Source organism: Magnolia sinica, chromosome 4 (assembly GCF_029962835.1).
Source record: "Magnolia sinica isolate HGM2019 chromosome 4, MsV1, whole genome shotgun sequence".
In the NCBI taxonomy this organism is placed as follows: Eukaryota; Viridiplantae; Streptophyta; class Magnoliopsida; order Magnoliales; family Magnoliaceae; genus Magnolia; species Magnolia sinica.
This window is the reverse complement of record NC_080576.1, coordinates 58177075-58249163: the sequence shown is the minus strand read 5'-3', so window position 1 is coordinate 58249163 and position 72089 is coordinate 58177075. Positions and strand designations below refer to the sequence as shown.

General features: G+C 42.0%; 2 protein-coding genes and 1 long non-coding RNA gene across 5 annotated transcripts; 2 read left to right on the top strand and 1 right to left on the bottom strand.

Annotated features, from left to right (window-relative positions):
• Positions 1-29840: 29840 nt before the first annotated feature.
• On the top strand, positions 29841-38541 carry LOC131243139 (DNA replication licensing factor MCM2-like). 3 transcript variants are annotated; one of them, XR_009169893.1, is made up of 4 exons: positions 34423-34751; positions 37238-37350; positions 37432-37519; positions 38479-38541. XR_009169893.1 is itself a non-coding variant. In XM_058242269.1 (3 exons), the coding sequence occupies exons 1-3, from the start codon at positions 30140-30142 to the stop codon at positions 31989-31991; spliced, it is 441 nt and encodes a 146-aa protein (XP_058098252.1). In that variant the 5' UTR covers positions 29841-30139; the 3' UTR covers positions 31992-32015. The 3 variants fall into 3 exon arrangements, 1 of the variants encoding a protein (XP_058098252.1); XM_058242269.1 differs by lacking the exons at positions 34423-34751; positions 37238-37350; positions 37432-37519; positions 38479-38541 and adding exons at positions 29841-30240; positions 30336-30519; positions 31836-32015; XR_009169892.1 differs by having other exon boundaries at positions 34425-34751; positions 37238-37519.
• LOC131243140 (uncharacterized) lies at positions 35009-36241 on the bottom strand. The gene is made up of 2 exons (XR_009169894.1): positions 36059-36241; positions 35009-35147 (listed from the first exon to the last, which is right to left on the bottom strand). It is a non-coding gene; the product is annotated as an uncharacterized LOC131243140 (long non-coding RNA).
• Positions 38542-47990: 9449 nt separating the features above from the next.
• Positions 47991-48686, top strand: LOC131244500 (RING-H2 finger protein ATL80-like). Its single transcript, XM_058244062.1, has one exon. It carries the CDS (start codon positions 48032-48034, stop codon positions 48527-48529), a length of 498 nt encoding a protein of 165 aa, XP_058100045.1. The 5' UTR covers positions 47991-48031; the 3' UTR covers positions 48530-48686.
• Positions 48687-72089: the final 23403 nt, after the last annotated feature.

The following is a 72089-nucleotide window of genomic DNA, read 5'->3' as shown; positions in this document are numbered from 1 at the left end:
ATTAAAAAGTACATCCAAGATGGTAATTTTGTATTATAAGTACAATTGAAGTAACAAATAAAATGAATTAAATTAAATTATATAGAGTTTTCATAAATATCAAGTGAGAGAAAACTCACTTTTTCTTAAAAAAGTATTTTCTTTTCTTTTTCTTTTTCTTTTCTTTTCTTCCTCTCTCTTCCTTTTTCTCTCTCCTCTTTTCTTTCTTCCTTTTTCTCTCTCTTCTCTCTCTCCCTCTCTTTCCAACGTGAATTTCCAGCAATACTTTTTTTTCTCTCTCTCTTCTCTCTCTCTCTCTCCTCACTCTTCTCACATCACAGCACCTCACCTCACCTCACGTTTCACCACATCCCACTTCTCTTCCTTTGCTCCTTATTTATAAGGATAGCATCTCACATGTGCTATTAATGTCTTTTAAAATTTCAATTTTCTTTCATTTTTTTTCTTTTTTTTAAAAATCTTTGTACATCACGTTTTTTTTTCTTTCTTTCTTTCTTTCTTTTGGTTTACACCACGTGCCCAAATCTAAATACTTTACATGCATTTATGCTTCCGTTTTGCAATTCTTTTTTTTTTCTTCTTTCTTTTTTTTTTTTTGCAACGTGGGCGGGTTAAATGCACACATTCACCATGCATCTTATGTGCACCACATGCATGTGCCACATGTATGTGTAAGCTATGATGCATGCATGGCTACTTGTGTGTGCGTGAGAGGTATGTATGTGATGTGTTTGGTGTATTTGTGAAGTATTCATTGGTGCATAAGTGTATGATGTAGATGGATGGATGGATTAATGTATGCATAGATGGACAGATAGATATATGCAAATGAGTTATTGTACGATCGATGGCTAGACTCCAAGGTATAGTTGTGGATGGACGGGTAGGATTGTGGGTGGCCATATGACCGATATTATGGGTGGTCAGTTTAGATGCAAAGGCAAGTGTTCCAATGATTTTCAACATATGGATGGCTAGATGGTTGTATCGTTGGGTGGATGGTTACATATATGGTTGAATTTATTAGTTAATGAATAGTTGAATTAGATATGTCCAAATCAATGGTTGAGATTGAATCAGTTGATCTTATAGATCGTCGGTCATATCGAACTAATTGGGTATGTCGATCAATGGTTAAAATTTGATGGTTAAGATTTATTTGGGTTATTACATTCTACCCTCCTTAAAAGAAATTTCGCCCTCGAAATTTACATACCTATAATGCGAATAGGTGAGGGTATTTCTCTTGGATCTCGGCCTCGCGTTCCCAAGAAGCCTCTTCCTCGGTATGGTGACTCCACTGAACCTTGACTAACGATATAACTCTAGATCGAAGCACTTGGTTTTTCCGATCAAGCATACGTACTGGTTGTTCGATGTATGAAGCATCTTCTCGGATCTCTAATGGTTGCCAGTCTATAACATGAGAAACGTCTCACTCATATTTCCTTAACATCGATACATGAAAAACATTATGAATACCAGACAACTGAGGCGGTAAAGCAAGCCTATATGCGACAACATCAACCCTCTCGAGAATCTCAAACGGACCTATATACCTTGGAGCCAACTTTCCCTTTTTACCAAACCTCATAACGCCCTTCATAGGAGAAATCTTTAAGAAGACATGATCTCCAACTACAAACTCTAGATCTCTTCTGCGATTGTCTGCATAACTCTTCTGATGACTTTGGGCTGCGCGCAAACGGTTTCTAATGATAAAAATCTTCTCCGTTGTCTCTTGCACAATCTCTGGTCCAAGCAAACTACCTTCTCCAACTTCTGTCCAACAATTTGGAGATCTACAAGGCCTCCCGTACAAAGCCTCTTATGGCGCCATGCCGATACTTGTCTGGTAGCTATTATTATAAGTGAACTCGATCAATGGTAAATGATCATCCCAACTCCCTTTGAAATCAAGCACGCAAGCTCGGAGCATGTCTTCAAGGATCTGATTCACTCTTTCAGTCTGCCCATCAGTCTGAGGGTGAAAAGCGGTGCTAAAATCAAGAGTGGTTCCCAGTGCCTTTTGTAAACTTCTCCAAAAACGAGATGTAAACCTAGAATCTTGATCGGATACGATGGATATAGGCACTTCGTGCAGTCTAACTATTTCTTTAATATATAGTTTACATAATTCTTCTAGGGGATAGGTAGCACGTATAGGAAGAAAATGTGTGGACTTAGTTAACCAGTCGACGATGACCTAAACTGCATCATGATTATTACGTGTCCGTGGCAATCCCATAATGAAATCCATGGATATGTGCTCCCACTTCCACTTGAAAATCGGTAGTGGCTGTAACATCCCCGACGGCTTTTGATGCTCTGCTTTCACCTGTTGACACGTGAGACATTTGGCTACATAATCAGCGATCTCCCTCTTCATATTATTTCACCAATATTGCCTACGCATATCGTGATACATCTTCGTACCTCCAAGGTGGATTGTGAATTTAGTGCGGTGTGCCTCGTCCATAATTTCCTTCTTTAATTCAGCCACATTTGGTATACATAATCTTCCTTGGAACCTTGATCCACCATCAGTACCAACTTTCCATTCTGACTTACCACCTTTTTCAGCTTCTATTACCTTAGCTTGTATCCATGAATCTTGTTGTTGAGCTTCTATAACCTTACTAATTAAGGAAGGTTGAGCGGCTAGGTTCAAGAGACGAGCTACAGACATTTACGGATTCAATTGGATGTCAAAATCCTTCACTGTATCTAACATTTTCCATCGCTGAATCATGAGGTGAGCGATTACTCCGTGTGGCTTACGACTTAAGGCATCTGCTACTACATTGGCTTTACCTGGATGATATTGAAGGGTGAAGTCATAGTCCTTCAAGAATTCCATCTACCGACGCTGCCTCATATTTAATTCTTTCTGAGAGAAAAGATACTTCAGACTCTTATGGTCTGAAAATAGCTCGAACTTCTCCCCATATAAATAATGCCTCCATACTTTGACAGCAAAAACCACGGCTGCCAACTCCAAGTCATGAGTAGGGTAATTCTGCTCATGCACTTTCAGTTGCCTAGAGGCGTAAGCTCCAACCTTACCTTGTTGCATAAGGACGCAACCTAAACCTCTATATGAAGCATCACTGAAGATTACAAACTTTTCACCACTCGAAGGAATGGTGAGGACAGGCGTTGTCGTCAACCTAATCTTTAACTCTGAAAATGCCTGATCACAAGTATCATCCCAAATGAACTTTACACCCTTCCTGGTCAATCGAGTTAACGATGTTGCAATTCGAGAGAAGTCTTTGATAAATCTTCGATAATACCCTGCTAAACCAAGAAAACTACGTATTTTGGTCACACTCGTGGGTTGTTCCCACTTTAATACTGCTTCTACCTTTGATGGGTCTACTGATACACCCTTCTTCGAAACTACATGGCCCAAAAATTTCACTTCCTCCTTCCAAAAGTCACACTTTTCAAATTTAACATATAATCGGTGTTCTTGCAGGTTTGAAGAGTGACTCTAAGATGTTGCTCATGTTCTTCCTAGGTCTTTGAATATATAAGAATATCATCTATGAATACTATGACAAAACAATCTAGGTGTGGCTTAAATGCTCTGTTCATCAGGTTCATAAATACTGCTGGTGCATTTGTTAGTCCAAACGGCATCGCGAGAAACTCGTAGTGGCCATAACGAGTCCTAAAGGCCGTCTTTGGTATGTCTACTTCTTTAATTCTAAACTGGTGATATCCTGACTGCAAATCTATTTTGGAGAAAAACTTGGCTTCTTTCAACTGATCGAAAAGATCATCTATCCTAGGAAGTGGGTATTTGTTTTTAATGGTCACCTTGTTTAGTTGGTGATAATCAATACATAATCTCATTGAGCCATCTTTCTTCCTTACAAATAAGACTAGTGCACCCCACGGTGATGTACTCGGCCGAATGAAACCTTGCTCCAATAACTTTTGAATCTGCTCCTTCAGTTCCTTCAACTCTACTGGTGTCATACGGTACGGTGCCATGGAGATTGGTGAGACTCCGGGCATAAGATCTATACCAAATTCGATCTCCCTTCTTGGAGGCAACCCTGGTATGTCTTGAAATACATTGGAAAACTCACATGTGATTGGAATTTGATCAATACCTACTTCATGTGGTTCTTCCTCCAAAAGTACTAAGAAATCGCATAACGGTCCATTCTTTTGCTTTCCAAGAAACTGGAGTCTTGGTCGCCCAGGAATAGAGAATGTCACGGTCTTCTCAAAACAATCCAAATTTGCATGGAACGAAGCTAACCAATCCATTCCCAGAATAACATCGATCGTGCCACTACTGGTCGAGTTATATACACTATGATACAAGCATGCATGAATATTCAATTTAGATTGCACATACCAAGATCAAATTTCAATTTATTAAACCTTCTTTTGTCAAGCGGCGTAGTAAAAATGTCTGCAAGTTGAATCTCGGTCGGAATATATTCTAAAGATATTATTTTTTCTTCCACTAATTCACGACCTAATGTCAATGTGCTTGGTACATGAATGCTGAATTGGATTTTTAGAAATATTTATTGCACTGGAATTGTCACAATATAAAACCATTGACTCCTGTGCAATTTCGTAATCGCTTAACATTCTATTCATCCAAACAAGCTAAGTACATACATTTCTAGCTACGATGTATTCAGCCTTAGTAGTTGAGAGCGATACAAAACTTTGTTTCTTCCTAAACCAAGAAACTAAACAATTTTCGATATAGAAACAACCACCACTGGTTAGTTTCCTATCATCGATATTTCCAACCCAATCAGCATCAGTGTACCCGGCCAACTAAACACTAATATCATATGGATACCAGAGACCTAAATTAACAGTACTTACAACATATCGAATAATCCACTTAACAGTAGTTAGATGTAACTCTTTAAGGTTAGATTAATATCTAGTGCAAATACCAACACTAAAAGCAATATCAGGTCTACTTGCAGTTAAATAAAGCAAGCTACCAATCATACTGTGATATAATTTAGGATCTACATTTTTACCTGTAGAGTCTTTTGAGAGCCTTAAAGTTGTACTCATAGGAGTATCAAAATTTTTTCCATTCTCAAATCTGAACTTTTTAATTAAGTTCAAAGCATATTTAGTTTGAGAAATAAAAATACCATTAGGTTGTTGTTTTACTTGCAACCTTAGGAAATAATTTAATTCCCCAACCATGCTCATTTCGAACTTAGATTTCATTAAATCTGCAAACTCAATAGTCATGTTAGTACAGGTAGATCCATAAATAACATCATCAACATAAATTTGTACTATTAAGATATCATCATTATGTTTTTTTAACAAAAAGAGTCTTATCAACACTTCCCATTTGAAATTTATGACTTAGTAAAAACTTAGTCAACTTTTTGTACCATGCCCTGGGAGCTTGTTTCAATCCGTAGAGAGGCTTTTTAAGGCGGTAGATATGATCAGTGTTCTTAGGGTCTTCAAAACCCATTGGTTGTTCAACATACACTTCTTCATGTAGATCACCATTTAAGAAGGCATTTTTTTATATCCATTTGATAAATTTTAAATTTTCTAAAACAAGCAATAGATATAAATAGTCTAATTGATTCAAGATGAGCTACTGGGGCAAATGTTTCATCATAATCGATTCCTTCAATTTGAGCGTACCCTTGTACAACCAGTCTAGCCTTGTTTCGAATTATATTACCAAGTTCATCAGACTTATTTTTGAAAATCCACTTAATTCCAATAATATGTTTATCTTTAGGTCTAGGAACAAGATACCAAACATCATTTCTTATAAATTGGTTAAGCTCTTCTTGCATCGCAACTATCCAGTTTTCATTAGTAAGAGCTTCTTTTACATTTTTTGGTTCTATCTGGGATGTAAAACACACGTAATTACATATATCTTCTAGTTGACTACGAGTGCGCACACCAGTGAGATGGTTTCCAAGAATTTGAGTAGTTGGATGATCTTTAATAGTCCTCAATTCAAAATTAGTTTGATTTGATGAAGTATCTAGTTTGTCAATTAAAAGAACTTCATCATTATCTGAACTTGATGTAGGTGTATTTAAGTGATCATCGATAACCACATTAATGGAGTCTTGAATAACACCGATCCTCTTATTCAGTACTCGATATGCTCGACTGTTCAAGAAATATCCTAAAAAGATCCCTTCATCACTTTTAATGTCAAACTTGCCCAGATTTTCACGATCACATAAAATATAGCACTTGCTGCTAAAAACTCGAAAGTATTTGACAGTAGGCTTCTTGTTGAACCATATTTCATAAGCCGTCTTACAGTTTGATTTTCTTGTATAGACCCTATTGATTATATAGCATGCAGTATTTATGGCTTCAGCCCAAAAAATTTTAGGGAGCTTCATACTATTCAACATTACATTAGCCATTTCTTGAAGCACTCTATTTTTTCTTTCAACAATTCCATTTTGTTGTAGTGTTTTAGGTGCAGAGAATTCATGCGATATTCCCTGATCGCAACAGAATTTCTCAAAACTGTTATTCTCAAATTCTGATCCATGATCACTATGGATCTTACAGACTTGAGAACCTTTTTCCATTTGGATTCGTTGGAGAACTCTTTTCACTTCATCAAGGGTTTCTGATTTATCCTTTAAAAAGGCTACCCAAGTGAATCTGGTATAATCATCCACGATCACCAGTATGTATTTTTTTCCACCTTGACTCTCCGTCCTGGTTGGTCCTATAAGATTCATGTGGAAAAGTTCGAGAGGATTAGATGTGGTATTAGAGTCCACCTTTTTATGAGCACTCCTAGTTTTTTTGCCAATCTGGCATTCACCACATGTTTTGTCTACTTTCTATAATTTAGGTAGACCTCTTATCAGTTCTCTTTTGCTCAATCTATATAGATTATGGTAGTGTACATGTCCAAGGTGTTTATGCCATAATTTAGTCTCATCGGTATGGACCATGTAACACGATTGAATAGATGAGCTAGAATCACTAACAATATAGCAGTTTTCAGACGTTCTACGACCATGTAATATTACAGAACCATTTTTGTTTAAAATTTCACACCCTAGGTTAGAAATTTTAACACTATGATTTTTATCGCATATTTGAGATATGCTTAACAGATTGTGTTTTAACCCTTCAACATATAAAACATTCTTAAATAAAGGGAGGTTAGAAAGTTTAACCATACCTTGGCCAATAATTCTGCGGTTGCTACCATCACTAAATGTGACTGTTCCATCAGTCATGTCTTTAAGAGTTGAGAGTAGACCTTTATCACCAGTCATATGCCTTGAGCATCCACTGTTTGAATGATTTGAAGCTTTGAAAGCCGTGTGGGTAACCAAGCAAGTAACCTTCAGAACCCATTTCATAACTGTTTTGGGTTTCGGAGTATAGTTGGTCTTCTTGTATTTGTAATTGTTGTAAGAATGACCCACTGAGTTAGATTTTAAGAGCTCCTTAAGTAGATCAACTATTTTCTCAGCTAAAAGGTTTCGGTTCAGATTTTTATAGTTGATATAATTACTTTTAAGTTTGAAAGATTGAAAAGTTTTAGCATTTTTAGAAAACTTTTGATTTGAGCTATTCCCTTTCGAGTTTGAAAACTCTCCTTTCACAAACTTAGGAGTATTCTTCTATTTAGGAGGAACATTTTTAGCGTAGCCCAAACCGGATCGGTCGCCACATTTTCTTGATCCAGACAAAAGTTTTTCTAACTTAGGATCACCTTGGGCATACCTCCATGTATCCTTTAAACTCAAAAGAGAAGAGACTTCAAGTTTAAGTTTTTCATTTTCAGATCTTATATTTTCAATCAGGGAAGTTTTGAAATCTAAATCGCATTTTGATTTTTCAAAATAATCTGAAATATGAAATTTTTCTAAAACAAGGGAATCAAAATTTTCTTTAAGTTTTAAAAACTTTTCTTTTTGAAGTTTTAGTTTTATCGCAATTTTACAACTTTCCTTGTATAGGGCATTGTAAGCATCTTGAAGGTCTTCTTCATTTTCATGATCACTATTTAGATTTTCTTTACTAGTTAAATCATTGTGATCTAAAAAAGTGAACTTGGCTAGAGTCATAAGGGCTTTAACTTCATTTCCCGACTCGGTTTCAGAATCTTCTAATTCAGAAGAGGCTTCAGTGCCAGAAGATTCATCCCAAGTAGCTAACATTCCTTTCTTTTTAGGTTTGTTCTTTTTAGGATACTTGTTTGCTAAAATGCCCATATTCTTGGCAGTTGTAACATTGACTATCTTTTAAAGATTTCCAAGTTTTAGATTTAGATTTAGATCTTTTCGTATCATTTGATTTTTGAAAGTCAACCCTCTTTTTACTTTTGAAAATCTTGTAAAACTTTTTCGCTAAAAGAGCCATATCGTCTTCAGAATTTTCTAAATCAAAATTTTCTTGTGAAATACATTTAGAAGATTTAAGGGCAATAGATTTACTTTTAGGAGCTTTAAAATTTAACTCATAGGTTTGTAAAGATCCAACTAGTTTTTCTACCCTCATATTGTCCGTATCACGAAGTTCCTGGATCGCGGTTACCTTAGAATTGAACCGTTAGGAAGTGAGTGTAGTATCTTTGCACACACTTTACTTTCTAAGATTTTATTGCCAAGACCCCACATAGAGTTTACAATGTCATTTAATCTTGTATAAAAGTCCATGAACATTTCATTTTCCTCCATATGTATTTCCTCAAATTTGGTTGTGAGGTGTTGGACTTTAGATTTCTTGACAATTGATGTACCCTCATTTGTCATTTCTAAAATAATTTCTAAAATATTCCAAGCTTGCTTTGCAATATCACAGGATATAATTCTTTTGAATTCATCCGGTGATAGTGCGCAAGTGATTGCATTTAGTGCTTTTGCATTGGCACTACTCTCATTTTTCTGAAGAGTGGTCCAAGAGAAATAATGTGTTACTCTCATTGATTTTGAACCATCGATACCAGTCACTTCAGTGGTAGGAGGGGTCCATTCAGTCACTGTGGCTTGCCACACACTCATCCATGGATTTAAGGAAAATCCTCATCCTGGTTTTCCATTAGGCATAGTTGGAGCCATGAAATGGTGGAGGTCTAGTGACTGAAAGGCTATCAAAATTTGCCATCTTATAAATAGCTTAGATCGGTTAGCTCAGGAAATAAATCCAAAAATATAATAATAAAAACGAGCTATTAGGCTCTGATACCACTTGTGAAAGGCCAAGCTATATGTCCTAGAGGGGGGGGGGGGGGGGGTGAATAGGACTATGCCAAATCAAAACTTTAACAGTGGAATATAAATGAATAAAGAAAAGATAGCATAATAAATAAATCACAGTACTGAAACGAAAAGCAACCTCAAAATTCTAGTCTTGAGTGGTTAATACAAATGTTGTTCTAAAGGCAACCTTACACCAAAAACCAAGGTTTATGGTAGGACAACCTTATTTCTAGAAAGGTCTTTGTATCAAAAACTCAAACTGAAGAGGAATAAAAAGAAATAGCTAGAAAGAAAGTCTAAACTATTACAACATTCCCCACAATGCTTGAAATGTAAATATTACAACATTCACATCCACACATACATCCCACAAATTTGAATGATAAAAGAAATAGAAATTACACAAACATTCAAATCATAAGACAAAGAATTATAGTGATTCGCCTGTGTGTACACCAACTATTAAACAACAGCCACACAGCTTACTACTCCACTCCTAATATCCTCACACAAATATTAGCGTTCACTATGAAAATAGGTTTCTCAGGTTCACCCAAAACCTTCACAATTATGTCTTCCAAATGGGCTTACACATTAAAAACCCCCATCCTCTGAGTTTTCTAGCTCTCCTCAGATAACCAACATAATGAGATTTTTCTGGCTTAATCTCAAAAGAAACCAAAATAAGGAAATTTACAATAATGTAAAATACCTAGATTTCTCCTTTTGTAGCAGCCCAAAAGAACCAATCGGAGTAGAAGTTTGAATGTAGAAGTTCAATGTCCAATACTCACTTTGAAATGGTTTTAGGTTCTAGATTGATTTTAAATTAAACCAATTGGGCTAGCTCTATTTGATTTTGATTCCAGGAAGAATGAATACAGCAATTCCTCTTTCAAATCAGATTGGAATATAGAAACAAAATCAAATTGACAAAGCTAACAAAAGAGAATATTAAATATGCACAAAGTAGCTTAAAATGAACACAAACTTATCTCAGAGTGATGCCTTGATTTTTCTTAAATTGGATTATGAAACTCTGAAATTCGTTCTCTATTTATAGTTACAGAAATCGCATCTTCAACTGGTCCTGAGGACACTACGACTAGTCGTAGGTCGAACAGATATTTGAATTTTTGAGCTTGATTGGATAAAACCATTCCACGACTAGTCATAGGCTATTCACAACCGGTCGTGAACCCTCCACGACTGGTCGTGACCAACCCACGACTGGTCGTGACCAACCCACGACTGGTTGTGAGGCACCAGGTTTCATTGCTATAGTTTGAGTCATAGCTGTTGGACTGGTATGAACGAATCGTGCACTGTTCACACAACCGATCGAGTAGAGTCCAAGACTAGTCGTGGCTCAACCAAAAAATTCTGAAAATTTGCAACAACTTAGGACTAATCCTAGAATTTCTTGGACTGGTCAAGGTAGTGCTAGGACTAGTTGAACAGGGTTTAGGATTAGTCTTAGAATAGTCCAAATTCATATAAAGTGATTCAATTTGAATTATGTATACAAAATGACCTACCCTAAGGTCAATCTAAGGTCTTTCATACCTAGGACATGAAGTATGAACATTGAAACTTCATTTCTTCAAATGATGGTTGACCTTTGACGATTATGAAGCTTGAGATCTCTACATGATGTAGCTTGAACTTGAGATCTTCTAAAGCTTGGATTTGTCGTTCATGAGTTGTTCTTCATCATGAGTTGAACATTATCTTGAATCTTGAACAAGCACTCGTCTTTTCGATGTAGCTTCAAAAACTCTAAACATTAAAGCTTACAGAAGTGGATAAAGTACTTGACCTTGCATTTCTTGACGTAGATCACCATTCTTAACTTGAAGTATTGTGATGCAGTGTCTTGATCATATAAATCAACATGCTACACAAGACACGGATTGTGTTTTTGGCACCACAATATTTGACAACCAAAGGAGTAGGAAACCATAGCACTTATATGTACTACTACAGATAGTTTAGACCGCACACTCTCCTAGGACAGACATTTCACTCCCATTCGGTCGACTTATATTCAAGCTTGCTTATGAATTCGGCTACAGACTTGGCTCAGAAAGGGTTGTGCTGGTCCATTTCATCAATGACACTACTCTCAACAACATGAGTATTGGGCCACGACAACATCAAGCCCGGCTCGATGAGAGTGAGGATAAGATGGGAAGTGAAGAGGAAGAGAGTGATGAAGAAGGTGGAGATGAGATAGAGGAAGAAAGCGAGGAAGAGGAAAAGTAGGAAGAGGAAGAGTAGGAAGAGGAAGAAGAGGAGGCCCAAGACTTTGATGGGGGCTCTCCACCTGCTACACATGAGCCCTACCATGATTGGGCTGCTTTAAAAGCCCGCTTGGCCCAGATTGAGGAGGGCCAAGTCACCCTGCGACAGGAGGTCAGAGAGGTCAGGGCCAAGCTTGAAGAGAATTAGACCTTCGTGAAGCAAAAATTTAAGAAGGAATCTCACACCTTGAAGGTTATCTTGTGCTGTATGTAGGACAAGGGTGCGCCTCCACCATCACCAAATTTGGACAACTAGTCCCACGTTCTAGTCATCTTTGGGTTTTCCTTATTTTCCTATTTTCTATATTATAGCCTTGATGGGCTTAGTAATATGGTAGAGTGGTTGCAATGTGTTAGTGTTTAAAAGCTTGTTTAGATTAGCTCACATGCATCTTCTGTCATAATCTATGTAATACTACATCTCATGTATTGTGACAATTTTGGTTAAATGCATGAAGCTCCTTTTGTTATGAAGTATGTAGAATGCTTAAAAAAATTTGAGTGTTATATGTTAAATCTCACATACGTTGCACTCTATTTGTATATAGGGAATTCCACCTAAGGCCACACGGAGTATGGCACATCTTACACTTGGCGACTCGATTGACGGGGCACCTCCCCTAAGCTATAGCCATACGGACCCCAGTTTGGGCCCGAATCATGAGACTATGCCAGATTCTCAGCCGGCCACTGGCCCCACAAATGGGCCGACACCTTTTGTACCACCAGTTCCCAAGCAGAATCGCGCATCTACCTCGACGCCACATGTGCCTCAGGCGGCTCCTCCTCCTGATAGGTTGGAGCAAATGATGCTCCTTATGCAACAACAGCAGCAGATTTAAACCACCATAGCAGGGGCCCTTGCCTAGAATATGAGTGCGGTTCCACCTGCATCACCTATGCACCCTGCTGGGAATATGAGTGTCAGCAGCCTATTTGAGCGATTTCAGCGCTTCCGGCCTCCCATATTTACAGGTACTCACAGACCCGAGGAGGCCAAGTATTAGCTTGACCGCATCTCTAAGATGCTAAAGCCGCTACACTGTACTGAGGCAGAGCAGGTCGAGTTGGTCACCTACATGTTTGAGAAGGAGGCCAGCCTCTGGTGGGATAGCATCCTACGTATAGTTGCTGCTGGTTACATATGGACATGGGAGGCTTTTGAGACACGCTTCCACGAGAAGTATTTCCCTCTCACCTACTGTAATGAGGAGGAAGAGTTTGTTCACCTCAGACAGGGAGGAATGACTGTGGCAGAGTATGAGAACTGGTTCACGGAGCTTGTCAGATACACTCATTTGATCCTAACAAACGAGTCAATGAAGATGCGGCGATTCTCTAAGGGTTTACGGACTAAGATTTGCTTAAAGATGTGTTGCACTGGCATTAACAACTATGCTGAGCTAGTGAGCATGTCCCTGCGAGTTGAGCAGGATGGGGATAGGTTATCCTGTAACGTGTACCTATGGTTCCTAGGCCTCGACCAAACATGCCTAGCAGACCGTTCCTCGACAAGAGGCCACGTGCAGATTCTCCTCCTCGACTTATGGCTCCATCAACACAGCCGAGGTGACCTGATGTATGGTGCACCTACTGCAAGAGGTCGGGTCATTCTAACACTTACTGCTTCACCAGGATGAGGGACAGCGGCTTCATGCCCCCTTAGAAGATTAATCATCAGATGCCACCAGCTATCTCGGCTCCACCTCCAAGTTCTATACCGCCTGCACAGCCTTCTTACAGGTCACCTGCACCTCGATTTAGGCCGCCTTAACGGCCCATGGTACCATCGCCGAACCGTTCTCAACAAGCTCGTGTGCACTTACTTTCAGTTGAGGCATCCAAGACAGCAGTTACAACACCAATGACTTTCGAAGTCACAACACATATTCAAGGTATACCAGTCTTCTTATTGGTGGACATCGAGTCCACTATTTCAATCATATCATGCGCAGCAGTCAAGCGACTAGTGTTGGAAATAGCCCCTTTGAAGGGGGTGAGAATCCTTACTGCCACAAGGACCTTTTCAGACGTTACGAAGATTTATAAGGATTGCTTGATAGACTTAGGAAGCAAGATGGTAATCATTGACCTGATCGTTGCCCCACTATACCATTATGATGTTATACTCGGTATGGATTGGCTCATCGAGATGAAGGCAGAGATCGATTGTGATACCAGAGTGGTGACAGCCTATGCACCTGAGGGCACGGCCTTTACTTTTTCAGTTCAAGTCAGTTTGCCATGCCGCATGAGTTATTACACTACCTTGCTAGAGGATGTTGGTGGTCCGACACTTGGGAACACGCCAGTAGTTAAGGATTTTGCGGACATGTTCAAGAAGATGCCTGGATTACCTCCTTAGCGCGAGATTGATTTTACCATTGATCTAGGCCTGGTGCGACACCTATATATCTACCAACGTATCGCATGCCTCCATGTGAGATGGAGGAACTGAGGAGACAGATCGATGATCTATTGGATGCATGTTTCATATGACCAAGTGTATCTCTTTGGAGAGTGCCCGTGTTGTTCATGAAGAAGATGGTTCACTGCAATTATGTATTGATTATCGTAGGTTAAACCAAGTGACAGCGAAGAACAAGTATCCTTTGCTCAGGATAAATGATCTGTTCGATCAGTTAAAAGGGGCACAATATTTCACTAAGATCGACTTGCAGTTAGGGTATCACCAGTTGCGAGTCAGGGATGAGGACGTGCAGAAAACAGCGTTCAGATCCAGCTTTGGACACTACGAGTTCCTTGTGATGTCATTTGAACTCACAAACGCACCGGCTATGTTCATGGACCTGATGAACCGGGTGTTTCGACCGTATCTATACCGATTCGTCATCGTATTTATAGATGACATCCTGATATACTCCAAGAGTTAGAAAGATCACGAGGAGCACCTGCGAGCAGTCTTCGATACACTAAAAAAGAACCAGTTGTTTGCCCAGTACAAGAAGTGTGACTTCCAGAAAGAAGAAGTCAAGTTCCTAGGACATATGGTGTCCAAGGAAGGCATAACTGTGGACCTTGCTAAGGTGAGCACAGTTCAGGACTGGGAGCAGCCCGGTTCGGTTATTGAAGTGAGGAGTTTCCTCGGCCTGGTAGGTTACTATCGCCAATTCATTAGGAATTTTTCTAAGATAGCCAAACCGTTATCTCAGCTCACTTGGAAAGACCTTAAGTTTGCCTAGAATGAGAAGGCAGAAGCAGCCTTTCAGGAATTGAAGGACAAGCTAACATCCGCCCCTGTGCTAGTATTGCCAGAGCAAGGGGTCAAGTATACGATATACACCGACGCATCTAGTGTTGGTTTGGGCTGTGTTCTGATGCAGAAGGACAGTGTTATTGCCTATGCATTGCGATAGTTGAGGAAACACGAAGAAAACTACCCTACACATGACCTAGAGTTAGCGGCCGTCATCTTTGCATTGAAGCTCTGGAGACATTACCTCTATAGAGAGGAGTTCAAGCTCTTTTGCGACCACAAGAGCCTCAGGTACATATTCACACAGACGAACTTGAATATGAGGCAGCGACAATAGAGGGAAAGCTTGGAAGACTTCAAGTTTGAGGTTTCCTACCATCCTGGTAAGGCCAACCTTATGGCAGATACATTGAGCCGCAAGAAGACGATAGCATTTGTGGCTCCACTAATGATAGACGAGTGGAACATAGTAGAATTTGTGTGAGACTTCGAGCAGAAGCTTACGGTAGAGGAGCCGTTCGAGAGCGTCGTACACGTTCGTGTGTAGCCACTCATTGATGACAGGATTATTGCGGCTCAGAAAGACGATGATCTATTGGCAAGGATGAGAGAATAGGTGAGTGACAGTGAAGACTCGGAATAGAGAGTTGGTATGAATGGGGGTTTACGTTATCGTGGCCGCCTATGCGTCCCAAACCTTCATGACTTGAGAAGGAAAGTTCTCGAAGCTGCTCACAATTCGAAGATGGCAATGCATCCTAGTAGTATAAAGATGTATCGAGATATGAAGCGCTCGTACTGGTGAGACAACATTAATGCCCACATAGTAGACTATGTATCCCATTACCTCATGTGCCAGCAGGTCAAGGTCGAACACCGCCGACCTCCTAGACTGCTTCAGCCCATGCCCCTAGCAGAATGGAAGTGGGACTTCATTTTTATGGATTTCATCTTAGGGTTACCGAAGACGAGGAAGGGACATGACTCCATTTGGGTGATTGTGGACCGGTTGATGAAATCGGCTCATTTTCTACCGATTAGAGTTTCAAACTCAGCAGGAGATTTGGCCAGGCTGTACATCAAGGAGATAGTGCGTCTACATGGATTTCCTATAGAGATCGTGTCGGACCGAGACACATGATTTAAATCTATCTTCTGGACTCGTATCCAGGAAGCAATGGGTGTGAAACTGAAGTTCAGTACCGCGTTCCACCCACAAATTGACGGGCAGACAGAATGGGTGAATCAGGTGCTAGAAGATATGTTGCGAGCTTATGTGCTTGATTTCAAGGACGGTTGGGATGACTGTCTTCCTTATGCTGAGTTCGCTTATAACAACAGCTTTCAGGCGAGTATCGGCATGGCCCCTTAAGAAGTACTTTATGGGTGTCCTTGTAGAGCATCGCATTGCTGGGCAGAGGTTGGCGAGAAGAGTTTGATTGGCCCAGAGTTAGTATAGGCGACCTTAGAGAAGATCGACATTATCAGGCGTTGACTCCTAGCAGCACAAAGTAGACAAAAGAGTTACGCCGATACGAGGTGGAGACCGCTAGAGTTTGAGGTTGGGGACCATGTATTCTTGAAGGTCTCCCCCATGAACGAAGTCCTCCAGTTTGGAAAGAAAGGAAACCTCACGCCGAGATTTATCGCCCCATTCCAGATACTTGACCAAGTGGGTGTGGTAGCGTACCGCCTTGCCTTGCCCACACCACTCACCGGCGTGCACAACGTAGTTCAAGTATCGAAACTGAAGAAATACGTTCCTGACCCTTCCCACATTATCAAATGTGAGCAAGTACAGTTGAGTGAGGATGCTACTTATGTACTGCGACCGATGCGTATCCTAGATAAGAAGGAACAGGTGCTGCGCAATAAGGTGACTCCACTTGTAAAGGTGCTATAGACACATCACACTGAGGAAGAGGCTACTTGGGAAACAGAAGCCGAGGTCCGCAAGAACTACCCTCAGATTCTCGAGGAGTACGAAAAGGTACTAATTTCGAGGATGAAATTTTTCTTCAAGGGGGGTAGTTGTAACGTCTTGAAAAAATCCATCCAAAGACCCAAGTACCACCTCAAGCAGAAATCATTAATGAGTAATCCTTTAGTAATTAGACGAAGATTAATTAAGTACCAAACTCAAACACCAGTGGAATTAGCTTGAACTACTTTCTAAACGAACTGCAAGACCCAAAACCATTAGAATCGCTAACCCAACATTACCTAAAAACTTAGAATCAATCTCAAAACCCAGTTGCTCTCGGGAGCATCTTGAAACTCCGTATCGGACCTGAATCGCGCGTCGAAACTCCGTATCACCAAAACTATACGATTATGATCGCCTTACTAGGCTTGACAACCATCTCGAAAATCAAGTCCAAATAGTATCTAGAAACACACAACTTGAGCCTAGAGCAAAGTGTGTGAGAAACGTGAATATCTTTAAAAAATGAACTCGAACTTAAGTAAATTGGGTCGTTCGCTTACAGGCCAAATTTAAGGTTTCAAACCATCAGATTCTGACCCAACTACACCCTTGGATCAGGGAAAATTCTCTACACATGTTAGTGTACTTGTGGCCCTAATCGAGTGACGATGGTCGTTGAACTGAAATTAGTCCTCCGCGATCTATCTACAAACTCGATCGGACTGAAACTTTAACCTGGCATAGATCCATTGCTAGGGAACTTTCTCTGGACCGTATGCAGGAAATGGACCTCCAGATGAGCTCCGTTGGCCTGAAACAGATGCCCTTTGGTTATAACCTAAGTATACCATGGCCCCATTTGAACCACTTCTTGGCCTATATAAGACCCTAAACCCACCCCTCTCTCATTCCATACGAAATTTCTAACCCTAGGAGAGAGAAGAGAGAAAAGAGAAGAAGAAAGTGAGGAGAAGAGAGAGAGAGTGAGATAGTTGCTGGGATTCGATCCCACCACTCCATGTACTGAATCGCCTCTTCCATGTCGCTATACCGGCTATTTTGATACCACTTTTGGGTAAAGAATCCTAACCCTAATCTGCTTTAGGGATTCAAATAGAGGAATTGGTGAAATAATTAACCTATTTCATTGATTTAAGCAGCCATTGTGCCGTAGACAAGGGCGTAGTGTTTGAATTGAATTCGATACAAGCTTACCGACGAAAGGTGCGGACTATAAACGTTTAGGTTATGGTTTTCAAGGCTTTCAATGTCAGTTAATGATTTATGATTGACTCGATTGCTATCATATATGCTTAGATACGATGTTTTCACGTATTACACATATATATGAACTATGTTAGAAATAATGCATTCCATGTGTTTGTTGAAACGTTTATATAAATATGGAATTATGATTTGTGCTTGCCATGATTGTTGATTAAGAATACATGATTGATGTAGGTGTGGCAACTCCTATGTGGGAGGATTTGCTATAATATATATTTTGACTAATTTATTACATGTATGTGATATGTGTAGTCTAAGTGTTTGATAAAATACCTGAATGAGAAAATGCTTGTTGAAATGTATTTAATGAAGGTGTTGAGATAGAATTCTCAATTCCCTTATCTATACTTATAGTTTCCTTTATATAACCTATCTTACTACCACATGATTTATGAATGAAATGCCTGTATATGATAACATGTGCGCTATGTTTTTGTTAAAATGCTTAAATGAGATTTATGTTTAAATTGGTTGCCACATGCTGCTTGGTCTATCACATAAGAATGCTTATTATGTTTGAGTATGATTGGGACTAATATGTAGTCTAGGAAATCAGTAATGATTTACGATCAGTGGCCGAACTAGTTTCACCATGATGGATACATTTGATGAATTCGAGTCGTACAGTCACTATCGATAGTGGTTAGGCCACAAGGAGTGCGCATGCACTCCATGTCGATTAATTCAACGTACGCTCGTACCTTTCGAGCTTGTCAAGTAACCCGATCGGCCTAATGTATGTTCACCATGTATGAATGCCATTGTTTGAATCTAAGGTACCACTTACCAATGTGAAGCCTGTTTCAACTTTGGTACCACGATCCGCTAAGACTCTTGAGCTGAGTATGGTGGTATGGGACACCGTGGTCGAGCTGTTGGCCTATGCTGGGGTGACGAGCCTCCCCGTAGTGTCCAGTGAGCAAACCAAACTCGTGAGCTGAATATGGCGGTATGGGACACTTTATTCGAGCTGTTAGCCTATGCTAAGGTGACGAGCCTTTCCTGTAGTGACCTTGAGTATAAAATATGCCTACAATTAGGTGACGAGTCTCTCGTAGTGACCTCGAGTGTGAATTAAGCCTACGCTGAGGTGACGAGCCTCCCGTAGCGACCTATAGTGTAAACTCGCGAACTTGCCTATCGTATGTGATTAACTAGGATTGACAACCCTAGATGGATCATTGTTTGGGTAAATGATATAAAGGGATGTACCTTAGCTTCCCAAATCTGCTGTATGAATAGGTCTAATTATGAACTTGGCTAACACGACCATGCACCGCATTGCATGTGCCTTTGGCGTGGGTGTTGAGCACAGTGGAAGTTTAACATGCGCAACAGTGAGATAATGTCGTAGAGGGAGTGTAGGTGAGGGCATACATCATTAATACATATCATCCTTACATTAACCAGAGTACTTAGGAATGCTTGTTGTATTGCTTTATCATTACTTCTTGACTGAATTAATAACATGTTAACCTCTACCTTATAACTCCACTGAGTTGATCACTCACTCCCACTCTGGGACAGTGTTTTAAAATACCAACCAACCTCTATTGTAGTTTCAGATCATGACGAGGCTTACGAGTTGGAGCCGATCTTCTATGACAACGACGAGGAGTTCTCCTACCTGCAACTCTTTGGCGGGTCTATGTAGACCTGGAGTTGCGTTACTGGGGTTACAGGGATATGGATTAGATGACATTACACTTTATCATTTTGTATATTTTGAAACTATACACGTAATTATTTAACCTAGTAACATGTTCACACTCTGGAGACTTACAATAACTTATGTGTTGTATATATCTCTCACAGTCTTCCGCTTGCATAATCTAATTGTCTCTGGAGTATGATATGCTGATCTAGGGCAATCCCATTCATGTTTAATGCACTAACACGGACAACATTTAATCATCATTATCTATGTTGCATAAGTGATGCGTTGGAACTCGGGAGTTGGGCATCTGCTCGACCCTCAATTTTCAGGGCATTACAAGTTGGTATTAGAGCATGATTTGGATTAAACAGGACTTGGGTTATGGTAACACTATGCACACTAACGTACTTTAGCTTAGGAGGGGGTGATGAAACGTAGAAACAGTCGTAGGATTCTAAGTTTCACCAACAGGCGAAGCTGACTGTTGAAACGGGACCTGTATGCATCTGTGATCATGCGAGATGATCTCAGTTCTTTTCTAGACCGTCAATTGACGGGTTTAGATGAGGATTCAGCCTATTCCACACTCAAATGGTCGGAACGCGTGAATATACATGAGATGGACTCCGAAAATGGCTCAAATGGACTTGGGGGCCTAAACGGTACAAATCGGGGAGAACCAAGGTGGACCCCGCGCGAGCCATCGCCCACCTGCCCAGCGAACTGCGATGGCATCGTCCTAACAGCGAGGCCTCACGGTCCAGTTCATCCAGGCTTGTCGGGCCGCAACGGGCCGGCCAGTGTACACATGTGTGGGGCCCACGAAATCGTGTGGGGACCCCCTTTACCTCCCCATTTGCTCCCTTTCCTTCATTTCCACCCCTCCAAGCTCTCCAAACCTCTAAAAATTTCATTTTTCTCTCTCAAATCCTCCCTCCATTCTCATACTATCTTCTTCTTCTTCACTACATACTCATTCTCCATCATATCCTTCAAACCTATCTCCTATCTCCCTCATTTCCTCTCATTTGAGCACACAAACCCTCCTTCGTGTCTCAAAAATCTCAAGGTCCAACAATCCATCATATCCCTCTATTTTATTTCACTCTCATGTCTCTTTTTGAGCTTGTGGCGGTTATATTTTCCCTTTTCACACTTCTTTCTCTCATGGGAAAGAAGAAGGCTTCTACGGATGAAGCCGAGCCTAGCCGGCCTACCCGTTCAAGGCAGCAGAAAGGCACCAAGTCTAGCACAACCATCGATTGGGAGCTAGAGATGAAGCGGGATTTTAATTCCCAGCTTCCTCTCGAAAGAGCTCTACTGGCGGATATGGCACATGAAAGGTTTCAAGGCCGTAGGGTCCTCTTTGAAGCACACGTGGACGAGAAACTATTTATGCTTTATCTGGTGACGGATTGCCTGTTGGACGCCGGGTGGGTCCCATATTTGAGGGCAAGTCTTGTGCAAATGAGAGCACTGTCCGAGCCTTCTACGCCCATATACGAGAGCCACTACTGGAGCCTCTACAGTTCTCTATCCCCATGGGAATGCGGGAAGCCATTGTTAATGTGGACTTGATAGCCCGAATCATGGGGATGCTGCTTGGTGAGGTACATGCTAGTGAGAAGAGTCTCAGGAGTGTGCGTGAAAGAGATCACCGTACGCGATTTCTTTATGGCCGACTGGTCCACTGGAGTCGAGGCAACTGCCTCCTAGCGACCAAGATGACTCCTGACTTCTGCTTACTCCACCACATATTCACACACAATGTGTATCCTAGGTGGAGCAATCACAGCGAATGGACGCGTTTGATGGTGGACTTCCTATATCGAGCTGGGCAAGGAGACAAGCTGTGCCTGCCCACGTATGTACTATTACAGATAGTTCAGACCACACGCTGTCCTAGGACAGACATTTTACTCCTATTCGGCCGACTTATATGCAAGCTTGCTCGTGAATTCGGGTACAGACTTGGCTCAGAAAGGCTCATGCCGGTCCATGTCATCAATGACACTACTCTCAACAATATGATTATTGGGCCACGACAACGTCAAGCCCGACTCGATGAGATTGAGGATGAGACGGGAAGTGAAGAGGAAGAGAGTGATGAAGAAGGTGGAGATGAGATAGAGGAAGAAAGCAAGGAAGAGGAAGAAGTGGAGGCCCAAGACTCTGATGGGGGCTCTTCACCTGCTACACATGATCCCCACCGTAATCGGGCTTCTTTAGAAGCCCGCTTGGCCCAGATTGAGGAGGGCCAAGTCGCCCTGCGATAGGAGGTCAGAGAGGCCCAGGCCAAGCTTGAAGAGAATTAGACTTTCATGAAGTGAAAATTGAAGAAAGTATCTCGCACCTTAACGGCTATCCTGTGCTGTATGCAGGACAAGGGTGCACCTCCACCATCACCAGATTCGGACAACTAGTCCCACTTGTAGTTGTCTTTGGGTTTTCCTTGTTTTCCTGTTTTCTATGCTATAGCCTTAATGGGCCTAGTAATATGGTAGAGTGGTTATCATGTGTTAATGTTTAAAAGCTTGTTTAGATTAGCTCACATGCATCTTCTGTCATAATCCGTATAATATTACATCTCATGTATTATGACAATTTTGGTTAAATGCATGAAGCTCCTTTTGTTATGAAGTGTGTAGAATGCTTTAAAAAATTGAGTGTTGTATGCTAAATCTCATATACGTTACACCCTGTGTTGTATATAGGGAATGCCACCTAAGGCCACACAGAGTACGACACGTCTTACACTTGGCGACTGGATTTACGGGGCACCTCCTCTAAGCGATAGCCATACGGACCCTAGTTTGGGCCCGAATCATAAGACTATGCTGGATTCTCAGCCAGCCACTAAACCCATAATTATGACTGCCTTACTGGGCTTAACAACCATCTCAGAAATCAAGTCCAAATAGTATCTAGAAACGGACAACTTGAGCCTGGAGCGAAGTGTGTGAGAAACGCAAATATCTTTAAAAAATGAACTCGAACTTAAGTAAATTGGGTCATTCGCTTATAGGCCAAATTTAAGGTTTCAGACTATCAAATTTTGACCTAACTACACCCTTGGATCAGGGAAAATTCCCTACACATGTCAATGTACTTGTGGCCCTGATTGAGTGACGATGACCGTTGAACTGAAACTAGTCCTCTGCAGTCGATCTACAAACCCAATCGGACCGAAACTTTAACCTGGCATAGATCCATTGCCAGGGAACTTTTTTCGGATCGTATGCAGAAAATGGACCTCTAAATGAGCTCCGTTAGCCCAAAACAGATGCCCTTTGGTTATAACCTAAGTATACCATGGCCCTAGGGCCATTTGAACCACTTCTAGGCCTATGTAAGACCCTAAACCCACCCCTCTCTTATTCCATACGAAATTCCTAACCCTAGGTGAGAGAAGAGAGAAAAGAGAAGGAGAAAGTGAGGAGAAGAGAGAGAGTGTGTGTGAGATAGTTGCTGGGATTCAATCCCACCGCTCCACATGTTGAATCGCCTCATCCGTGTCGCTATACCATCGATTTCAACTCCACTTTTGGGTAAGGAATCCTAACCCTAATCTATTTTAGGGATTCGAATAGAGGAATTTATGAAATAGCTAACCTATTTCGTTGATTTAGGCAGCCGTTGTGCCGTAGATAAGGGTGTAGTGTTTTAACTGAGTTCGATACAAGTTTATCGACGAAAGGTGCGAACTATAAATATTTAGGTTATAGTTTTTAAGGCTTTTAATATCAGTTAATAATTTATGACTGACTCGATTGCTATTACATATGCTTAGATACGATGTTTCCGCGTATTACACATATATATATGAACTATGTTGGAAATAATGCATTCCATGTGTTTGTTGAAATGTTTGTATGAATATGGAATTATGATTTGTGCTTGCCATGATTATTGATTGAGAATACATGATTGATGTAGGTGTGGTAACTCCTATGTGGGAGGATTTGATATAATATATGTTTTGACTAATTTATTACATGTATGTGATATGTGTAGTCTAAGTGTTTGATAAAATGCCTGAATGAAAAAATGCTTATTGAAATGTATTCAATGAAGGTATTGAGATAGGATTCTCAATTCCCTTATCTATAGTTACAGTTTCCTTTATGTAATCTATCTTACTAGCACGTGATTTATGAATGAAATGCCTATGTATGATAACATGTGCACTATGTGTTTGTTAAAATGCTCAAATGAGATTTATGTTTAAATTGGTTGTCACATGCTACTTGGACTATCACATATGAATGCTTATTATGTTTGAGTATGATGGGGACTAATATGTAGTCTAGGCAATCGGTAATGGTTTACGATCAATGGCCGAACTAGTTTCACCACGACGAATACGATCGATGAATCTAAGTCGTACGGTGACTATTGACAGTGGTTAGGCCACAAGGAGTGCACATGCGCTCCATGTCGATTAATTAAACATATGCTCCTACCAGTCAAGCTTGTCAATAACCCGATCAGCCTAATGTATGTTCACCATGTATGGACGCCACTGTTTGAATCTAAGGTACCACTTACCAATGTAAAGTCCGTTTCAACCTTGGTACAATGAACCGCTAAGACTCATGAGCTGAGTATGGTGGTATGGGACACCATGGTCGAGCTTTCGGCCTACGCTGGGGTGACGAGCCTCCCCATAGTGTCCAGTGAGCAAACCAAACTCGTGAGCCGAGTATGGTGGTATGGGACACTATATTCGAGCTGTCGGCCTACGCTAATGTGACGAGCCTTTCCCGTAGTGACCTTGAGTATAAAATATGCCTACGATCGGTGACGAGCCTCTCGTAGTGACCTCGAGTATGAATTAAGCCTACGTTGAGGTGATGAGCCCCCCGTAGCGACCTATAGTGTAAACTCGCGAACTTGCCTATCGTATGTGATTAACTAGGATTGACGACCTTAGCTTCCCGAATCTCCTATATGAATAGGTCTAATTAAGAACTTGGCTAACACGACCATGCACCGCATTGCATATGCCTTTGGCATGGGTGTTGAGCACAGTGGGAGTTTAGCATGTGCGACCGTGAAATGATGTCGCAGAGGGAGTGCAGGCGAGGGCATGCATCATTAATACATATCATCCTTGCATTAACCAGAGTACTTAGGAATGCTTGTTATATTGCTTTATCATTACTTCTTGACTGAATTGATAACATGTTAACCTCTGCCTTATAGCTCCACTAAGTTGATCACTTACTCTCACTCTGGGACAGTGTTTGAAAACATCAACCAGACTCTGTTGTAGTTTCAGATCATGACGAGACTTACGAGTTGGAGCCGATCTTCTACGACGACAAGGAGTTCTCCTACCTGCAACTCTCTGGCGGGTCTATGTAGACCTGGAGTTGTGTCACCAGGGCTACAGGGTATGGATTACATGACATTACACTTTATCATTTTGCATATTTTAGACCTATACATGTAATTATTTAACCTGGTAACATGTTCACACTCTGGAGACTTACAACAACTTATGTGCTTTATATATCTCTCACAGTCTTCCGCTTGCATAATCTCATTGTCTCTGGAGTATGATATGCTGATCTAGGGCAATCCCATTCATGTTTAATGCACTAACACGGATAACATTTAATTATCATTATCTATGTTGCATAAGTGATGCGTTGGAACTCGGGAGTTGGGCATTCGCTCGACCCTCAATTTTCAGGGCGTTACATTTGCCGGCTGATATCCACACGAATATGTGTTGCGCTAGCATTCCCAACTACGCTGAGCTAGTGAACATGTCCCTGCGAGCCAAGCAGGATGGTGAGAGTGTCTCGGACACGTATGCCAATGGGTCCGAGGCCTCGGCTTGAATTACAGAACCGGTCAGTTCTCGGTAAGAGGCACATGTGGACTCGCCTCTCAGGCTACTGTCTCCATCGGCCCAGCAGAGGCGAACTGAACGTTAGTGTACTTATTGTAACAAAGGGGGATGCACTGATCCCTTCTGTTTTACTAAGATGAAGGACAACGGTTTCACGCTACCTCAGAAGATCAACCGCCAGCCACCACGTGTTATCTCAGCTCCACCTCTACAATCCACACCACCAGTACAACCATTCTATCGACCACCCGTACCTCGAAATAGGTCGCATCAACGACCTATGGCAGCACAAGCAAATCATCCACAACAAGCTCGTGTACGTGCACTTACAGTTGAAGTATCTGAGTCAGCAACTGCAGTACCGTTAGCCTTTGAAGTCACTGCCCACATTCAAGGTACACTTGTATTTCTGTTGGTGGACACCGGGTCCACTATTTCGATGATAGCATACTGAACACTACCCCTATGGTTAGGGTGAGAGTCATTGTGACAACAGGAACCTTCACAGATGTCACTAAGCTTTGAAAGGGATGTCTGATAGACTTAGGAAGCAGGGTGGTGTGTATTGACCTAATTGTCACCACAATATTTCATTACGACGTCATCCTCGGTATGGATTGGCTCACCGAAATGAAGGCACAGATCGATTGTGATACCAGATTGGTGATAGCCCATGGACTTGAGGGCACGACCTTCACTTTCCCAGTTCAAGTCAGTTGTCCTTATCGCATTCGTTGTTATACTTCCTTATTGAAAAATTTTGATATTCCGACGCTTGGGGACACGCCAGTAGTCCAAAATTTCACGGACGTATTCAGAACAATCCCTGGACTACCTCCTCAGCATGAGATCGACTTTACTATCGACCTTGTGCCAGATGCGATGTCTATTTCCTTACCGACATATCGCATGCCTCCATGTGAAATGGAGGAATTGAGGAAGCAGATAGATGATCTGTTGGATTCAGGTTTTATACGGCCTAGCGTATCTCCTTGGGGAGCTCCTGTGTTGTTCGTGAAAAAGAAGGATGGATCACTACGGTTGTGTATAAATTATCGCAGGTTGAACCACATCACAGTGAAGAACAAGTATCCTCTGCCCAAGATAGATGACCTGTTTGACCAGTTGAAGGGAGCACAATATTTCTCTAAAATAGATTTACAGTCTGGGTATCATCAGTTGCGCGTCAGGAATGAAGACGTGCAGAAAACAGCATTTAGAACCAGATTCGGGCACTATAAATTCCTAGTGATGTCGTTCGGACTTACAAATGCATCGGTCGTATTCATGGATCTCATTAACCGGGTATTTCGGTCGTATCTTTGCCGATTCGTCATCGTATTCATAGATGACATTTTGATATACTCAAAGAGCCAAAAGGATCACGAAGAGCATCTACGAGCAGCCTTTGATACCCTCAAGAAAAATTAGTTATTTGCACAGTACCGAAAATGTGACTTTTGGAAAGAAGAAGTCAAGTTCCTGGGACATGTAGTTTCTAAGGAAGGAATCGTCGTGGACCTTGCCAAGGTGACCGCGATATAGGACTGGGAGTAGCCCGGCTCAGTTGCAAAAGTGAGGAGCTTCCTCGGACTTGCCGGCTATTATCGCCAATTTATTAAAGATTTCTCCAAGATAGCCCAACCGTTGTCGCAACTCACTCGAAAAGATCTTAAGTTTGACTGGAACGAAAAAGCAGAAGCAGCCTTTCAGGAATTAAAGGACAAGCTGACATCCACACCCGTGCTAGTACTGCCAGAGCAAGGGGTCAGATATACTATCTGCATCGACGCCTCTCGAGTTAGTTTAGGTTGTGTACTTATGCAGAAAGATAGGGTGATCGCCTATGCCTCACGACAGTTGAGGAAACACGAAGAAAAATACCCTACTCACGACCTAGAATTGACGGCAGTCATCTTCGCATTAAAGCTCTGGAAACATTACCTCTACGGAGAGGAGTTCAAGCTCTTTTGCGACCACAAGAGCCTTAAGTACATTTTTATGCAGAGAGATCTGAATATGAGGCAACGACGTTGGATGGAGACCTTGAAAGACTTCAAGTTTGAGGTCTCCTACCATCCTAGCAAGGCCAACCTTGTGGCTGATGCGTTGAGCCGCAAGAAAGCAATAGAATTTGTAGCCCCGTTGATGATATAAGAGAGGAATATGGTAGAGTTTGTGCGAGATTTCGAATAAAAGCTAACAGTGGAGGAGCCATTCGAGAGCGTCGCACACATCCACGTGCAGCTACTTATTGATGACCGAATCATTGTGGCTCAGAAAGAAGATGAACTGTTGGTGAAGATGAGAGAACAAGTAAGTGACAGTGAAGAATTCGAATGGAGAGTTGGTTCGAATGGGGGTTTACGATATCGTGGCCGCTTATGCGTCCCGAATCTCTATGACTTGAGAAGAGAAGTCCTAGAAGCAGCTCACAATTCAAAGATGGCGATGCATCTGGGCAGTACGAAGATGTATCGAGACATGAAGCGTTCGTATTGGTGGGACAACATAAAGGCCCAAATAGCAGCTTATGTATCCCGTTGTCTCATGTGCCAGCAAGTTAAGGTCGAACATCACCGACCCCCTGGTTTACTTCAGCCCATGCCCATATCCGAATGGAAATGGAATTTTATATCCATGGATTTCATTTCCGCATTACCCAAGATAAGAAAGGGGCATGACTCCATTTGAGTGATTGTGGACCGATTGACGAAATTGGCCCATTTTCTCCTGATTAGAGTTTCTAATTCGGCTGATGACATGGCTAAGCTGTACATTAAAGAGATAATACGATTACATGGAATTCCTATGGAGATTGTGTCGGACCGAGACACACGATTCACGTCCATTTTCTGAACTCGAATCCAAGAAGCAATGGGAGTGAAGCTGAAGTTCAGTACCGTGTTCCACCCACAGACTGATGGGCAGACGGAACGGGTAAATCAGATACTCGAAGACATGTTTCAAGCGTGCGTGCTTGATTTCAAGGACAGTTGGGATGACTATCTCCCCTCTGCCAAGTTTGCTTATAACAACAGCTTCCATGTAAGCATTGGCATGGCTCCCTATGAAGCTTTCTATGGGCGCCCATGTCGAACTCCACATTGTTGGACAGAAGTTGGCGAGAAGAGTTTGGTTGACCCAGATTTGGTACAGGCGACCTCAGAGAAGATTTATATTATCAGGTGTCAACTTCTTGCAGCCCAGAGTAGACAGAATAGGTACCCCGATACGAGACGGAAGCACCTAAAATTTGATATTGGGGACCACGTATTCCTTAAGATTTTTCCAATAAAAGGAGTCCTTCGTTTTGGTAAGAAAGGGAAACTTATGCCATGATTCATTGACCCATTCCAAATTTTGGACCGAGTGGGTGTGGTGGCATACCGTCTCGCTTTGGCCACACCACTCGCAGGCGTGCACAACGTATTTCACGTATCGATGTTGAGGAAATATATTCCTAACCCTACCCACATTATCAAATGAGAGCAAGTGCAGCTAAGTGAAGATGCTACTTATGTATTGCAGCCCACACGTATTCTTGACAGGAAGGAACAAGTGCTACGTAACAAAATCATCCCACTCGTGAAAGTATTCACTACACCAAAACTTCGGTTCAGGAATGAACAGGTCTCTAGTTTGGAAACGGCGTAGGGCCGTTTCTAATTGAAAACGGTTTGCAACCGCTCCTAAATGGTTTTAAATATATCCCATCCCAAAGCCTATTCTCTTTCGGAAGCAGATTGCGTGTTGAGTAACTTAGTACAATTAGCGTAATGAGTAAACTTTGTGAGGTTCATCATGATTTATGTATTTTATCCACTTGGTTCATTCATTTTATGGGATAATTTTAGAATTCTAGATTAAAAAAAGAAAAGAAAAAAAGAAGTATATCCAACACTCAAATGGGCCACACCAAAGGAAATAATGTGAATTGAAGATCAATCGATGAAAATTTCTTAGGGGCCACAGAAGTTTTGGATCAAGCTTATTTTTATGTTTTCCCTTTATCCATGTCTGTAAGATTGTTTGAACAGTTTGGATGACAAATAAACATCACCGTGGGGCCTAACAAGGTTTCAACGGTGGAAATTATTATTCCCACTGTTTCCTGTAGTATGATATGCTTGATCTTTGTATATTCTTCAATTTTGGGCTCAACGCCTTAAATTATATGGAAAAACGGATGGACGGCGTGGATAGACCATACATTCACGGTGGGGCCAACTGGGTTTACTTAGTACGATAAGAGCGTACTGAGTAACTCAGTACGCAATCCGATTTCATTCTCTCTCCCGTTTTTACTTCTCATTCTCTCTCCCGGTTTTACTTCTCATTTCGTCAGAGGTCGATTTCCTCTCTCTCTCTCTCTCTCTCTCTCTCTCTCTCTCGTTTTTCTTCTCATTTCTTCTAGCTAATGTCCGCCAGCCTCCCACCCAGCCCCTTTCAAAAACCCCCTTCTCCTTCCTACCCCCATTGATTTTGATCTTTTCATTTCTCAAAAGCCCTGGTTTTCCCTTTCTTTGCTTTTATAATTACCGCAAGTTCCGCAACCCTCTGATTTCTGTCTGAAATCTCATTCTCCGTTATCTGGACTTTTCTTCTTTCATGGCTGCCATTCTCGATCTCACTCCCGCTTTTGGAGGATTCCGTACGACCAGATGGCCGAAAAATGGTCGGATTCCCGGATTGTACGCGACGAGCCTGATGACGCTGATGATGAGGAAGAAGGAGAAGATCTCTGCAACGACAATTACATGGAGTTAGATATTCTTCCCCCTTTTTTCGTTTTCGATGGATTGATTTTGGGGATTTATTTTATTTTTTTAAAATTTGGGGTTTTTAATTTTGGCGCAGAGATTACCGTCGGATGGATGAGCATGATCAGTACGAATCGGTGGGCCTGGACGATTCGATGGAGGATGAGAGGGATATTGATCAGATCATGGAGGACCGGAGGGCAGCAGAGGTGGAGCTCGATGCGAAAGAAGGAAACATGGGACCGGTGAGTCAGAAGCTCCCTCGCTTCTACATGATCAAGGTAATGAGATTTTAAGGGAAAAAAATATGAACTGATTTTTTTCTCTTTCTTCTTTTTGGAAAGGATTTTTTTTTTTTTTTTTTATAAATTTTTTACTGCTTATGATTATGCATTTAGTGTAATGTTCAACATTCTTGTTAATAAAATCAGGTGGAGCCCACATTTCAGTGACCCAGACTAACAATTGGTGGGCCCCACATGAGTTGCTCGACATGCTCTAAAATTATCCCCATCTGGAATTGTCATCAACAAGATGGGTGTATTATGATCCCTGTTAATTATGGACGGTCGAATATATGGGCCATTGGCTAAGACCATGGTTTTTACAGTGTGCCCGTCTATAATGGAGCTCAACAGATGAATGCTTTTCATTGTTTTGAATTGATGAGTGATGCTATGGCAAGAAAAGAGCTCCTTTGGATACATTAGATGCATCTCAATGTGGACTGATTTGATTCGTTTCCAATAACTGATTGGTATTGCCCCAAATCAAGTAAATATCATCGAAGTAGATGTTGATTACCATTATATCCAAAACAAGGTATGAAAGAGTAATTCCTTTAACCCCAGTGATTCCTAGAAATGGTTAGTGGAGTGAAAAGAATAGCAGTCCATTTTCTTCAAAGAGCTCTTTTTTCTACAAGAGACAATGTCCATCCAAGAGATCTCTTATCTTCACTTCATTATCCTCAAAGAGATCTCTTATAACTCCATTGTGTTCACAGGCATGGATGCTATGTGGCAACCATCATTGTGCAATTTGATCTATACTTGCTTATGTTATCTAATTGAAATCCTGCGATTTGAGTTGAACACTATTGAAATTATTTGTGGCAACTTGAATCCTATTTGAATTTAGGTAAACTAGTTGTAGAAATTCACTCAATAACCAAAAAGTGGCAGTTCATGAAGCTGTAGGATTTTTGAGATTTTTCTCATGGATTTAAAGGGAGTTGAGATAGAATTGCACCAACAGTCTAAAGTGGGCCTTTTTCCTGTTATGATTCTGGATGTCACAACTGAAATTTGATCTTGGTTTGTTAGAATATTGTTGGTTGATGCATATTCTATATTTCCAGGTCTCTTAATTATTCATTTTGTATTAATTCCAAGATAAGTTATAGATCTTGTGATTTGCAAACCATTTAATCTGGCCTTCTTAATGTTTTGGCCTAATCTAAAGTTGTAAATATCGATATTACCTAATCTTTCAAATTCTTTACATCAGTTCAGCTTTGAATTCATGGGGCAATTTGACTTGGTAGCATGGTGATTATTAAGCACCAGATCATTGACATCCTAGGATTTGGTTGCAGACACAGATGATGAAATTAATTACAGGCACCCAAAAAGGTCTAGAGCTGATTTCAGGCCGCCAAGAGGACCAAGAAGCTATGATGATACTGATGGCGGAACACCAAGTTCACCTGGAAGATCACAGAGAGGACATTCAAGAGACGATGTGCCAATGACTGATCAAACTGATGATGAGCCTTATGAGGTTCTGAATTTTACCAGCATGTAGCTTGCTAAGTGGATTGTTTTGATTCGGAAGAACTTGGGGTTGTGCAAGATGCTGCTGCTAAAGTGCTCTGAAGGGATGGAGATCTTGTGAGAACTGGCGATGCAGCAGGAGAATTGACTACAACATTCTTCATGTTGTTAGTATTATTCTTTGTTGATTTCTTTTCTCCACTCCGCTCTCTCCTTTCCATGTGATGTTCATTTATCAAAGGGACGGGCCATCATATGTAAGCCACACATGACAGGATGGTCCCAAACTTCTAATTGAAATTCAGGTGGAATTTACGTCTTTGATGGACTATAAACATAAAGGGAGTTGTAGTTCAAATTCAAATGCATTTGATGCCAATAATTGAATATCATTGTTTTATAATCTCACAGGAAAATCTAAATTTTATGTACTCCTTGTTTTTGTTATCTGAGTGCATCTTCCTATGTGTTGTCATTACAATGCTACTTATCCTTTGGGAACATGGTTCATGTGGTTTGTATTGCTAAAAGTAGGACCTCATGAGTCAAGATTTTTCTTCCAGAAATTACTTCGAACTTCATTAAATGATAATAGGGTAATTAGGTTCTCATTGTCCTTTTTTTAAAGTGTAAATCTTACTAATTGTTTTCAATATGTGCAGAGAAAAGCAGTTGTATAGCACATGTACTTGGGAAGGAACCTGCTGATGTTTACAGAGAAAAGCAGTTGTATAGCGCATGCCTTTACTTTTCCTTTTTGTTTATAACCATCTTTTGAGATGGTTGGCTCAGTTGTTTTTGGTTGCATTGAATGGTTGGTGTAGACAACACATCGTGGTCCAAGATGAAGTCCTATCCAATAGGTTGGGCCTTATTCCCATCAAGGCTGACCCAAGGTTGTTTGAATATGTTTCGGGTTGACAGTTTGTTGACTTCTTTTTCTTTTCTTTTTTTTTTTCTTTTTTTTTTTTTTTCCTTTTTTTTTTTTTTTTTTTTTTTTTTTGCTTTCTTTAATTTGAATTGGGCTTATTTGTACATTGATTTTTTTGTATGTATTAGGTACTTCTTCAAGGTCTTTCTTCAAGGGATTTGATATGTGGAAGGAAGAAACTTTAATGAATGTAAAAAATCAAAGATAATATGGTTTGCTAAATCTGTTTCAGGCATATGAATTACTAAAGAATAAGCGGAGAATTGTGAAATCTGAACGTTTGAACTTTTTAACTGTCAAAATGCAAAAGGTTGTCCCTCCTGAAAGACTTTTCAATGATTTAGATTATAGTAAATGATTCCCTTAGTCAAGGAAGGTTTCTGGATTATCTTTTGTTGTTTGACAGGAGGACGAGTGTTGACCATGAACAAAGCCTTTTAACTAAGCTGGAGCAACAATGGGGTGGCCAACTTATGTTGTAGATGGAAGGAATGGTCTGTCATATACTAACTACTTGCCTGAGCTAGTTGCATGCGTGCGTGTGTTTTCTTCTTCTTTCTCGAGGGATTTCTTGATGTTGTTCTTTCATGTTTTTCTGGCAATGCAGGTTACTGATTTTCCATTAGCAAGGGAGAATCAAAAGAATGTTTTGAAGCTCCATGCCCATTTCCATCTTTATATTGCTAACAGAATTTGTCCTTTACCTCCACTATGGTTTTATTCAGGATGATGGTTTTCATATCTTTTCTTTTCTTTTTCAAACTATTCAACGTCTATGTTCGTAGCTTGCTCAGCTCCAAGATACATACATGTTGCATCGTATTTTAATTAGACCAAGCTATTCAGGATGATGGTATTTTAGTTAGACCAAGCTATTTATCTTGCATCGTATATCTTGGGTCATTATTTTGTTCACGATCATGTTAGTAGAAGCTTCATTTCAGTTAAAACACCTGATATGTTATTGGATCAACAACAATTCAATGCTTGGACTTGAATTGAGTTTATCATGAACCATTAGCGTTGACCTTCTTTTTGGATGCACATTTTATCGTGTTTGCATGAAGAAAGCTAAGATTCAAATTGATATGATATGCAACCTTTATCAAAGAAAAGCGCCTCATTTTCACTTCTGACACTTTTTTCCCAATTATTTCTGGTCATAATTGATTTATTATCTATTGTTCATACAAAGAGCTTTGGGATGATAAGCAGTTCTTTATAGATCACCCTGGTGCGGTTCCCATCACTAATGCCCAGGTAAGGAATGTTACCATGTTGGTACAGCCACTGTTTTTCTATGATTGGCTTTAGCATCCTTTTGTTTGGGTTCCATCTCCTTAAGATGTTTAATACATTTTGCTAGTATTTTTATTTTATACTGAAGGGAGAAGAGCTGCAGAAGCTGATTGGAGCTCCTTTCTACATCGAATGTAGTTAAAAAACGCAGCAGGTATGCTCTTTCCTCAGTTTTCTTTTTCATCTATTTTATGCTCTAATATCAAAATGTTTACAAAGTTTGAACTTTTGAGGAAAATTCGGCAACACAATCAGTTCGGGCCTGTTTGTGTGCCACTTAAAAATGAGTGCATCTCATTTTAGTTAACCACAAGGTATTCCATAGAGGTAAGCCTGTTCAATCATCCGCTCACAGTTTTAAAAGATTAGTTATAACTGAATTTTGTTCTAGCCTTGGTTATTTTTATTACTATTCAGGTTGTATTTTGAACTTATTATTTAATATGCACTCTGCTGCAAGGTAACAATTGGGTCTCCAGCTATCAAGCCTCCTCTCACTGAAATATATGTAAGTATGATTTTGATTGAAAATTTATGGAATTAATTTCAAATCATGATGAGCCATATAGAATAGTAAGTTTTTTTTTTTTTTTTTTTTTTTTTTTTTACGGCCATGTGTATGAATGTATGCTTATGCAATTAACTATGTTTTTTTTTTTTAACTCTCCGAACTAGCCAAGCAAATTCTACATTAGAAACCAATTTCTCATAATACATAAAAGAATTTTTATTTTTATTTTACAAAAAAAAAAGAAAAAAAAAGAAAAGTAAAAACAGATTGAAAACAGACCCAACACAAAAACCACTTAAAATGGGCAGCAGGTGGTGCTAGGCAGTCCACATTGAGGTAATATAGTTTGAAATGTTGGTGAAAAACGAGTTTGAATTATGAACAATGATCATTCTAGAAATTAGCATTATAGTCATTGGATGGGATGATTTAACATTAGATTCTTTCACTAGACATTATCATTGGTCATCTCTTTGATGCTACAGTCCTATACCATTTTTTCCTGTGTTTCAATTTTCATTTGCTTCAATGTTTCTAGTACTTTTTATATTATTGCTCTTCAAAATTTTTAATAATAATATTATTATTATTATTATTTTGAAATACAACCAGGAGCAATTTCTGGCCCCTAAGCAGAATCCTCTCCCCAAAGTTAGAGCCAAACTTAATGGAAGAGGAAGAAGAGGATGAAGTGAGAGCCAAATGTTGAGGCCCTTGCTCTTTCTAATCCTGGGACTAGACAGGAAGATCAGTACACCACCATGTTCAGCGATGAGAACCTAAATGCTTGTTCTATCATGTAGATGGGTTTCTATATATGGAGGGAAAGAGTCATGGGGTTTATTTTTATTTTTTTATTTTTTTATTTTTTTTCACATCCTTTTAACTCATGTATGTATGTCAAGTTTCCATGCACACCAGTGTTTCTGGTTTATGTAATTTAAGTGTACTTCCCCAAGATGTTGATGAGAGACTTTGGTCCTATTCTGTTTTTCTTGGTGGGGCTACACTACCTCAAATTTTCTTAAATGGTGGTGAATCATGGAAGGTACACATGGTATGGCTGCACATCAATCCAGGAATTCCCCACTTGTAACATATTCCAAACCATCCAATTCGTTTCCAGTTGAAATAAAATGACCAGCTGTCCATTACCAATGACAGAATTAGATGGTTAATGTAGTCTCCATCATAGCCATATTCAATGGCGCCCATGAGAGTTGGGCAGCTTGGATGGACTCACACTAATGTCAGCTTTGGATTTTGTAACTGAATATGTTTACTTGTTTTTGAGTCTTTCTCACAGGAATATATCTGAATTTGTGGTTAATTCACTTGCACTGGAGCTATTTGTAATACATGGTAAATGGACGCAATCTGGACTTCTCACATCTTTTAAATATTCTCTTTTGTAGGAACTCAATGCTGATTGGCAAAGGGCAGCAGCAGGTCTTCTTGTTTCGATTGGTTCACATTTGCCTGATCTGGTAAGCTTTTCTAATGTCATGCATGTTGATGGTTTTGTATCAGTAGGGAATGCTGCATACAGAAAAAGAGTGACAGGAAAGTATGAGTTTCATGAGAGAGATATATGTTTGCAATGCCTCAAGTTTTCTAGAAATAAGTCAAATTAAATTAATTATAAGAAAAATGTCACCAGTAGATCGCTACTATGATACCTTAGAAGGGCCTGAATTGGATACTCTCAGGGCACGTGGACTTTTTTTTTTTTTTTTTTGCTGCTGCTGTTGTTGTGCATTCAGTCTCTTAAGACTTGACCAGGTTGTTTGTGGTCTTCAATGATTATACTTTTAATTCATGCATGCCTGGGTGTGTCAATGATGGGAAAGCCTTGACTATCAGATGCCGTACTCACACCTTTTCACACATTGGTAACATTGTGAGATTTTTTATTTTTTATTTTTTTTTGGTTCGAGCTGCACTACTGGTTTCCATTCTGCTATTTTTTTCTGTTTCTTCCATTTCTTGATTTATTTTGTGGAAAGCAAGGTCTGGAGTTATATGAGAGTTTTTTGTTCTTTCTGAACTAGTCGCCTTACTGTCCGTCAGATGACTTAATTGGTTTACAGGTACCTCCTTATTTTGTTTCGTAATGCTCCAGTAGAAGTATGGGCTATGACAAAGAGTCCCGTGTTTAATTGATCACTTGTAATATTACCGCAAATCACAGGGAGTGTGCTTGGGGACATGATTTTCTCATGATGGGCTCCGGCCTATATATGAATTCCCTGAGTTTGGCACTTTGGCTTGATTCTTTGATTTGTCTTGAATTAGTTAGAGATTGCTTGGAGGCGAGATCTGCCTCCCTTTTTGCCTGTTTTTCATAGCTGCGGCTGCCTTGTATTCTTTTGTTGCATGCCTTGATCTCTTGGCAGCGGTTTAATAAAAATATTAATTCTTGTCATCTCTCTTTCTCAAAAAAAAAAAAAAAATGTACTTAGTAAGCTCTATTCTGTTGGCAGCAATTATCTCGTTAAAACAGGCAGTAGAAGGTCTTGACAACCTTGATCAGTCTGCAGAAATCTTGATCCATTTTCTCTGTGCTGTTCCTGGATGGGGTGAGAAAAATGTTCAGGTACTTCATCCTTTCATTTTGTCCTTTATTTTTAATATTTTATGTATAGCAGTGCAGTCAAATTCTCGTGAATGAATGCAGGTTCAACAACAGGTTATAGAGATCATTACTCATATAGTTTCTACAGTCCAAAAGTTCCCGAAAAGATGTGTGGTGCTCTGCATCCTAGGTGGGTATTAGGTTATAGCTGTAAATGGTTTTTTTTTTTTTTTTTTTTTTCATTCTATAAAAGTTTTAAATCTGTTAGATATGTTTGATATGACTGTTATTTTCTGCAAGTTAACTAATGTTATCAGCTATGCCTTCTAGAAAAACTGAAAGAAGTTGAAATTTCAAGAGATGCCTGGTTTAGGTTCAGTTTTCTCAGAAAAGTCACCGCCAACCTGTTACTTACGAGTCAATACAAGTGATACTAGTGGATGAGTTCTTTCAGAGTTTTCTTTTGGTCTCCTGATCCTAGTTGATTTGGTCAGTTGTGAGTGATGCCTACGAGTTTTGAGCTTTAATTTGGAGCAGTTGTTGATGTTGCATTTATAGGACTGACCATATAGGTTAATCTAGTGGCAATTTCTATTTTTAGGTATAAGTGAACGGGTAGCAGATATAAGTATCTAACACTTAAAAAAAGTTCACCTTGTTGCTTATGTGTTATACCATGTTGTTGCTCACTAGTAGTTTTGATGAAATAAACAAAACATTTGCGCTTAATTTCTTTACTTCAGAATTTGATTGTCTTAATTTTGATATTATGTATTCTTTATATATCTTACTTGTTGATTGTAATCAACCTACATCAATAGACTATTAGATAGTGCTTGATTGAGAAAGTTAAGGCGTAAGTCCCAATTCAGTAACTCGGGGAAAAAAAAAAAAAAAAAGAGTGAGTTCAGAGTCATAATTTTTTTAAACCTTGGCTATGAGTATAGGTGGGGATGCAACTGGATGGGTAGCCCAAATGGGTTTTTAAGGTCCATCCATGTGAGGCCCTGCCTTGGGTTTCAAAGGTGAGGCCAAATGAGTCTTTTGAACTTCGATTTGTTCTTTTGTGTCTGGCAAACAGTTATCTTCATGTAGTCCCAGAAATAGCTGTAATCTACAAATATTTATTACGAAACTCAAAATATTCAGTTTTTCTCTTTTACCTCCCTACAATGATTGAGAGTGAACGTACAGGTCAGGATATCATCTAGAATAAATAAGATTGCAAAGAGGCCAGAAAAGGTTGGAAAGCTCATTGTTGTAAGTTCTATTCTCTTGTTTCTTCCCTTATATATTATTTACTTCTATTGTGCTTTTCATGTCCTTGTCTCGTCCTTCAGAAATTTCACTTTAGACTTTCCAGGAAGACATTAATTCAAATAAGAATATTCTTCACTGGTAACTAATTCCCTTGCAAGCGTGAACTGAATTGTCCTCCCTGTTTTAGCTGTTAACTATTTCAAAACAGTTTCCTATTTCTAAACGGTTTGGGTCACCAGAAGGTCTGCTGTCTAACTCTGTGTAACTCGTTTCTAAACATTGTAGCCCCGCTTGGTCTAGAACGAGCTCCCCTTGGGTCAGGAGTGCATCGAGCATGTCCAAAAACCAGGTGAGTCAACTAACAACAGTCCCCCATATGTATGTTCAATTGTCACAATTTTTTTCACTGTTTTGATAGTTGATTGTTGTTCTTTCAATCTATTCACATGTTTTTGTTCTTATTTTTTACTTGTTGCTTGTTAGTCAAGTACATAAAAAGCCATCACATTGTGGAGCTCTTCATTTGCTTGACGGACTTTCATTGAATTGTCTTTTGATTTTGAAGTCTTCCATTGCAGATTTTAGTTTTTACTTTCAGGTTTTCAAGTCAGATAAAATAGCGTTTCAAATTACATCATGGTTGTTTTTATTATCTTTTGATTCTTAAATGAATATGGCTTAAATATATTTGTTTCTTTTATTTATTTATTTATTTTATGCAGCAGGTTTTTTAGTTTGAAATCATTCTGAAATAAGAAAACTGTTCCCCAAAAATGATTGTAGGCACTAGAACGGTTTAAAACCGTTCCTAAAATTCCGTCTCTAAAATTTGAAACGGTACCCAAAACGGTTCTGAACCGTTCCTATTTTTTGCGACGCCTGAAGAATTTAGGAACGGTTTAAAACCGTTTTTAAATGACGATTTTGGTGTAATAATTGTGGACGCACTACACCGAGGAAGAGGCTACTTGGGAAACGGAAGCCGAGATCCGTAAGAACTACCCTCAGATCCTCGAGGAATACGAAAATGTACTAATTTCGTGGACGAAATTTTTCTTTGAGGGAGGTAGATTGTAACGCCTCGGAAAAATCTGTACAAAGAACTGAGTTTCACCTTAGGCAGAAAGACCTAAGGACCATACCCTATCGTAATTTAGACGAAAATTAATTAAATACTAAACTAATCGATGGATTTAGCTTGAACCACCATTTCCACAAATGGCAAGACCTAAAACCATCAATGCCGCTGACTCAAAACTATTTAAAAACTTAGGAGAAATCCCAAGAGCCTGTCGCTCTTGGGAGTACATTGAAATCCCGTATCGGACCTGGACCGCACGTTGAAAGTCCGATGACCATGAAACTATAGGGTTATATCCGTCCTACTGGTCTTGACAATCATCGTGGGAATTAAGCCTAGATTGTGTCCAGAAACGCATAACTTGAGCCCTGAGTAAAGTGTGTGAGAAACGCGAATATTTTTAGAAAACAGAATGAAACTTGAGTAAATTGGGCATTCGATTACGCGTAAAATTGAGGATTTCAGACCTTCAGTTTTTGACCAAACTTCACCCATGGAAAGAGAATTTCGTTGCACGTATCGGTATACTTGTGGCCCCAATCGAGTAAGTATAACCGTTGATCTGACACGGGTCCTCCACGGTCGATCGGTCTATCTAATCACATCGAAATCACATCCTGACATAGATCCATTGTCAAGGAACTTTCTTTATGACGTAAGTGAATAATAAACCTCCCTATGAGCCCCGTTCATCAGAAACAGGCACTCTTTGGATATAAACTAAGTATACCTTGGCCCTGGGGCCAATTGCATCACTTCTGGACTTATATATAGCCCTTATTTCACCTCACCTCTATCTCATACGAATTTCTCCAAACCCTAGGAGAGGAGAGAAAAGGAGAGAAAAGGAGAGAAGAAGGATCTTTGGTGATTGCTACAGTGTTTCTCTCCCACTACTCCACGCACTGAATTACCTTTCCATTGCGCTACCCAATCTGTTTTGGCTATGATATTGGGTAAGAAATCCTAACCCTAATCTTGGTATAGAGATCTAGGTTGATTAATCATCAAACTAGCTGACCGTTTACGTTATTTAGGTGCCCGACGTTCTGTTTTCGAGAATGTAGAATTCAAACCGAGTCCGAGAGTATTCCGACGAAAGGTGCGGACTATAAACGTTTAGGTTATGGTTGTCAATACTTTCAATGTCAGCTAATGGTTTATGTCTGACTTGATTGCTACCATATTGTCTTATACACGCCGATTTCGATAGATTTTACATGTATGAGCTATGTTGAACAAAATATGCATCCCATATGTTTGTTGAAATGTTTGTATGAACACGTAAACATGATCTATGCTGCCATGACTACTAGTCTAGGATTCATCGTTGTCATATGCATGCTAACCTCTCTGCATAAGGATTTACTAAAATATATGTTGTAACTAACCTAGTCTATATATTTGGTAAAGTATAGTTTAAGTGTTTGATAAATTGTATGAATGAGAAATTGTTGATGATTTGTGTTTATTAGGAATATGAAGATAGGATCTTCATTTACCTTAGTCATGTGCATAGTTTCTTTCATGTATTCACACTTGCCTCTACGCAAATCATGGATAACATGCAAGTGTATGGTACCAGGAACAACGTGTTTGATGAAATGCTCAAATGAGAAATTTACTCGGATTGTTTGTTAAATGCTGAGATGTTTACCACATGTGTTTACTTTTTTGCATTTGAGTAAGATTGGGGCTACAACGTGGCCCAGGCAATCGGTAACCGTCTCTATTTGGGTGGCCAAATTAGTCCCGCCACACTGGATAAATTCGACGAATTCGGGCTGCACAACGATTATCGACAGTGGTTAGGCCACGAGGGGTGCTTATGCACTCAATGTCGATTAAGTCGGCGTGTGCTCATACCAATCGAACTTGTCTAATAAACCGATTGGCCCATTATGTGTTTACCATGTATGGACACCATTACTTGAATCTAAGGTACCCCTACCAATATAAAGGCCCACTTTAACCATGGTACCACGATCCGCTAAGACTCATGAGCCAGGCATGGTGGTATGAGACACCGTGTTCGAGCTATCGGCCTACGTTGGGGTGACGAGCCTACCCGTAGTGACCAGTTAGCAACTCAGACTCGTGAGCTGGACATGGTGGTATGGAACACCGTGTTCGAGCTGTCGGCCTACGCCAAGTTGATTAGCCACCCTGTAGTGACCGCGAGTATAAACTTATGAACATACCTTCAACTGCTTTCCATTGGAAGTGATGACCTCATAACTTGCCTATCGCATGTGCTTGACTAGGAGTGACGAACCTAAATGGATCCTTCAGTTCGGGTCAAATGATATAGAAGGAAGTACCCTAGTTTTCTAAATCTACTATATGAATAAACTTAATTAATTACTGTGCTAACATGAGCATGCATTGCACTGCATTAGTTAGGACGTGCTTTAAAGGCGTGGAAGTCGCACAAGAGGTAGCGTTGTCATATGCGATATTGGTGTTAGTGTCGCTTGTTGAGGGAGCTTTGATGTGAGCGCATGCATCATTGCTTGCACTCCATTCCTACATTAATAAGAGTAGTTAGGAAGTGATTGTTATGCTGCTCTATCATTACTACTTGATTGACTTGATAACATGTTAACTTTTTTCTTATAGTACTACTGAGTTGATCACTCATTCCCACTTTGGGACAGTGTTTTAAAACACCAACTAAACACTGGTTTAGATGCAGATGATGATAAGGTCTATGCGGCGGAGCAGGACTTCATGGACGAGGAGGAGAAGTTCTCCTACTGTCAGCTTTTAGGCGGATCTAAATAGACCTCGAGCTGCTTTGCCGGGATAACGGGATACCTGTCTAGTTGGACATCTTACATTTCCATATTTTGTATATTTTAAGAAAAATCTTGTATATATTAAACCCTGTTACATCATCATACTCTGGAGGTTGTGAACTGCTTACTTATTTTAATACATATATATCAGACTTTCGTTTGCTTAATTACATTGTCTCTGGAGTATGATATGTTGTTTTAGTATAATCTCACTCATGTTTAATGCATTGATACGGACGACATCTAAACATCATTATCCATATTGCATAAGTGATGTACTCGATCTTGGGAGTAGAGCTTTGCTCGACCCTCGAAATTCAGGGCGTTACAGGATGTGCTTAAAAGGCGTTGGAGTTGCACTGTTTTGAGGAAGTGTTGTTATATGTGAAATAGGTTGTTGGAGCCGCGTGTGAGAGAGTGTTGGTGTGAGGGCATGCATCATTGTTTGCACCCCATTCCTGCATTAAAAATAGTAGTTAGAAAGTTATTATTATGATTGCCTTATCATGACTGTTTTGATTGACTTAATAACATGTGTAACTTTTGCTTTATAGAACCACTAAGTTGATCACTCACTCCTACTCTGGGATGTTGTTTTAAAACACCAACCAGACTCTGATTTAGATGTGGGTGCAGGTGATGTTTATGCTATGTAGCAAGACTTCTTAGACGATGAGAAGGAATTCTCCTACTTCCAACTTTCGGGCGGGTCGATGTAGACCTCGTGCCGATGCACAGGGACCAGTGAGATATTTGAGCTTAGTTAGACACATCTACATTTCCACATTTTGTTTATTTTTGCAACAATATATGTACATAATGAACCCGGTTATATACTCATACTCTGGAGGAAATTTGTGAAACACTTTTATACTTAAATAGATATGTTTTAGACTTTCGCTTAACTTGATTATATCTGGAGTATGATATGTTGTTTAGTATAATCCCACGCATGCTTAAGTCAGTAACATGGACGAAATCTGAATATCATCATCCATACTGTATAAGTGATGTTCTGAATATCGGGAGTAGAGCTTTGCTCGACCCTTGAAATTCAGGACGTTTTAATCACAATCCTAGATGACTCCTTGATCTATGACTGAAGATTCTGGGTAAGGGATCATGATTATAGAGAGGGAAGATGTTAGGCACCACTTTACCCGTACAAACGTACAATCTTTACTTCATAGGATCTGACTAATTATTGAGGATTAGGGTTAGTTCTTCCACGCTGGTAATACAAAATGTGTGTGATGTCGTGTTTGATATAGCGCCTATGACAAGTTGTAGTCTAGACTGGATAAATTCGCCTTGACTCTCTCACTTGCCGAAGTGATAACCAATCAGCCTAAGTTTCTGATGGGCAAGATCCGACTCTGTCAGCAGGTCACGGAGCATACGTTTAAGCATATCAGGTGCTCAGTATTATGCAATGTAATGTATACAAAGTTATGTATATGATGTTGTGTATGCGATCGATATGGTGTTAGATGCAATGCCTATGATGGGGTGTTGCCTTGGATAAATCCATCTTGACTCTCCCACTCGTCGAAGCATAAACTAATCGACGGAGTTTCTGATCGATCTGACTATATTGGTAAGCCACAGAGCATACACTCGAGTCAATTAGGTGTGTAATGTTATGTGATGAAGTGTAAATGTATGAGATAAGCAGGAGATTGAGAAGGGAATCGGTATTGCACAATGTTAATATACAAATTACATAAAACTGATTGGAAGTTCAATGGTATGGTGGACATGAGTGTCGCAAGAATTGGGTTGAATGGCTAGGATTAAGATATTGGTGACTTAGGAAACTAAAGATTTGGTTGGTCTGGGCGAACCTGGGCTGGACTCCTTATTACTCTCACTTCTCCTTGGTGGAGGGATAAATGGGTGTTTTCTGGATTTTCAGGATCTCTTGAAAATGCCCTTTGGGATTCTATAATGTAAGAAATGTGAAGGAGGGGCCTATTTATAGCAATTTTTCTCTAATTCTTGAGAAGTCCAAGGTCTAAAATGGCTTGGAAGGTTGGGATGCAAGATTACCATGTCGCACAATTTGGACAGTTGGATTGACAGTCAAAAATATGATTTTAGGCTTATGGGAGGGGTATAGAAATCTTTGCACATCTCCGCAGGATTGCAACCCTCTCCAAGAAGAACTCCACATGTGTTGGTGGCCCCTGCTAAGGCAGGGGGTCTCCCATAAGCATGTGGCTATTTTAGGGTAAAGTTGTGCCCTCTTGGGATTTTTTTATGGGCTTTGAGTTTAGGCTTAGGTTTGGTTTGACCTTGTGTTAATTTTGGGCTTATTTTTACTAAGTGAGTTGACTTAATGGATTAATCTGGTAAGTGGAGTTCCAGAGTTTCTGGGTTTTAGGCCCCTAGGGTTTAGGTTTAAGTCGGTTTTGACTATGTAGATTGCGTTAGGGTTCCTAGGGTTTTTTTAGGCTTCTAGTATTAGAATTTGATTGCCTTGGTCCAATCCAATTAGTTTGTTGGCTTGGAGAGAGGTGTCTACAAATACCAAAAAAAAAAAAACAAAAAAAGAAAGAAAGGAGGAATGAGGCTCAAATGGACCACACCATAAGAAGAAGTGGAAATTGAACTCCAATAGTACTTCTTTAGAATCGCCGTAATGTTTATTTGCCATCCAACCTTTTCTTAAGGTACTTAGACCTGAATAGATGAAGAGAAAACATAAATATCAACTTGACCTAAACTTCAATCCCCACTACTTCTTTGGTGTGGTGTGGTTTACTTGAGCCTTCAATCTGCCTCCTTGAGCACATGCCCTAATATGATCCGTCAAAGGGTAAAGTGGATAAAACATATACATCATAGTGGGCCCCACAGACCTACTGACAGGACCGTCTGTCTCTAGCTAGGTAAAGGAATGGATTGGCTACGCCCTGCCACTAGCCAATGTCTGGTGGCCATGCTCTGTGCGCCCCACCATGACGTGTGTGTTTCATCCATGCCGTCTATCTATTTTTCTAGATCATTTTAGGGTATGAGACCAAATATGAGGTATATCTCAATCTCAAGTGGACCACATTATAGGAAACAGTGTTGAATGAGCATTGACCATTAAAAAACTTTTTGGGGCCATAAAAGTTTTGGATCAAGCTAATCTTTATTTTTGTTTTTCCTTCATCTGGGTCTCTATGACTTAATCAACAGATTGGATGTCAAATAAACAATACAGTGGGCTTTAGGAGGATTTTAAGGATATCCAATCGCTATTGTTTTCCTGTGGTGTAGTTTACCTGAGATTTATATCTCTCTCATTTTTTGTATCAAGCCCTAAAATGATATGTGAAAATGGATGAACGGAATGGATGAAACACGTACATCATGATGGGCCCACATATCTCCGACCAGGTGGTAGGGGAGCAGCCAATCCGTTTCCAGGTAACAGTGGGGTAGCTTGGGCACCGTACACAATTTTATGATCGGATCCCCTCGTTGCTCCCAGTGGTGGGGTAGTATGGGCACCGTACACAATTTTATGATCGGACACCCCCCCCCCCCCGAGCTCAGAACAGGCGTAGGCTCCAGGGCCACCGTGATTTTTATCGTAACTGTCCATTCTTTTCCATATCATTTTAGGTTATGCACCTAGAAATAGAGAATATCCAATGCTCAAATGGGCTACACCGTGTGGATTAAATTCCTCCTGTTGAAAATTTATTAGGGATGGATTAAGATTATATTTATTTTTTCGCTTCATCTAAGTGTACATGAATATATCAATAGGTGGGATGGAAAATAAACATGGTGGAACCTAAGAAAGTTTCAATGGTAGCCATCCTTAGCACTGCTTGTTCCTGTGGTGTGGCCCACTTGAGCATTGACTATGCTTTATTTTTTGCTCCATCAATTTTCCTTTTCTTTTTTTACACACGCACCCAACACACCCACGCACGCTGTAGCAGGATTTTACCACCTATGAGTATACAACCCAAGACCTCGTGTTGAAACTCCTCAGAGTCTACCACAAAGGTAAGGACTCGAACCCAAATGGATGTAAAGTGTGGATAAAAGTCATACAAAACTGGTGGCCCCTAAGTGGCCCTCGGAGTCAGACAATGGCGCGGCTTCAGTAGATCCGGATCCAAATATCAGAATCGTCTATGGCGCGGCTTCAGTGGATCCGGATCCACCGAGCTGAATGGGATCCCTGAGCATAGGGCCCACTGTGATGTATCTTCCTTAATCCATACCGTTCATTCATTTTGAAAGCTCATTCTACCATATGATCCAAAAAATGAAATAGATCCAAACGTCAGGTGGACCATGCTACAGGAACAATAGTGATTAAATCCCCATCATTAAAAACTTAACCGGGGACACCAGCATGTTTATTTTCCATTTAAGCTATTTTCTAAGTTCACAAAGACCAGTTTGAAAAGACCAGACAAATATCAACTTCATACAAAATGAGTTATTGGGATATGCCCTAAAATGAGTTTTCAAAACTGATACGAGGAAATGGATGCAAGTAAGATACATCACAGTGAGCCCATAGTTAAGGAACTACCGACCTCGGTGGATTGGGGATCGCCCAAACCGCGCCCAATAGTCTGCAACAAGCCCTTTCAGGGCATGAACCCAGAAGTTGAGGCTAATTAAAGACTTAAGTGGGCACACAGTAAGGTGAAGTAATGGGAATTAAAAGCCTTCCGAATCAAACTTGCATTTATGTTTCTCCTGGTACAGGTTTACGTGACTTTGTGAATGGCAAATGAACACCACAGGGGTGCCGAGTAACTCACCACGGTTGGAGTAAACCCTATGAGGTCTACCATGATTTATGTATTTTATCCACATCGTTCGTCTATTTTCCAATATAATTTTAAAGCTTGAGCCCAAAAATGAAGCATATACAAGACTATAAGACTACAGGAACCATTAAATTGAATCTCTACCAATAAAATTTATAGGGGGCCATAAAAGTTTTGGATCAAGCTTATATTTGTTTTTAACCCATACCCTGTATGATCTCATGAACATGTTAGATGACAAATAAACATCATTATGAGGCTAGCAAAGTTTCAATAGTGAAAATCACTATCCCTACTGTTTTTTGTGGTATGAACCACTTAGATCTTGATATGCTTCAATTTCAGGCTCAACTCATTAAATTAGGTGGAAAAAATGAATAGACAATATGAATAGACCTAATACATTCAAGGTAAGCCCAGCTGAGTTTACTCGGTACGATAATAGCGTCTGAGTAACTTTGGACTGCAATCCAATTTCGGAGTTCAATCCCCTTCTTCATGTGGTGTGGTCCACTTGAACCTTTCATTTTTATTATGCTCTCAGGACCACATGGATAGAATATATGGGCCCCACATAGCCTGGCATGACCGTTCTGTAGCTGGGTCCTGGGGCGGAGGGTATCCAATCCGATCCCGTTAGATATAACGTGGTCTTTCCGTAATTCCAGTAAAAAACAGGGGCATTTAATAACTCCATTTACTTTTAAAAACCCTAGCCCAAAGGCTAAAAAGCCTTAAAACCTTCCAACCAACTCTCTCGGACTCTATCTCTCATGCCTTCTCCGACCAGATTCATGCCACCGGTGGCCCCACCGCCGGAACCCGTCGCCGTAGATTCTGACGTCGTCGTCATCCTCGCAGCCCTCCTCTGCGCCTTAATCTGCGTCATCGGCCTGGCGCTCGTAGCCCGTTGCGCCTGGATCCGCCGGAGCTCCGCCACTCCGCCCCAGATCCCGGCGAACAAGGGCCTGAAGAAGAAGATCCTCCGGTCGCTCCCGAAGCTCTCCTTTGACGGTGCTGTCAATGGTAAGCTCGCCGACTGCGCAATCTGCCTGACGGAGTTCGCCGACGGCGACGAGATCCGGGTGCTGCCTCAGTGCGGCCACGGATTCCACGTCGGATGCGTCGACATGTGGCTCGGGTCCCACTCGTCGTGCCCGTCGTGCCGTCAGATCCTGGTGGTGGCCAGGTGTCAGAAGTGCGGCGGGTTTCCGGCGACCGAAGCTGAGGTGAAAGCTAGGGAAGATGATGCGAATAGGTTCTTGCCCTAGAACAAGGTGGGCCCCACACCTACGCGCACTCACTCTCTCTCTCTCTCTCTCTCTCTCTCTCTCCTGTAAAAACTGTAATTTTTACCTTTCTTTTAATATGTAAAGAAATGATTTTATGTAGCTTTCCGTGGAGTGAAAAATAGATGCTTTCTTTTTATTTTTAATTACATACTCCTAGCTAGCACCTGAAATTGTAGGATGTGGAATCGCGGTTTGGGGGCTGATCATAACCGTTGATCAATTGGTTCTCCCAGTAAATTGAAGCATTTGGATGTTAAAATCCTATTCGGCTGCTGAGGTGAAAATCTAGACCACCTTCCACTCAATGCAGTGAACTTTCGACGAACCCTGGTCCTACACAAAAGCGTGAGCAAAGGAGACCCTGACTAAATCGGAGGACCCTCCGATGCCTAAGTTAGGCTAGAGAATCTAGGTCTAAGTCGAGTGTAGAGAGAGTGCGCGAGATATTGTGTACCTGTAGCAATGGGGTCCCCTGGTATTTATATATGTAGGTTGGATGATCCACGTTCGTTAATCTCGGCATGATTCACTCAATCAACGAGATATTATGATCGTGGAGATATTATTTGCAATCTTTAGATCGCATGACATATCGTGTCTTAATGGTGCATATCTTTTGGCAAGATTGTCGGTCACGTCCGCATTTAGGTCGATCTTCAGACTTGACGTGCGAAGTACCATCACGGGCTCGACCTCAGCTTCGGCACGCGATACATCCATGCCTGGACTCGGCCTCGGCTTTTGTGCACGGCACATACATGCCCTGATTTGGCCTCGTCCTCGACATACTATGGAATATTTGTACTCTGACTCGGCCTCGGATCATACAGTCGTGAAGCTGAGTACTAATAATCGGAGTCCATCGATAGATCATTGAGGTCGGAGTTCGCTGATCAAAGCTGAGAACGAAGATCAGGACTCGGCTCAACCATTCTCCTTCAGACGAGGATGAGGGTTCTGGTTGGCCAATCAGGATTGTAGTTCCGAGTTGTGACTTAAGAGTTGGAGCCCTAACGTTATATCCTCCTTTCAAGGCTTCGTTATCTGATTTGTGTAACTCAGGCTGACCCCAACTGTTCTTGTATAGATTTCCCCATAACAGAAGCCCCCTACTCTCTTGGTCCGAATCCGGACTTGGAGAGTAAATGCTTGAGGAAATAAAATGACGTCTTCCCTCCCTTATGATGGCGATTGGGATGATCGGGGCATAATTAATGCGATTCATACGCCTCAGATCCCGCGTGCTATGCAACGACTGTAACTATCCTCTTAGTGAAAGACGTGTGGCAACGGTTACGATTCGCAGACGGCGGGGCGAAGAAAATAGCGTCACGTGTATGCAGAGGGATGAGGATGCGCATGCATCATTAATGGCATTAAATGCTGAGAAGACCCCGACCTTGAAGCATGGGTTCAGACGTATAGTACTCTTCCACGTGTCCCTTGGCGCCAGTGCCGAGTTGCATCGACTTCGGGAATGGTCGCTTACAATGATGGTGCCGAGCAATGAGGTGGTTATACAAACCCCTCTTATCCTCGTTCTCACACTCCTTGCGTTCTCATTTTCTCTATTCATTCACTCCAAATCGTCTTCTACAGGAAATTGCCTTTGTTACGCCCTAAAACTCAGAAACCGGGCTCACAAAATTTTCTATCACCGAATCTGGTGCCGACAGCCTCCGTAGTACTCCATTCTTGGCTCCCAGTGCTCATACGCTAGATTCCAATCTTAGGATTCTACAAGGAGAATTTTTTAACGTACATTTATCTCATAAGAAGCATAACCACAAGTTTACCCGAATCACAAAGATAACATCATCATTACATATCCACTAATATAAACATTTGAATACAGTGCTAAAAGGGAAATGCATATATCAAAATCAAGCTCCAGAAGTCCGCTGCATGCTCTAAGCTAAGTGCCGCTGCAACCTAATACCACCTGCACGCATCTATCATTCATAAACTTATAGAAAGCTTAGAGGGTGGTGAAAGTGTGTGCACAAGGTAAGTGCCAAGTATGTAATACAATGCCATAAATCATACAATATTAGAATAAACGAAAATACTAACAAGATCATGAATCAAATGATATCAGAGTAAGTGGAAATATACTGGTAAGTCCATGAGTGCCATCAGCTGTACTAAGGATACGCGATGCAAGGCATGAATACTAACGGCCATATCAATGCAGAAACATGATAACCCAAAATGCTAAATGCTGTGGATGCAATGCAATATGTGGTGCGAATGAAATGACCAAGCTGGAGTGAAGTCGGGATATAGAACGTAGTATCGCAGGCTATGTGGTTCATCATAAGGGACTTATATTCAAACCAGTCTCATACTTAAATTTGGATAGCTAGACTCAATGTAGTAGACTCTTGATCTCAGGTTAGTCGCGCTCCCCAACCAAAATCCTTGCCATTGTGAAGGTACATAATAATTAGTTACGCACCACCAGCTCGAGTGGATAGTGAATGAATGAATGAATGAGTATGCAAATCCTGCTCAATAAGTCCACGTATCAGTACTGTACGTCTTTGGGATCATCACCGGGGTCTATTAGTCTATTACACTCTACATGTAATCGCCTCCCACTGGACGCGCAACCATGCAAGTGGAAGAGACCTCACTATCCGCCTGACCAGTAGTCAGCCAATATCTACTCGGCATGTCGATAGTGGACCCAATCACGAGTTGGTCAAACTCAGCCTAGCTATGCCCACTACCCTGGGGCGGGTAAGGCCACCACCCCTTCCCAATCGACCACGACACAGTGGAAGACGTGGCCTACTGGTATTCGACACTCGGGCGCTCATTTATCCACTCGGTCTCGACGTTGGGGCGTTTCTTAGCCTTGGAGGTTTAGGGATTTTCACCCAGGGCCAGATATGACGACTCGATGCTAGTAATAGATTTTCGGTGTCCCATCTGACCATCACAACATACCTGTGAAGGCTACGACCCTAATGTCGCTAGGGCGTATAATAATCATAGCACACAATGCAAGATGCATGAGTCATATAATCCAATCATGCATCAATCCTGCGCATACCGTGCGCTCATGTGAGACAATCTTTGCCTATTAGGGAGTCTTATAACAACATATCCAATGACATGCAAGGGTTAACTGCATCTCATAACAAACATGCAGATGATGCATATGGGCTTGTATCATGATGCTATGTTGTCACATACTCATAATCGATATCGACAACCGGCATCGATAATCGGCCTATACAATCGGCCTCGACAATCGGAATCAGCCTCAATAATCGGAATCGGTCTCGAATATCGGAATCGGCCTCGACAATCGGCCTAAGGAAAGGTCACAATGTGGACATTTAACCATCATTGCCCATCAATATGGACATTTAACTAACATTGCTCCCAATGAGTGGCCTACATAGTGCCAAACGTATAGTGGGCCCATGGCCACACACAAGGGCCCAACATATATATCACAATGGGCCTCTCTCAAGGGCCTAATACATCACAATGGGTTGCAATATATGGGCCGCAACAATGGGCTTATATACATCAAGTGGACCACATCACATGGGCCGTATATACATCGCAATGGGCCATAACCCATGGGCCTCTAATACATCGCAATGGGCCAGAACTCATGGGCCCTAAATATATCACAATGGGCCTTATCAAATGGGCCGAAAATACATCACAATGAGTCTTATCATATGGGCCGAAAATACATCACAATGGGCCACGTCCCATGGCCTAATACACACCACAATGGGCCTCATCACATGGGCCGCAATTGCATCAAGGTGGGCCTTAACGGATGGGCCACAAATACATCAAGATGGGCCGCCTCACCTGGCCCTAAAAACTGATGGATGGCAAGGATAATATATATATATATATATATATATCATGGTAGGCCGCACGTCTAGCGAACTCGACGGCATGACTAAAACACATACAACATGGTGGGCCCACGTCCGGGAAATAGACGGACGGTGGGGCTATAAAATACATACAATCTAGGTGGACCACACATAGATGGACAGCTGCATGAAATATAGCACATATATCAAGGTGGACCACACATCCAACCTGGTTGCCACCGTCCAGCTGATGAGACCCACGTAGTAGGCCCCACACGTGTGATCCCCACACAAGTGGATGGATGGATATAACACATAACTTGTGCAGGGACCCACGGAGCTCGCTGACTTCTGCACAATAGCTGCATAGCTGAGGATGGACGACGTTGGATATAATACATCAGTAAGGTGGGCCCCACCCTCACACGTGCAGCACGTGTGGGGTGGGTCCCACAGAACATGCATACGCTATAGCAGCAACAATATAGGTGGTGTGAGAGGGAGTATTCTAGCCAATCCGCTTTTTCCCACTATCCAGAGATTGGACGGTGAGGATCAACAACATCAAGGTGGGTTCACACGTGTGTGGATAAAATACATTCATCATGGTGGGCCACACATCAAAAGAGAGAGGGAGGGAGATAAATGGTGTAGATGGAAGGACCCCGCCACTATGGGCCCCTCACTACAATGCATACATTAAGATGGGTCCCACCACAAGTGGGCCCTCAAATCATCAAATCAATGGTAGATTACCCACCTTGATCTCCTCTTCCTTCTTCCACCAATGCTTCCTAGAGCTCCAAGGGATGCGATTCAACGGTTGAGATGATCTTTGGAGGGTAGGATTGGGTGGTAGGAAGGTGGGCCACACAAGTTCTATCCATGGAGCTTGGAGCTTGGACGTGGGTTGCTTGCTTGAAAAATGGAGAAAATGAGAGAGAGAGATAGAGAGAGAGAGAGAGGATGGATGGGTGTGAGTGATGGAGTGATGGGGAGAGGGATGGGTGAAGTAATGGAAAGTTGACTTTTTGGGGTTGCTTTTATACTTGGGGGTGGGATAGAGTAATGGGTTGAGTGATGGGTGTACTTTGACAAGTGAGGTGATTGATGTGATGGATTGTCTTGGGATTACAAAATGCGTTGTTTTCCTCTAACTGAACGCGAGCACACATCTCCTGGCCCGAGTATCGCATCGGCGTGCGAGACACGGCGTTGGAACGCGGTGACGGCACGGTCGCAAGGGTACAAGTCTTAGGTCGAGCTGACTCTGGAATACGGGATACGACTCAAGGTCGTGTGTAACTGCCGATAATAAATAGCGGGACGACGGAATTCGACCGCAAGGACCGTGGAATCCTATGGAACGGTATGGGCTAGGATACGGGTCTTACACTTTTTGCTGAAAATCGTCCTCTGCCAGAAAAAAAGTATTTTTATTACCGGATAAAGGATTCCCAACCATCAGAGAGGGGATTCAGCTCAGCGGAAGACGTCGGAGTTAGGAAAACTTCTGCCGGAGGAAATTGCTTGCAACGCAGTGAGTCCTCCAACACTTAAAACGTATTTTTCCTTCATGTCGAGCAACTCTAACGAAATGGACGAGGTCCGAAGAGCTGGTTCAGAGTCCAAACCAGAGACTACAGCCTCGGGACCCGGAGAGTCCGAAGGCCCTCTCAAGGCCGTACCCCTTTACACTCCAGCCCCAACCCAAGGAATCGTAAGTCAGAGGGCCAAGAGTCGAGGCAAGGGACCAAAGAGGGCCTTCAGAGATCCCACAGGGCGGTCAAAGGTGGGCCCCAAGTGAGGTAGGTCGAAACCGTCAGTCCCTGGGGGATCGATTCTGGTCGAGTCTCAGATGACCCAACTCTGCGAAGATTATCAGATCCCCGACTCGGTTCACATTCGAGCCCCTGCCCCCTCAGACCAACTGAGATCTCCAGCTGAGGGGGAGATTGTTATCTTCATCTGTGCTCTCCAATGTGAGCTCCAGTTTCCCATCCACCCTTTCTTACATGAACTGACAGCGTAACTAAAAATTACGCCGGGGCAACTGGTCCCGAACTCCTGGAGGATCCTTACCTCCGCTTTTGTCCTCTCGCATCAGGCGGGAAACCAAAGGCTGACGCCAGATGAGTTTCTATTCTTGTACATGGCCAAATTCGATAATACGGATAAGGCCTGATGGTATTTCTCAGCTAGGCCTCCATGCCTCTAGGGTCTGGTAACTCAACTTCTTTCTTCTAACAAGGAATGGAAGGGGAAGTGGTTCTGGGCCTCGGGAGAATGGGAAGCCCCTCCTCCGAATTGGACAGACTACGGGTCCGCGTCCTTACCAGATTTGCCAATCTAGGTCAGACATTTCTTTTAATCGCACTGCATGCTCAATTCATCCTTCTATATTTAAACTCATTCTTTGCTTTTGTTTGCAGTCCAGCCGAAGGGGGCCCCCGACCTCTTTGTCCTCCAAAAATGGCAAGTCGACCGAGTCCGAGTGCTTCATGCGGACCAACATGCCTGGTTCAACCTTATCAGTTAGGACAATTTGGTATCTTCTGGCTTATGTAAAATTCAGCCCACCCTCTTTGCTCTAGGTAAGCAGGGTATGAACCTTGGGAAGTTGATTTATTGACATTTAGCTATCCAGTGACTCTTTCTTAAACTAATTCTTTATTTTAAGCAGGAATGGAGACAGGTGGTTTAAAGAGGAAGAAGCCACCACCCCTCTGATAGACGTCGTCCTTTCTTCTGATTCGAGGACGAAAGTGACACCGAAGAAGAGGAAGGCTTCTGAGGCCGAGGCTTTTCCGGCTGTAGCCCGGACCTCAGCCGAAGTCGTGCTCGTCGCGGCCTTAGCCAAAGCCATGTCTACTGCAGTCCCCTTTGAGGCTGTCCTTACCATTGCTCTGACCCCTACTCCTGAAGCACAAGCTCCCAAGGCCCCTGTCAGAGTCGAACCTATCACCATCTCGTCGCCTTTTGCGGAGGAGCAAGCCCCTAAGGCTCCGTCTTCTACGGTTGCAGGTCCTTCTGGGGCAGGGAGAGAGGTAGTAGGGGAGACTCTTGGTACGGTTGCTCCTTCATGATCTGTGGCCCCCCACGTTGCTGCCAAGGCTGAGCTCTTAGCTGGCTGAACCGACACTCTTGCTCTTGTCGGGTATGCTACCACACCCGAGGCTACTGCTCAAGTGTCCGCCGCCAGTGGGATCAGAGGAACTTCCCAGCCTGCTCCAGAAATTCTGCCTCCCGGTTATCACATAGCGTTGCTGAACCCATGGGTGGCTAAGCACATATCAGAGGCACAGATAGCCGACACGCTCTCCCACCGCCACGTCAACTTCATGAATGATTTCGCAGCTGTCTACTACCAGTCGCTGCTAATGATGGTGGACGTGAAGGAGTGGTTGAAGGAGATGGAACGGTTCGAAGCGGAGCACGCCAAGTTTGTAGTAAAGAAGGCAGAGCAAGAAGCAGAGTAGGCCAAGTTTGTGGTGGAAAAGGCAGAGCAAGATGCACGACGGGTCGAGCTCGAGAAAAAGTTGGAAGCTTCAGCTGTGGAACAAGAGGAGCTAAGGAAGGCTGTTGTGGAGGGTCGGGTAAGGGAACTCACGCTCTAGGGCGAGGTCAGCCAACTCCAAGTTCGCCTGGACGTGGCCGGGCTAATAAAGACTTGGAGTTCAAGGTCACGAAAGCCGAGTTGGGGCTCGAGGTGGCAAAGGAGAAGCTCTAGAAGGAGCAATGGATGATTGCGGACCGGTTGGCTCAGCAACAGATTGTCCTTAAGTCTGCGATGTCTACAGATAAGGAGACTCTACGGGTAGAGCTCGAGGCTCAAGCGACCTCGCAGGCTGTTGTGGCAGTGACTGCATTCAAGGGTTTAGTTGAAAGGGCCAAGGAGCTGGACAAAATGTATGACTTCAGCTATGATACAGGTTTTGATGCTTGCCTGGCTGAGGTCCGAAAGCTTCATCTGACCCTCGACCTCGACAATCCTACGATAGACAATGTCGAGAATGCTGAATCGGCTGTGACAGGCAATCCCGAGAATGCCCCTCCGGTCGCTGAACCCGCCCTTGACACTCAACCCCCCAGCTTGGTGGCTAGTCCCTCTATTCAGAGGGAATGAAACTTGTATTGTTTTTTTTACAAGTAAATGGATAATTTCTTGATGACAACTTTTTGATCAATGATGATTACTAGTGGATGGCTTGTTTGCATGTGTTGATTATCATGATGATTATTTAAAGTTAGTATTTTAAGGACCGACCCCTTGAGGGGCCAACCCCCCCGAATGGCGTGCTCCTTAGTCATTTTCGTAGATCTGTCGTTGTATGATGAGCCGACCCCTTCTTTAGGGAATCGGGTCATCTCCAGGCTTTTCCCCTGCATATGAGGGGATCCCTTTGGAGATTTTAGTGGGTTTAACGTTCCGACCCCTTCTTTACGGGATCGGTCCGTTAAGTTAGCCTCTGCTTTGAGAGGTAACTGTTTCCATTCGCAGATTGTGCAAGTAAACGATGTAGAAAGGAACTTTTATTAGAGGCCTTTAATAGGCTAGTAGCTTCAAGAAGTGCATTTATTTAGGGCCTTCAATGGCCATGCCCCTCGAGGTCTTCTAAGTGATAGGAGCCTGGCTATGTTGATCTGACCACACGGTAAGGTCCTTTCCAGTTGGGCCCGAGTGTTCCAACCCCTGGCTCTGTCTTATTCGGAAAGACGCGGTGGAGGATTAAGTCCCCTGGCTAAAATCGCCTTGTCTTGACCCTTGAGTTGTAGAATTGCACTACTTGATGGTGCCTGGCGGCGACTTGGAATCTATTGACATCTTTAGCTTCCTCAAGCAAGTCGAGGTTCCCTGCAATTTGTTTTGTGTTCTGATCCTCCTGATAGTTTCTGACCCGAGCTGTTGGGAGGCCGATGTCAACTGGGATGATCGCCTCCGAACCATAAGACAATGAAAAGGGGGTCTCCCCGGTAGACGACTGGGCTATAGTCATGTAAGCCCAAAGGATGAATGGGAGCTCTTCTAGCCAGTTACCTTTCACTTTTTCCAACTCCGCCTTAAGATGGTGCTTGATAACTTTGTTTACGACCTCCACCTATCCGTTGGACTGCAGATGCCGAGGTGAGGAATATGTGTTCGAGATGCCGAGCCCCCTACACATGCTTCGGAATTTGTCATTGTCGAATTGCTTGCCATTGTCAGAAACGATGGTGTGCGGGATTTCGAACCGACAAATGACATTCTTCTAGACAAAGTTGATCACTTTCTGCTCGGTGATCTTAGCCATGGGCTCGGCCTCGGCCCATTTAGTGAAGTAATTAATCGCGACGATAGCAAACTTCACCTGTCCTTTCCCTGTGGGTAGAGGTCTGATGAGGTCGATCTCCCATTGAGCGAACGGCCATGGCCCACTCATGGGGGTCATTTCTTCTGCGGGCTGCCTCAGTATTACCGCGAACCTTTGACATTTGTCGCACCTTTGGACATAATCTTTCGAATCTTCTCGGATGGTCGGCGAGAAGTACCCCTAGCAGAGTATCTTCAAAGCTAAGGCTCGACCACCGGAATGATTACCGCAGATGCCCTCGTGGATTTCTCATATTACGTAGTCTGCTTCCTCAGGTCGAAGGCATCTGAGGTAGGGCTGTGAGTGCCCCTTCTTGTATAAGACCCCATCTAGGATAATATATTGGGCTACTTTGATCTTCAGGCGTCGAGCCTCCAATTTGTCCTGGGGGACCTCACTAGATACAAGGTAGTCATATATTGGATTCATCCAACTTGGGGTAGTTTCGACCGGGTTGACTATCTCCTGGTCCAATCGGTCGATGCTCAGGTGTTCCATGAATTCCATGGGAATGATTCGAGGAATCTTTCCTTCCGTGGCCGAGGCTAACCTTGCGAGGGTGTCGGCCCAAGAATTTTCTGCCCTTGGGATCTGGTTGATAGTGCAACTACAGAACCTTTCTATCAATTTCCTGGTCTCAGCTAGGTAGGCCACCTTCCTGATTTCCTTAGCTTCTTACTCAGTGGAGATATGGTTCACCACAAGTTGGGAATCACATCGTACTTCAAGGGAATAAACCCCCAGATTGGTCGCCAGTCTAAGTCCGGCCAACAGGGCCTCATATTCTACTTCGTTATTGGAGGCTTTGAAACCGAGCTTGATGGCATATTGGATAGTCGTAGAGTCGGGTACGACCAGGATGATTCCCGCCCTAGCTCGCTTGGCTTTGGAAGACCCATCGACATAAAGGACTCACCTCCGCTTCGACTCCAGATCCTTGGCAGGCGACGAAACTAGTGGGGTCGCCAAGGCTGCTTCTACTTTGGTATTGTCACTCGGGATAGTGAATTCGACTATGAAGTCAGCCACAGTTTGGCCCTTAATCATAGTCCGCGTATGATATTGGATGTCGAACTCCCTGAGTTCTATTGCCCATTTTGTCAGCCGTCCCGAGACATCCGATTTCTGAAGGACTTGTATGAGGGGGGAGTCGGTCAGGATGACAATGGTGTGCACTTAGAAGTACGGACGTAGCCTCCATGCCGAGAAAACAAAGCTGAGCGCCAATTTCTCCATGCTCGGGTACCTGGTCTCAGTGAGTACCATTGCTTTTCTTACATAATAGACGGGATACTGCTTGCCTCCTGCTTCCCTGATGAGTGCAGAACCGACGGCTGAAGCAGAGACCGCCAGGTACAAGAGTAGGGGCTCGTCCTCTTCTGGTTTCGACAATAAGGGAGGCGAACCCAGGTATTGCTTCAGTTGTTAGAATGTCTGCTCGCATTCAGAGGCCCACTCTGCTTTCTTATGACCTTTCAATTGCTGAAAAAAGGGGAGACATTTGTCTGTTGCTCAGGAGATAAATCGATCGAGTGCTGCTACTCAACCAGTCAGACACTGGATCTCCTTTGTTGTCAGAGGTGAGCTCATATCTAGCAGCGCTTTTATCTTCTCGGGATTCGCCTCGATGCCTCTCTAGCTAACTTGAAACCCAAGGAACTTACCTGAACCGACTCCAAAGACACACTTGGCCAGGTTTAGCTTCATGCGATACTCCCAGAGGATTGAAAATGTCACCCGAGGTCTGTAAGGTGCTCAGATGCTCTGACGCTCTTGACGAGCATGTCATCGACGTAACTTCCATTGTTTGACCGATCTGCTTAACAAACATCTGATTCACTAATCTCTGGTATGTCGCCCCAGCGTTCTTCAGGCTAAAAGGCAAGACCCGGTAACAATAGAGCCCTTTGTCAGTGACAAAGGTAATCTTTTTCCTATCTGAGGGATGCATCGAGATCTGATTGTACCCAGAATAGGCATCCAGGAAGGAGAGTCGTTCATGTCCAGTTGTGATGTCCACCAACCGATCGATCCGAGGTAAGGGAAAACTATCCTTAGGACAGGCCTTGTTTAGGTCCGAGTAATTGACACAGACCCACCACTTCCTATTTGCTTTCTTCACAAGGACCACGTTGGCGATCCAGTCCGGATAATATATTTCTTCAACAAAGCCGACGTTGAGGAGCTTAGAAACTTTATCGGCTATGGCTGTATACCTCTTGGCATTGAACGCTCTTCTCTTATGTTTTATTGGTTTATGATCTGGATCCCCGTTCAGCCTGTGGACCATGACATCAGGAGAGATGCCCGGCATATCCTCATGTGACCACGCGAAGACGTCCCTGTGCTGTTGTAGGAAAGTCATCTTCTGAGATCTTTGCTCGGAATTCAGCGAAGACCCGAGTTGAACAGTTTTACTTGGGTCTAGTTCCTCAAGCGATACGGTCTCTAAGTCCTCAAGGGGATCTTCCGTGGGACCGATGACATTGATGGTGAGGGCTTGCTTCACCGACCCTTTTCTAACAGCCATCGCATAACATCTCCGAGCTTCACGCTAGTCCCCTCGGAGATATCTGACCCCACCTTCGACGGGAAACTTCATCATCAAGTGGTATGTGGATACAATCGCCCTCATTGCATTAAGGGAAGGTCGGCCCAGAATAACATTTTACATCGATGACACATTGATAACAAGAAAGTCCACTACAAGTGTGACCTGGTGCTGTCCTTCTCCCGCTGTCCCAGGGAGGGAGATGACTCCCTCGGAGATTACATTATCCCCGACAAAGCCATGTAGAGGGGTCTTCACGAGTCGGAGGCGTGACCTGTCGATATCCATTCTCTTGAACACCTCGGAGTAATTAATGTTAGCTGAACTCCCTTTATCGACCAGGATGCGGAAGACCTTGTGGTTGGCTATGGTCATAACCACCACAAGGGCATCGTCGTGCGGATGCTGGATTTCGCGCGCGTCATCCTCTGTGAAAGTCAAGCTATAGGGGCTGACATGGAGTTCTTTCCCCGGCCTTTTCGGCCAAGTTGACATAGTGCTCGGGATCTAAACTCTGAGAGTGGGCTTTGCGAGCCCTTTTCGAGTTGGCTCCACCAGATGAACCACCATAAATGGTTCGAATTTCAGCAGGTTCTTACGCAGTTTTGCTCGGCCGTTCTTCTTTCTGAGCCAACCTCTCCTCAGTGTATCGACGCAAATGACCCTTGTGGATAAGGGTCTCGATTTCATCCACGAGATCCACATAATCACTCGTGTTATGGCCGTGGTCACGATGAAACCGACAGTACTTGTGCTTATCTCGATTCTCTGTGTTGGTCTTCATGCAGACAGGCCAATTCAGGAGTCTCTTACCCCTAATATCCAATAAGATCTGCTCCGTAGAGGTGTTGAGAGCAGTGTAAGAACGAAATTTGACTTCGGGTCTCCGGCTTGGCCGACGGTCACAAGGGGCACAGTAATCAGGTTTTTTGTTGGATGATTGAGGTTTTTCATTCCTTGGCCTTTTTTCCTTTGATGATGTTTCGGCTGCTCGGACGTTCCTATGAGAGTTGGAGAATTCCTCGGCATTAATGTATTTATGAGCTCTTCTGATTAGCTTGGCCAAGGTGGTTAGTGGATTTTTCCTGTTTAAGAAGGTGAACTTTCCTTCTTTGAGCCTGCTGAACATGACTGAGAGCTCCATTTTGTCATCATAATCTTCCACTAACAACGCCTCCTCATTAAAGTGGGCAATGCAATCCTTCAGTGGCTCTTTGTTCCCCTGCTTGAGGGTGAACAGATGGGTAGTTGGCTTTCGACTCTTCTTACTAGATATGAACTGGGTAAGGAAGAATCTGCTGAGCTCTGCGAAGGAGCTAATCGATTTTGGTTTAAGTTGTCGATACTAACTCCGAGCAGATCTGGAGATGGTTATTTTTATTTTATCTTTCATTAGAGTAAGCAGATGAGTGTAGAATAGACAAGTAAGCATAAAGGGAAATTTCAAATTTCACTTAGAATATACAAGTGGTTGCCCATAATGACTTATACAAACCAATGTCTCCAAAATTAACAAATACAAGAATTATATGATACAATACATGAGAAATAGTAGAATGCAAGTAAATTTGAGCCGCAAGACTCCTTAGCTTCTCAAGGTAGATACAATCATGCAACTTTGGCGCTTAAACTCGACTCCTCATCAGCTCGAACTTGAAAAATCACTTAAGCCACCTGTGCTACCTGTATGGTTATATTTATTTGATGGATGAGTAGCCAACTCAGTGTGAATTCTCCTCAAGATTACACACCGTCGCATTAGGTAAAAAATAATATAAAACATCCAGACAACCAAAACAGAGTAAATGCAGTCTTATTAGATGCATGGATGCATGAATGCAATCATCGAACCTGGGAAACATCATCCAGTCGGGTCACCTATACAATCATCGACCCAGGAAAAACATCCAGACGGGCATTGGAGTCGTCACCCAGGGATAAGACTGGTCATCAGCGAAACATTCAGTGTAATCGCAGGGCATGATCATTCGAGTCATTATCACAATCGAATCACTGGTCATGAGCGCAACATTCAGCGCAATCGCAGGGCAACATGATCCAAGCCATCATAATATACCATGCATGCATGATTAGCCAAGTCATTATTAGTCCATTTACAACTAGCCAATTTAGATAAGCTCAAAGGTCACGACGGGGAGCACATGGCCCAGTGTAGGCCGACAGCTCGGGCATAGGTCCCATACCACCATCTTCGGCTCATGAGACTACCACCTTAGGATGTTTAATGGAATCCCATCGACTAGTGGCCAATCATATTACAATATATGGGGCTTACCATCACATGGTTGCACGGTATAAAACATCGGACCCATCTAGGGCAAATACCAAAACAAAACCACATAGGGCGAGTATCAAAATATGCCACATAGGGCGACATCAAAACCATATGATAAAAACCATCCTTAAAAACCATTGGGCATAACAACCCTGGATGGTAGGCCCACATCAATGATCCATCTAGACCACCACTCAATAACAACCAAGTCGAAGGTCCATTTCAATCACAACTAGTCAAGTTACATCCCAAGTTGTACATTCATATGTGAGAATTTTCCACTAATGTACCAGTTTAAGTTCCATAAGTAATCCACAAGCATGAACAATTATACAGGATAATCATAAAGCATGTAATACAACAATTCAATTTCCACCATACAACACATGTGATTATAAAGGGAGATATCAATTATGAATTTAAATAAAAGCTATAACCTAAGCTAATGAGAAGATGGAAAGCTCAAGAGGAAGAATCATCACCTAATACTTTGAATCGCCTTCTAGTGTCGCTAAGTGCTTGCACCCTTAGAATTGTATCCTACCACAAATCATGAACTTGTACAATTAGGTCCAAGTTCTAATCACTACCTAGGGTTTAGATTTCTTTTAGGGTTTTAATATGGAATTAAGGCTTCATCCTGGGGTTCTAGTGCTAGGAGTCGAACTAGGGTGTAGGTGTAGCTTAAACACAATGTAATAATATGGTTAGTTACAGTTTTAACGTTAACGATGTGACTAATATTTGTGACCATGGTAATACTAAGTATTACAATGTAACAGTGTAATTTATTTTTAATGATAATATTCTTAGGTGATGGATACTACACTAAGATCGTTAATGGTACCTTGCTTATAATGACTAGCATTAGCGCAAACAGTGTGTTGATGTAGAGCTAGGTTCCCATCCTAGAGTTTAGCCTTAGACTTAGGTTCTAGGATCTACATTGTAGTTGGTGTACAATAAATTACAATGTTAATTTAATGATTAGAAAAAATGATTATTAACCTTAATGTTATAATTAATGTTAGCTAACATGGTGATAATAATTATTATGATAATAATAAATACTCTGATCTATTATTAAGGCGACACCTATTATAGTACTAAACCAATCGATTTACTTTAGGAGGGAATGCTGACTTATATCTTAGTTGAGATTAGGAAATCTATTAACCAACTAAACTACAAACTGGAATTTCAATGAGAGGCATAAGAACGCACCTAGTCGACTTAGTTGAGTCAACTCGACTCATCGTCACTTATCTCTCTCATCCTTTCCTCTCCTAGGCTAACCCAAATCAGACTAGGTCCACCCTGACCCAGCTGGAGTTGGCCTCAACTGAGTTGACTCAGTTCCAGTCGAGTTGACTCGGTTTGGGCTAGACAGCCCTGCTCCTTCTCCTCTCTTTTCTCATTGATTTTTTTTCTTTTCTCTCTTCTTCTTTCCCTTTTCTTTCTTCCTCCCTTTCTGCTAGAGAACTCCGGCAAGAATCCGGACTACACCAGATCTGCCCAACTCGCTTGGCAAGCTCCAGCAAGTTCCAACCAAGTTGAGTTGAGTCGAGCTGGCTCTCTCTTTCTCTCTTTCGTTCACTCCCCTTTCTTCTTCTATTTCCTTCTCCTTTTCTCAAACTCATCTAGCAGGGGCCTGGATCGAGTTGACTCAGACGCAACTCGTCAGCAGCCTAAGCAAGGCCCAGCAACTCGGTCAGGTGGATATGGTGCCGTCAGCCGCACCTCCCCATTCCCTCCCTCTTTCTTTCTCCTTCTCCTTCTTCCTTTGTTTTTCTTTTCTTTTCCTCATGACCAGACAACGTCTGGATTGACCAGACCCATCCCTGGCTCGGACCGAACTCGGTCCAGCGAGCTAAACCGTCAGTGAGTGGGGCCGGCTCGGATCGAGCTAGTGTTATGACGCGCCCATTTCCTCTCACTTCTCTTTCTCCCGTTTACTTGTTCCCCCCTACTGAAAGTTCAGCAACAACATCTGAGTAACAAGGCTCGTCTTGGGTCGAACCGAGTCTAAACCGGTTTGCTACGGCGTTGAAACAGCGAGGAAGATGGGCTGCCATTAATGGCGGATCGTTATCCATTGCCTCTTTCTCTAATCCAACAGCTAGGTAAGGTCCGTACGCTTGCCAGGGAGCTTGTGGAACAGGGGTTTTGAAGCTTGGGAGAGGATTGGCTGGTGGGTTCGCGAGTGGGAGGCAAACGGCGATTTTTCTCGGTTTGCTGCGGGAATGGTGGTAGGATTTGATTGCGCTCGATCCCCACCCTCTTATAGCGTTGCCCTAACATTTCCAGACCGTCAGATGAAGATTAGAAGGCTAGGATTACATCCATTTGAAATTGCTTAGTACAATAGTTGAAACCAAAACCAGCTGCTTGTTCTTGTCTGCCAAAGGAATCCCTAAACCGCTTAACTAGAATGGATGGCTGAGAGTGCTAACTAGAATGGATGGCTGAGAGTGCTTAGGGTGGACGGTTAGGATCGAGGGGGAGAGACTCACGCGGATCGCCCTGCTGGCGTGCAGACAGTTTCCATTTCCGGAAACTTGTGTTTATAGGGTCGGTCTGCGCTGGAGATTGTGTGCAATGACATGTGGTATCACGTGCGGTGCCTACATGGTTTTGGATGGGACGACTCTCCCAACACGATGGACGGCTTAGATCATCGATGTGGGGACCATTTGGTGGGCCGTGATAAAAAATAGCGGACTCCTGTCCGTCCGCTGCCAGTTCGAAGAGAGAGGGAGAAATCTCCCTTATTTGGAAAACGCGGGTCAACTTGTGTTGACCGGTCTTCTAGGACCCGCGCACAGCGAGTGCATGTCCTCACTGTGTATACACACCTCGTGGTGGGGTCCACCGTGATGTTTGTGAGAAATCCACACCGTCATCTAGGTTCTAGGGGCCTAAATGGGTTCCCATGCTAAAGATTAGGCATATATAAGATTTAGGTGGGACATACTAACACAACTAAGGTCTTTTAGGACCGATTGCGTCGATCCGAAGGTCGGATTGATTCCAATCCAAATATCAATGGTCAAAAGGTCCTACTGGGTCATTTTCATCTTCAAGACTTGTTACTACCCATATAGTAATAATAATTTTATTTTATTTCATTTTATTTTGTTATGTGTATATACGTATTTATATTATTTTGTATTATTATTATTATTATTATATGCACACACATACATACATACATACATACATACATACATACATACATACATACATACATACATACATATATATATATATATATATATATATATATCTATCTATCTATCTATCTATCTATATATAATTCATATTGTGGGCCACTCTGTAAGTCATTAGGACAATCATCTCATGGTTTAAACGATCCAATGATTGGATTGCCTAGTATTTGCTTATTGATAATTCTAGCGGTCCTAACGAATGTTTAGGTGTGATTTGGGAGTTGGACATGATGGATATTCCTACGGGACGTTGTAGACCGATGAACGGTGGATCTTGTGATTTTGATCTCTAATTTTATTTTACATGATTCAATTGTACTAGGTAGGCGTATGATGAGATGTCCTCACGCTCAAGATTCTAAAAATAAAATTTTCATTTATTTAAGTACAAGGTCAACTTGTGACAGTCAAATGGACAGATTGTTCTCAAATCTTATGATGATGCTGTGAGTTGTTATAGTCCAAAATCTAAGGGTTAAGATGGATAGATTGAGAGTTGTTGGATGGTGACATGTAAGGTAAATTACGTGGGTCACTGTATATACGTAAGCTAATTTGGATCTACGTGGTGACACCCGAGTACTGAAAGTACGGGGTGTTATAGCTCAACACATCATGACATCTGTGGCCGACTGGATTTGTATACATGAACGGTATGACTCCACATGTTCTGAGGGGGTCTCCAGATCCAAAGAATTGGATAACGGGAGGCATCCTGAACCTCGACGGCACCACCTTATCCATGATTTTTGAGGTGTAGGGAGCTATGAGACCCATAACCTAGCCTGTATCGTTCCGTAAACTTCTGAGGTCCTCCCGGTCAAATTTCGGCTACCCTAGATCTCTAATCAGCATTTGTGTGTGATCCTGAGTTGTATCCCGTATTCCAGAGTCGGCTCGACCCGAGACTTGTACCCTTGCAACTACGCCGCCGCCGCGGTTCCGATGACGCGTCTAGTGCGGCGAGGCGATACCCGGGCTAGGAGATGTGGGCCCGTGTTTAGTTCGAGGAAAAGGCCGCGTTTTGTAATCCTAAAAGCATCCATCACATCAATCACCTCACTTGTCAAAGTACACCCATCACTCAACCCATTACTCTATCTCATCCCCGAGTACAAAAGCAACCCCAAAAAGTTAACTTCCATCACTTCACCCATCACTCTCCCCATCACTCCATCACTCACCCATCCATCCTCTCTCTCTCTCTCTCTCTCTCTCTCTCTCTCTCTCTCTCATTTTCTCCATTTTTCAAGCAAGCAATCCACGTCTAAGCTCCAAGCTCCATGGATAGAGTTTGTGCATCAATGGGCTACACCAATGGGCCTCATATACATCAAATCAGGCCGCATTAACGAGACACACCAATGGGCCTCATATACATCAAATGGGGCGCATTAATGGGCCACACCAATGGGCCTCATATACATCAAATAGGCCGCATCAACGGGCCACACCAATGGGCCTCATATACATCAAATGGTCCGCATCATTTACACCATTCTCCTAATTTAAAGATCATTTTAGAGCATTTCCATAAATAAATCATATCGAAAGATCATCTGGACCATACCACAAATAAAAGTGGAGATAATGATTTTCATCGTTTAAATTCGCGGGGCCCACCATTTTATTTTTTGTCCAACCTAATAACAAGGTCACAAAGACCTAGATTAAGAGGAAAATAAATTTCATATTGATCCAAACTTCCGTGACCCCAAAAAGGGTTTCAATGGTGGACGTTCACTCAACAATGTTTTCTGCGGTGTGGTCCACTTGATCATCAGATTTGCTTCATTTTTTTATCCTAAGCCTTAAGATGAGCTTGCCAAATGGGTGGATGGTTTGGATGGAACACATACATCAGTGGCCCCATAGAATTCGTTGATCAAAACAGCAACAATAGCTGTTGGGTTAGCTAGCTACCATGCCAAACAGATGGACGGTAGGTATATAACACATATCTCATGGTGGGATCCACACGTGTGGCCCACCCGTGAAATGCATAGATGGTCTTAATCATCACGGTCAAACCCACAGAACTTGCTGCGTTAGTACAACTACAATATAACTGGTGTCAACGCACACTAGCCAATCCGTTTCCAATCAAGGTGGGTCCCATGTGGGGCCCACCATCTAATATCATATATAATATATTATATTGTTATAATATTTACATTATTTTATTATTATCATTATTTTATTTATTTATTTATTTATTTAAGAGGACAACAACGTTCAGGCCCTGGACAGCCTGGATATTGCATCATGGTGGGGTCCACGATCACATCCAGATGGACAGATAGCGTGGATGAGGCTCATACATTAGGTGGCCCTACACGGCACCATCCAGCAATGGATGGTGCTGATGAACAGCATGGGTAAAACACATATATCATGTGTGGGTCCCTCAGACAGTGTTGACGTCAATAAATCAGCTATATGGCTGATGTGAGGTATGTCAGCCAACCAGCTTCCTCATCAGGTGGGTCCCATGTAGGGCCCACCATATTATATTATATTATATTATATATATATATATATATATATTTTTTTTTTGTTTGTTTTTTTTTTATAGCTCCAGCGTCCAGTCCCTGGATGCTAGATGGACGACGTAGCTATAACACATGCATCACCGTAACGCCCTGAAATTCGGGGGTCGAGCATAACTCCGCTCCGGAGTTTCAAAACATCACTTATGCAACATATTTAATGATGGATGTATGTTGTCAGTAAGATTACATAAAACATGGAATAGATTAAGCCAAACTGCAAACATAATTCAGGGATAAGTGATAGACGCAAGCGAAAGACTTAAAGAAACATGTGTACATGTGCAGGTCCCTGAAATACGCATACATGCCAGGTCAATACTTACAAGTGTTTATATTCAAATTACAAGTATCAAAAATGAAATTCATCTATTCCCGAAAGAAAACCCAGAATTCCCCCACATCAGGACATGGCTCACAAGAACCCGCCTAAGAACTGCATAAAAGAAAATGCGGCCTCATCATCCTCGAACTCCTGCTCTGCCTCAGGGATCGCATCAACATCTGCATCTAAGACAGAGTCTGGTTGGTGTTTAAACACCGCCCCAGAACGTGGGAGTGAGTGATCAACTCAGTGGAACAATAAAGTAAAGGTTAACATGTTATCAATTCTATCAAGCAGTAATAATAAAGTAGAACAATCAAACATGCCCTAATTACTCTTGTTAGTGCAAGGATGTATGTATAAATGATGCATGCCCTCGCCTTACTCCCTTAGCGTCTTCATCTCACATTACGCATGACATCCTCCCGCAGTGCCAACGACTTCTATGCACATGCAAATGCGGTGCATGAACATGATTACAAGTTGTTATTAGTCCTTTTCATACAGCAGGATTGGGAAGCTAAGGTACCTTCCTCATATTACTTCCCAAACAGTGATCCATTCTAGGGTCGTCAATCCTAGACAATCTCATACGATCATATGGTTCTAGGTCACTGCAAAGGGCTCGTCACCAATCAATGCACGCCTATCATACCTTCATTACAACTCTTTGGCTCGTCGCCTTAATGCAGTATCCAGGTATGCTCGAGGTCACTACAAAGGGCTCGTCACCAATCAATGTAGGCCGACAGCACGAATATAGTATCCCATACCACCATAATCGGCTCACGAGTCTGGTGTGCTCACTGGTCACTACGGGGAGGCTCGTCACCCCAGCGTAGGCCGACAGCTCGACCACGGTGTCCCATACCACCATGTCCAGCTCATGAGTCTTAACGGATCAAGGTACAATGGTTAACGGGATTTCATTGGTAAGTTTGGTACCCTAGATTCAAACAATAGCGTCCATATATGGTCAACATACATCGAATAATTAGGTTACTTGACGAACTCGACTAGCACGAGCGCACGTTGGGTTGAACGACATAGAGTGCGCAAACACACCGTGTGGCCAAACCACTGCTGACAACTCTAATACGACTCGGGTTCATCAAATCACGTCCTTCGTGGTAAAAACAACCTCAGCCACGAACTCAAGGACAATTACCGATTTCCTGGACTATTTCATAGTCTCAAACACATTCCATTATAACAGATATGCATATACAATTTAGAATAGTAATGGAACAATAATTCAAATCACACAGTATGTGAGCATTTGAAGAATATCACTTGACATGGATTTCAACATAAGTAGTGCTTGAACTTAAAGAACAAAGAATGTAAATTGAATGTAAGAAATCATACACACCAATAGGAGAATTGAGAATCTCTTCTCCACGCTCGCAAATAGGATAATGTATTTACACATTAGCCCATTCAACATTTCTACAAACACTTAGACTACATAGTTCAACATACATGACGCATGTTGGAATACACGCATTTGGACAATTCCTTTTGCTAAGGAGTTGACACATATACTATTAGCACAAATACACGACAAATGATCATGGCAAACACATGTTCATATTTTATATGTATACGATACTTCCTACATATACACAGAATACACAAATCTCAATATAACACATATATATCAGGAACGCAAAGTAAACATAGCATTTGGCATATGAAATTTCACCCACAACAAGAATAAACCATTAACTGACATTGAAAGCCTTGAAAACTATAACCTATACGAATATAGTCCGCACCTTAAACCAGAAAAAGCGCACCGAACTGATTCAGACGATATGTCTTCATCAACGGCGACTAAATAACCTAAAGTAAGAATAGAAATGAGCTACATCAACACATAGACTATTCTAAGCTCTAAACAGATTAGGGTTTAGATCAACTTACCCAAGGATGAACTTAGAATCGCCGGAATAACGATTCAAAAGTGATGGTTTAAGGATGTAGAGTAACAGGAAAGAATCTTATGATGATTCACCAACTTCTCTCTCACTTTCTCTCTCTTTTCCTCTCTCTTTCTTAGCTAGGGTTAGGAGATTCGTATGAAAAAGAGAGTGAGGGTTTTAAGGTCTTTATATAGGCCTAAAATAGATGAAAATAGCCCCAGGGCCAAGGTATACTTAGGTTATAACCAAATCAGGCCTCTCTCGATCCAACGGAGCACTTTCGGTGGTCCTTTCTCCATGTGCAGTCGGACTTAAGCTCACTGACCATGGATCTAGGTCAGGCTGAGTTTTCGTACCGATTGAATTTACAGATCAGTCGTGGCGGACCACTCTCAATTCAACGGTCACCAAAACTCGATCAGGTCCACAAGCATTATGACATGCCTGGGCCATCTTCCCTGATCCGAGGGTGAAATTGGGTCAGAATCCAACGATCAGATTGCTTAAAATCGTCGTGCAAGCGACACGACTCAGATTTCATAAAATCATATTTAATTTCTCACCGTTCTCACACTCTTCACTCCGGACTCAATCAAATCAACACAGGACATCATCTGGACTTGATTTTTGAGGTGATGGTCAAGTCTAACATGGTGAATATAACTGTCCAAGATCATCGCTATCGGACATTCGACGCGCGGTCCAGGTCTGATCCAAAGCTTCTAAAAATTCCCAAGTGCAACTGGATTTAGCATTGAATCCCAGATTTCAGAGTAACATAGCGCTAATGATTCTACAGGTTTTGAGTCATGCAGATCAAATTTAAAGTGATTGATGCTAATTTCACAAGCAATCGAGTTTAGCGCTAATTAACCCACAAATAGCTTCTAACGAAAATAGAGGTAGTACTCGGGTCTTGGCACAAAATTTTCCAGGTCATTACAATCTACCCCCCTTAAAGAAAAATTTCATCCTCGAAATTCGTACCTTCTAATATTCCTCAAGGATCTGAGGGTAGCTCTTTCTGACCTCAGCTTTAGTCTCCCAAGTAGCCTCTTCTTCACTATGATGCGTCCATAGTACTTTCACAAGAGGGATGACCTTGCTACGCAATACCTGCTCCTTCCTGTCTAGGATACGCGTCGGTCGCATTACATATGTGGCATCCTCGCTCAACTGCACCTGCTCCCAACTGATAATATGCGAAGGATCAGGAACGTACTTCTTCAGCATAGAAACATGAAATACGTTATGCACGCTCGCAAGTGGTGTGGGCAAAGTAAGACGGTATGCTACCGCTCCCACTCGATCCAGAATTTGAAATGGACCAATAAATCTCGGCGTGAGCTTTCCCTTCTTACCGAACTGCAGAACTCCCTTCATAGGGGAAACCTTAAGAAATACATGGTCTCCAACCTCAAACTCAAGCGGTTGCCACCTCGTATCAGCGTAACTCTTCTG

Bases quoted from the DNA above. Each gene is read 5' to 3' on its own strand.
- LOC131244500 (XM_058244062.1), top strand. From the start codon at position 48,032: ATGCCTTCTCCGACCAGATTCATGCCACCGGTGGCCCCACCGCCGGAA.
- LOC131243139 (XM_058242269.1), top strand. From the start codon at position 30,140: ATGGCCGAAAAATGGTCGGATTCCCGGATTGTACGCGACGAGCCTGAT. The intron at 30,241-30,335 runs GTTAGATATTCT...ATTTTGGCGCAG, and splicing joins TGCAACGACAATTACATGGA to AGATTACCGTCGGATGGATG. The intron at 30,520-31,835 runs GTAATGAGATTT...ATTTGGTTGCAG, and splicing joins CTCGCTTCTACATGATCAAG to ACACAGATGATGAAATTAAT.